Here is a 72,089-nt window from a genome sequence, read left to right as displayed (position 1 = left end):
ATGATGTTTGAAAATAGGAAAGTTTAATGATTTTAAAAGTGTGAGATACAATGATTTTGAATTAGGAGTTTAAAGATTTTTGAACAGAGGAGTAAAATGAATCTTTGTTTAGGAGGAGTTCAATAATGTTTGAAAATAGGGAAGTTTAATGATTTTAAAAGTGTAAGGTACAATAATTGTGAATTGGGAGTTCAATGACTTGTTTGGTTTTGAAGTTTCATGAAATGTGTTTTGAGAAGTTCAATGATTGTGTAATGATAAAGTTCGATGAAAAATAATAATATAAAATTTTATGAATTGTGTGTGTGAATTATGGCATGAATGTCCATTGTATGATCTTGAGAGACGAGAGTTAGCCTAGGAAGTGGAGTAGATGATAAATTTATATGGTAAGGTCTCATCTATGTGATGGATTACCTACATTAATTCTATCCATATTGTCCCACTGGTTCAACGAGGGACTCGAACCTAACTAGCTATCCACCAGTTCAATGAGGAAGCTAGTCTAGGGTGTATGACACCCCATAATGTGAGAAATAGGAAAAATCGTGATCCATAAGTGAGTTAGGTACACCTTGGCCTGGTAATCCCCTTACAAGTGTTTAGGCTAGAAAAGTCAAAGAATATAGGTTATCCCATTGAGTTATAGCCCACGGTTTCTTGTTAAAAGAATAAGGAGGATATAAGAGAGGTGTGATTATTCATATAGTGAGAAAAGGAACATGTTGTCTATATTGAGTCCATAAGGCGGATATGTTGAGTTGAGTAATAATTTTTTCCATTAGGCTTGTCAATGATTTGTGTAATCAACTCTATTTATATGAAAGATCCTAAAAGCATTGTTTTTCTAAGTGGATACCATTATGTGAGCTAAGTTGTGAATTCTTAATTTCAAATGTTTCTCATGGGTTAGAGTATTAATATGAATTGCCACTTACATTTAAACTAATTGCTATACGCTAGTATGGGCCAGTCGGACCTTAGTTACTGAGTAGTTGTACTCACCTCATTACCTTCAATATTATAAGGAATAGCTCAAGAAGTAGAGATAGAGGAAAACAACTCGAGGCTTAGGATCGCATTTCTTTTATAATAAGCCTCCTTATTTTGGGTAACTTGTGTGTATGACAATTTCAATTACCAATTAGGATTTCCCTTTCTGTTACTTACTTACATTAAGTGAAATTTAAATTGTAATGGTATTTTGGGCCCTTGAGAGAGAGTTTATCATTATGTGATATGATGATAGGGCCAAAATACTAATGCAAATGAGGGTAGTGAATATTATATAATGTTTTGGGAAATCTTGATAGAAATTGTGGTAAACTTCCCTTACCTATGTCTTTTTCAAATTAAGGGGTTAAGTAGTGAAAATTTGATTTAGAATTATTTCTTGTGTTTTGGTACATTACACAAGTTAATCTTGATGATTTATATGTGATCTTTTGGTGTCAGTGGCCATTGGTCCTTGGTTTTGGTTAGGACACTTAAAATTTATGAAATCTATTATAAGGTGTAAGTTTTGAGAAGGGTATCCAATTTTTTTTGAAAAAAAAAATTTAAGTTTGAGATTGAAGTCATTAGTTAGGTCCTAGAAAGCTTCTTGTAGACTCCTAGTTCACATCATTTGGATGTCAGACGGAGATTTGGGGCGCATTGGAAGTTGGCCCTAATGCTGTCAAATTGATAGCAAAATTCACTATTAAAATTCATGCATTTACGCCACGGCATATGTTCAATGAGCCGCGGCACATGTCAAAGAGGAGAACATGTTGCAACACATGTCCAACAAGCCACAGCACATGCCTTATAATTTTTCAAAATTTTTCTTGTTTCAGATTCTTGCACCAATGTACTCACCTATACGATGATCCCTTGCTTCCGCATATTTGCAAACTTTGATTTGCCTATTTGTAAGACTTGATTTGATTTTGGTTTTATATACTTGGGGTCCCCATTTTATTAACCAATGAGAATTCTATATTTGATGTTTACTATTATCTCATTTTCTTAATTACTTGGAATCTAGGTTTTAATTATGGGATTAAAAGGAGGAGGATATTACATAAATTTACAACGTGCCTTATTTCTTCACTTGACGTTCAATTAAGGTGATTTAGGTGTTTGCTAAAAGTGCTTTTAGATCTCTAATTATTGGCATTGGTCTCACTCACAAATTATTTCTCAATTAAAAGTTAGACACCCATTCCCTAACTCATTCCTTTTCACGAATAAACCGCAAATAAGGTGTTCATTTTCACTACCAAGTGCCAAGATCTCACATTCACCACTAGACCATACACAAGGGACTAAAAGACACCTATGCAATACACCATAATATATAAATAACCTATGCCATGCATCTTATTTTCAACTCTCAAACCCTTTTATCTCAAAAATAGGAGGGGGAGACAATTTCTCTTAAATCATCATATAATTCACCACAATCATACATTTAAGCATTTCCTTACTTGCATTAATATTTTAGCTCTTTTCAAATGCTTACATACTAAGCACATATAACTTAGAGCCTAAAATATAGATTTTGAACATCAGTGGCAATTAGTACAAGTCAAAAGAATATGTACTCTTAGTTGGCAATATCCACTTTAAATACACATGATAAATCAAAATAGAGGCCTAAAGTTAGGAACTAAAAAATCCTAGGCCTCTGGAACTTTGCTTCTGTCCTAACTTGAGCTAACCCATAAAAATATTGAGGAGAAAAGGGTGAGTATAACCACTCAATAATCAAGGTCAATTTAGCTATATATATACGAGTCCAAGTGGCATAAATATCAACTTCAATTATTTATAATTATTCAATACTCATCCATAGCCACAACATGAACAATCATCGAACAAAATAATATACAAAATATTACAACAACAACAACAACAATAATCATGTGACTTAATATCTCAATATGCAAGGCTACAATAATAACAACAATATAGCCATAACAATGATATGCATGATCAACTCCACCCTTATATCCTCCTAATACCTTCGACTGAAACTATAGACTATGAACTTTAAGGGTTTGTCCATGTGATGTGACTACCCAAGCCTTCTATTTTTGAGAAACTATTTGGCTAAGGCTACTACACTTACTTATGGTTCACAGTTTTTCCCAAATTACACACTACATGATATCATACCCTTAAGATAGTCTTTTCATAAAACAAGGGAAAACTAGTTAGGTTCGAATTTCTCATTAAATAAGGGGAATAATACCTCATAGAATAAGTGGGACAGTCTCTCATAGAATAAGCGGGATGATATACATATACATATATATATATATATATATAAAAGCAAGCCATTAAGCTCTGAATAGTGGCCATACCACGTGGTTTTAAAATCTCTACTCCTCTCTCTAAGCAAACTCCTGCCTCATATAATCATGCAAGGCAACTCATGCTTAACTCATAGTATATAAAAAATCAATTATCATGTTAAAGAATGCAATTTTCACATCATCAATGTGTCTCATACAAGCATAATAGCAAATCATACATTTCTATCAAAATATCATCATTATCACCATTTGTTTTTCTCTTACATGTTCAAATAACTATGTCTATCTTCACAATTGTCACTTTAAACATTCTTTTCATTCTCACACATATCACATAACTCCTTATCAAATTTGCCACACACTTGCATAAAAGACAAGCTCACAAGAATCACATGATTTTCAAACAAGTTTGTAAACACATATAACTAATTAGACAAGCAAGTGGACAAATTAAATTTCTCCTAATTACCTCAAACCTCTAAGAGGCCAAACGTTTACCACTCAATACAAGCAACTCCAAAGCTTTACTTAGTTGGAATGGTGTTAAAAATGGTTGATCTATAATTTAACAATATCAAAAACCATTAATATCCTTATTAACAAAATCTCAAATCTTCAACTCAACACTTTAACAACTAAAATCCCAATATCTAGCATTTAAGCATACCCATTAAATTTCTTAACTCCTATTATCTCCAAAAACTATTAATAAAAGAACCATCAACCACTTTATTTATGGCTAATTTTAGAATTAATACCCTCCAACCACTAAAAACACATAAATTGGCCAATATTAGGTTTAAATAACTTAAACAACTCCTGTTAACTATTTAAATCAATGAGTTTATACCTAAACCCTTGTAGGTCCAAAAATTACTTCCCCAAGCAAAACCTAACCTTTAAATCTATCAAAAGAGGAAAAAGAAGAAAAGAGAAGTCTTAAAAAACTTAAAAGGATAGATTGAAAGATCCAAATCACTCCTAAATCTTCACAAACCCAAAGCCCTAGTAGAGCTCTAGGCGTTCTCCTCCTCTTTCTCACTTAATCTCTCTCTCTCTCTCTTTCTTTCTATTTGTCAAATTGACTCTTATACTTTTTTTTGTAAAATTTTGGTCAAACGCTACACACTGTACACGTTATGACAAATAGTATAAAGAGCACCCTCACCCAATTTGAGCCACACACTAAAATAAACATGCAAACATCACCACTGATGGTATAGAGGGGGGTCCTTCACATTTTCTCCCACTTGTAAGCCTAGTTGGCTCAATTCCACCCTAAACTTGATTCTAAACTGTAACAAATGAGCCCAACAGTCCTCTCTAACCATCCACAAATCAATTATAATTCTAAAATTATTTAATTACTCTTATTAAATGAGCTTATACCCCTTCAAGATCACGTGTGTATTGATTTTGCCACTCCAAGGCAAAATTCTTAGCGTGTGTGAAATAAGTATTTTAGAATCATTCCACGCTTGAATCAGCTTCAAGAACTCCTAATTCTTCTGACTTCTAGTTTTGCTTGTGTTTGCCCTCATACGCACTAGAATTAGCCTCAGTGCACTTTCAAGCCTTTCAAAAACACTAGTACAAGTGTGTGTCACCCTTGATACACACTTGATTTAGATGTTTCTCTAGACTTCACCTTGTTTAGATATGGAACACTTAAGATCAATGTGAGATCTTGGAAACACATTGTAAGGCCACTTTGAAGTTTTAGTTTGTAATGTACAAAATGGTAAAGCATAAAATCAACATGAAGTTAAAGAGATAGGAATACACCATAACTCATTTAGATTTACTATTCTCAATTCTCTTCTTATGAAGGTGAATTGTTCTTTAACTAAGGTCTTAGTGAAGATGTTAGAAATTGTTTAATTGTAAGCACAAACTCTATAACAATATCCTTCTTTTGCACTTGATCTCTAAGAAAGTGATGCCTCATGTCAATGTGCTTAGTCCATGAGTGTTGTATTAAGTTCTTAGCAAGGTTGATGGTACTTTTGTTGTCACATCTAATTTAGAACTTCTTTAAGACGTACTCCCAAGTCCTCCAATTATTGCTTAGGCCACAATATTTGAGCACAATAGCTCATAGCAGCTAAGCATTGAATTTCACAATATAAGAGTGAGACGTTGTTTTTCTCCTTTTTAAACCATGAGATGAATAAACTTTAAAAGAATTGACAAGTTTTACTTGTGCTCTTTTTATCTATCCTATATATAACTAGCATGGTCAATATTAGATTAAGTTATCAATTCCTCTTCCTCTTCATTGTCCTTCCTCTTCCTCTTCTTCTTCGTTATGCTCTTCCTCTTCCTCTTCCTATTCCTCTTCCCGAGAACAGCTGAGAGACATTATAGACCTCCACCCTCAGCCACCATCTAGATTCTCGCTCTCACCTTTGACTACCCCTCAAGCTTCCTAGTTTACCATCTGCCCTGAAGCTCTCATCCTCTCTTAATCATGTCTTTGGCTCTGTTTCCTCTTGCCTCTCACTATTTCTATGTGATTTTGAGGTATATGTCTATCTCATTTCCTATCTCATTGTATAGAGGAATTTGTTGAGGTTAACAATGTTGATTTTAAACTTAGAATTTAGATTCAGCCATTAGGATTGTATTGGTTTGCATTTGTGATAACTTACTAGGCTATACTGAGATTTTGTTATGCTATTTTGCTAATTGATTTTGTTGATTTATGTCCCTATTAATGTGTTTTTGGGAAAGGCATAAGAGAAGAGTATTTGGTTAATGTGTGATTATTCATATTTAGTTCAATCTGTGGTAAGGCAACCTTGAATAAAAATGACTAATTTCAAGATAAACTAATTTTTCATTAACTATAAGATATATATCTTGACTTAGCAAACATGTTATTTAAAGTTTATATTTACATCAAAAGTAGTTAAGTCCAATGTGAGCAAGCCTCATTTCTCATATATATCAAGCAAAAAAAAAAACGGATTTGTTCCTTGTTGCTTTTGCCTAATGCTTTTCAATTTATACCTATACTTTTGAATTTTAAATACTATTTTTATATCATTAGTTCTATTAATCCTATAATTTTGAAAAAAAAAAGAATTAATCCACAAATGGAGCTAAAAATTGCATAAGTAGCTAATACATAGATGTTAAAGTGGTAGTTGATGGAAACTAGTTCGATCATGGGAAAAATCATGTATAATTGCAAGCAACCCTTGTTCTTAAATATTTCTTTTTTTTTGTTTGATTACTTTTTTCCCTATTGATCTTGGAACTAGACTTGTTTCTTTATAGATTACAGTTATCATGTTACACAGTTGTTTATTCTTTTAGTTGTAGTTAGCCCTTTGTTCTGAAATTGATTTGAGATTGATCTATATATATGTTGACTTGAAATTATTATTATTTTAATATTGAATTTGTGCAAAGAAGGCATTAAGCCTAAGAAGTGTTCAATTTCATGTCATTATACTACTGATATTTTTTCAAATTTTTGTTTTGCAATTACAAAGAACAAGTTTGAGCTTTCCTTAAATATTTTATTTGATTAAATTAGTATAAATAGATAGCATAAGGCTCAAGAACACTAACTTTAGGCTACTATGCTACTAAATTTTTTTCATTTATTTTTGCAATTATATAGAATAACTTTAAGCTTTGTTTAAAGTTTTTTGAAGTAGTTTAACATTTTGTTTGATTAAATTAGTACAAATAAAGAACATAAGGTTTGAGGAGTACCGATTTTAAGCTATTATGCTGCTGAATTTTTTTCTTTTTTTGTGAACTTATGTAGAACAACTTTAAGCTTTGTTTGAAGTTTTTTGAAGTAGTTTAACATTTTATTTAATTAAATTAGTATAAATAGAGAGCATAAGCTCAAGGAACACTAGTTTTAAGCCATTATGTTACTAAAATTGTCTAATTTTTTTTAAATAATTAACTCCTAACTCACTGAATGCTTTTCTATCTTTATTATCTTTCTTAAACAAGGGCATTAATTATGGATAAGAAGTGAATGTATATCAATAGTCTATCCAAAGAATATTAGGATGGAGTAGCATACTTCATTAAGTTTATAGTTAGTAATGCAAAAGACTACAAGCAAATTGTTTTCCTTTGTTTAAACTATAACGTGAAGTCAGTTTCTTTTAAAACATGTGAACTTGACTTGTAAGTATGGAATTGATTAGAGTTATAAGTATTAGGTAAAGCATAGAGAGATATCTAAAGATGTGAATAATAGTAGCAGGGGGGCATATGGAAAATTGTTTATGATTTCGACACAAGTGTTATGAGGTTGACTGCTATTTTGAAGAATTGGCCAATACGATGAAAAGGGATTTTGAGAATTTTCTAGAGAAGTTGAAAAAGTTGAAAAATGATGCGAAGAGACCTTTGTACAAGGGTTATATTGAGTTTACTCTATTGTATACTGTGTTAGAATTGTACAACTTGAAAGCTACATGTGGGTAGAGTGATACAAGCTTCTCAAGCTTGCTCTCTCTAATCATATTAATGCTATCAAAGAATAACAAGCTCCCAAGCTAGTTATATGATGTAAAAAAAGGTGTTACACATAGTTGACTTGCTCTATAAGAAGACACATGCTTGGCCTAATGATTTCATCTTATTCAGTAATTAGTATGATGAGCTAACCCACTATCCTAAGATTTAAGCACTTGCATAGCATACATCAAAAGGCAAAGAATTTAACATGGCATACATGTGGAAGGATTAAAGATGATAAGGTTTGACATCTAGTTGATTATCTTGAATGAACAAGGTTTGATAGGAAGCACCTTGAGTTCAAAAAAGAAGATGTGAACCCACGCCTTACATTATCTATTGATGGGAAGAACCCACATGGGATGCATAGTAGTATCCATAATACATGGCCTATGATGATGGTCATTTATAACATTCCTTCATGGCTTTATATGAAGTGAAAGTTTATCATATTATCCTTATTAATCTCGAGGCCTAACTAACCTTAAAATGACATATATGTTTACTTAGAACTATTGATTGAAAACTTAAAGCTATTATGGGAGACAAATATAGAGATATATGATGCCTACAAAGAAGAGATATTCAATTTGAGAGCCATATGCATTTTCAAAAAAATCAATAACTTTTTGACACATGGTAATTTGTCAAGCATAGCATTAAAGGATAATTTGAATTCCCTATTTGTAAAGAAGGCACATGTTTGGTGAGGACGAAGCATGGTATGAAGAACATATACCTTAGGCGTCGTAAATGGTTGGGTGACAAGCATGAATACCATCATTAGAAAAATTTGTTCAATGGAAAATTAGAAGAAGGGAGGCTACTAAAGAAATTAATTGGTGAGTAACTATTTGATAAGGTAAAAGACCTTGACATTGAATTTGATAAACCATTTGCAAAGTATGTTGGAACAAGCAGGTAGAAGAAAATGTTAATATTCTTTGAGTTTCCATATTAAAAGACCTTGAATGTAAGACACTTTCTTGATATGATGCATATTAAGAAAAATGTCTATGATAGTCTTGTTAGAAGGTTGCTTAATATTCTAAGAAAGATTAAAGATGGCATTAATACAAGGTTACGCACTGTCTAATAAAGAAAAGAAAAGTTTTTATGAGTTTCTTGTTGCAATCAAGGTTCCATATGGGTACTCTTCAAATGTTAGGAACCTTATCTCAATAAAGGATTTGAAGCTAAAGTGTTTAAAGACTCATGATTGTCATGTTTTCATAGAGAATTTTATTCCAGTAGTTATAGGTGGTATTTTACCCGATAATGTGTAAGCTATAGTCACAAAGCTATATTACTTCTTTTAAGTATCTCTGTAGTAAAATAATTAACCTTAACAAGTTGTTAAGATTGTGAAGTTGAATTGTGCAAACATTATGTAGGATGAAGATGCTTTTCCCTCCTACATTCTTTGATATAATGGTACACCTAACATTTCATTTGGTTAGAGGTACAATTATATAGTCCTACTTATTTGAGGTGAATGTACCTATTTGAGCATAACATAAAAGTATTAAAAGGAAATGTGAAAAGTTAGAGTTGACCAGAAAGTTACATTATTGAACAATATATTTGTAAAGAGGCTGTTCATTTCTATAGTTAATACTTCAAGAATCCCAAGGTTGCCAATGAAGAAGGTCCAGAAAGGATAACAAAAGAAAATTTATTACTGTCTTAAGCAACTAGTGCGAAAAAGTACACATTTTTGTGCTATGCAACTTTCCAAAGGTTGATAAGTATGTAAAGATTCATAAAGCAAAGCTTAAGAGGCAGAACCATCATTGATTAAAGAGTTAGATTGCCAAACTGCACAATAAACAATTTATACACTAGTTAAAAGAGCATATCAAAGGGAAGTATAATGTCAGCCCTAATTCAATTCCTGATAGATTGAGATGGCCATTACCAGGATTGAACAAGCATTTACTCTCTTATGTAAGCTATATCATTTATGAATACAAGTTCTACACAAAGGAACATGATGACTAAAGCACAATGCAAAATAATGGTGTGTCCACCATATCTATGGCATGCACATATCCAGTGTGAAAAATAAGAAACCCTTTTATTTAAAAATGCATTACTTCTAGTTAATTGAGAACATTTAGGATTTGGATTACATCTCCTTTTAAGTTTCAGTCTTTAGTTGCCAATAGGTTAGAAATAAGAATAAGTTAGATGTCGATGGCTTTGGGGTGATTAAGGTGAATCTAAAGAAGGAAGGGTATAAAGAGGATCCTTTTAATTATAAGCGAAACAAATTTTTTATGTCCATAATCCTGCTGATCAGGAATGCTCTATTGGTTTGTGAAGTAACAAGGAAGTGAAGAAATGGAAGCTATAGAAAGTTATGAAAATGATCAAAATAGAAGAAATGATGAAGTTGAGGTTAATCCATTTTGTGGGAAATTATTTGAAAATGATAATGGTTTAGATAGTATTGAAGATGATAGTTTCTATGTAAGATGTGATTATAGCAAGGGCATTTGGATTTCGAAGAGGGGAAATCAATTCAATTGAAGAAAAAAAAACTATTAAGTTAAGAAGGAATTAGTTAAAAAAGTAGTTAGAACAAGGAAAAGAAAAAGAACAAAATAAACATGTTAATGGGTTTTATTTTTACTTATGATTAGTTGAATATTTTTTTATTATTAGTTATTTTTTTGTTTTTTAATTTAATTTTGTTATGATGTTTCTCTTGTTTGATATATTATTGGATTATTTAATATTGATTATTAATGTCTTCATAAGTAAATGGCTACTAAGGGAGATCATCTATACACTAGCTCTAGATCCAATAGTCCTAGCAGGCAAACTGTGACTAACAAGGAGCAAGAACAATTAAAGAAGGAGTTGGTTGTGATGGAGTAGGTTACAAAAGCAAGAAATGGAGGTAAGAAGTTTACTGTTAAATGAAATAATAAAAATCAATTAATTGATAGTAATAACTTCATCACTTATATCGAGGTAGTGGTAAAGTCCCGTATGCCTATCAGTTTAAAATCATGAAAGAATGCAACTTCCCTTATGACAAATGGAGTGTGAAATACTATAATAGTAAGATATTATCACTTTGATTATTATTTTAAATTTTTTGTTATATATGTCCTCCTCCCAAATTAAATTGTTTGTTTTGCAGTCAGGATTTGAGATCAAGGAGAGGCATAAGAAGTTTGTCTTGCAAAAGCCTATGATAGCCCTTCAAGCTTTTAGAAGTTTTGTTTTTTGTAAATTCTTGCATAACCCTAATGTAAAGGGTATCAATAATACATTTCTCCCCTTATTAGGCTAATTGTAAATTTAGATAAATGAAAAACTTTTGTTGACTCACACCATAGTCCAAAGTTCAAGGTATTATTTTTATTATTCTATTGAAATATTATTACTTTTGTCAACATTTATTTCAACTTATTTGTAAGCGTTAACAATATAATGTTATTATTTATTTGTTTTTAGTTATTTACTTTACTTTTACTGATTCACAGGAGAGCTTGTCTCGGGAGGCATTAGCAAGCACTTTTGCTACTAATGAGGATATCTTGGAGAAGACATTGCAAAATACTGACCATCTTAGTCACATTTGGTGCATTAGCTTTGGCATTACAAAGAAAGAATACTTTAAAGAGGGGTACAAACATAATTGAGGTTCAAGAAATAAGGCAAGAGCTAGCAAAATAGAAATAGCAAATACAAGCTCAGGTGCAATAGATATAAAAACAATCTTGACTCATTGACATAATGCTAAATTAGCATAAGTTAGGCTTTTAGTAGGTGATGCTATCTCTAATGTGAATTCCAATTGCATTGTCCTATCTCAACTCCTACCTGAATTAATATTATTCATTTTTCTAGCCTTATTCATTTTAATGTTATTCATATTATATAATGATTTCATCTTTTTTTAGGGTAAGACTAATGTTGATTGTTTGGGAGAAGATGACAATGTGGTTACACTAAGATGTATATACAATGTTGTTGAACAAATCATGCTTCACAAATATGACTATCTTTGAAGGGACAATCAAGTTTGTTTGGAGATAGTTAAGAAGCCTAATTATGATCTGCCTCATCCTATTAAAGACATAAGGAGAGTAGTAGATGCAATTAGAAGCTTTATAGCATGGTCAGTTCATCTCATATATATTTCAATGTTATCTTTAAAGGTATAGCAGTTAAACTCATACTTGAAATTTTTCCTCTTACATTTATTTATAGTTTATCTCTAGCTACATATGTGTGAAAAACTAGCTTGTTGATAAGCCTATAGGAAAGAAAGCACTGGCGGCTATAAAAACACTAGTGAATAATAAGTGAAAGAAAAGAAATGATAAGAACTCTATTAAAAAATTCAAGGAGTGCATCATATTTTTCAAGGAAGCACAGAAGGCTCTCCCTCAAACCCATATGCGTAAAGCCTCTCAGTCAGTACCTCAGCATCAAGTAGTCACACCCGAAAAATACTGGAAGTTGCTTAAGACTTGTACAAAGACACAAGAAGGAGTAATATTCCCTTTCCTTATAGAGATGTATAGAGATCCAAAGTCTATCAACCAAGTCAATAATGAGGTGTTGATTGACTTATTCAACCATGCATAGGCTACCACTACCTTGTGTAACTTGTATATGAGGCATGTTTCTAAAACTTGACATTAAATGTTTAGCTATATTTATGTTTTAGTCATTTATTGATCCAATAATTTTAAAATTTAAGAAACTTATATACCATCATACTTGCTAAGAGAGATATACCGAAGAGGGTTATACTCACCAGCCCTGGTCTCTCCTCATAGCTACGAGACAATGAATCCTAAGAAAGGAATAGAAATAGCTCAAAAGCTATCTAAATACTTCAAGTAACACGGCACCAACAAGAATAAAATATTCATAATGCCTTATTGTGAAAGGTAAGTCACTTTACAATACTTCACTTTCTTCAAAATTAAATTGTGACAATACCTCAACCCTATTAGTGGTGGCAATCCTACTAACAAGCTGCATATAGTAGAGATGATTAATCACTAAGTTTACTAAGTTTTGTGCATATATGTAAGTAACTCATTATTTTTGTAAGAATATTTCTCATATCAACTTTTCTGTTGCATGTTAAAGTCATTATTATATACCATACTAAAGTCGATCAATAATCCTAATAATTAACAATGGGTAGTTATTGCCTTGATAAAGTGACATCATGGATAGTTATCAAGGTATATATATTTATCATTAATTGTGTTTACAACATAACTATAAGTCATGTCATATCATTCACTTATTAGATTTTTTTATTCAATGTGTGATTGTAGTGTTCGGAATAACATGAAAAAGCTAAGGGATTGTGGGTACGCTGTCATGAAATATATGAAAGACATAGTCTAACATGCTCTCATTGGGACTCTTCCAGACAATGTATATATGTTATCAACCTTCTCATTATTATATGATATTTTTATTAATTAATATGACTTTAATTTGTTGTTGTTTTTGCAAAATTAATACTACAAGGATACATACTATAATGTGTTTAGTGAGACTCAAATGGAAAAAAATCCTTGAGGAGTTGGCATATAGTATTTTTCAAGTATGGTTTAGCTATAACAACCAACAACAGTGAAAAAATAGATGATATAGGCATATGCTTAAAGTTGACGTAGATGTAGGTATATATACTTGGCCAATTTTTAGGATTTAGAGCTTTATTTTAGCCATTGATTGATTTAATTTAAGCTAGTTCAATTGTATATAGCTTGTGTAGGAATGAATAATATAAATTTCATATATAAGATTATTGTTGGCTGTGAATTCTATTTTTGGTATTAGATGTTGTATCTATAAATGTTCAATGCAAGGGGATTGCTAGAAATGCAGCCACCTTATTTTAAAAAATTAGATCATAATATTCAACAATTATGAGGAAAAATCATTGAATATCATGACCAAATCTGCACTGAACAAATATTCAACAATGTTGGACACAAAACCATTGAATATTATTCATATATTTAGCAATTCTGTCATAGAACCATTGAATATATCAATAATATTCAATGGTTGTGTTTCCACAACTGTTAAATATTCCCTCCCCAATACATATATTCAATGATTTTCTGTAAACAACTATTAAATAAGGTATGAATATTTAACAGTTAAAAACTATTGAATAAAGACTCAAAGAATATATTCAACGTTTGATTACTTAATGGTTTACAACCATTGAATATTAGCTAAAATAACCTTTGAATATTACCATTTTGTAGCAATGTTTACTTAGCAAGAAGATACTTAGTCTATCATATCAAGTTCTAGGAGCCCGCTAAGATCATACAAATCCTTTTTTAGTTTGAACACATGATTTGGTATAGATGAATCCTCAAAACCTAGTGTTTGTTCCATATATACCTCTTCAGTGATTGGTCTATTTAAAAAATTACTTTTAATATCCATTTGAAACAATTTAAAGTCCTTAATTCATAGAAATGCAAGTAATAAGCAAATAGCCTTAAGTCTTGCAACTGGAGTAAAGGTTTCATCATAATCAATGCCCTCTTCTTGATTATAACCTTTTACAACCAATCTAGCTTTGTTTCTGACTACTATACCAATTTCATCAATCTTATTTTAAAATATCCATTTAGTGTTGATAACTGGATGTTACTAGGTTTAAGGACTAAGCCATAAACTTGACTTCTCTTACACTAGTTTAGCTCTTTTTGCATTGCTATAACCCAATACTAATTAGTTAAGGCTTCTTCAATGTCAAATGGTTAAATTTTAGAAAGAAATACACTGAAATGGAATACTTCTTTAAATGAACCTCTAGTTCTAACCATAACATCAATTTTACTAATGACGTGATCAATGGAATGATATTTACTATACTTCCAACCTCTTGGAGTATTGGTATGTGCATTTTCATTATCAATCTCAGGTTTAATGTTGGTTTGATTTTCCTCCTTATTACCAAATGAAAGATCACCAAGAGGAAGATTTATAGTCTCTTCCTCTTTTGTTTCAATTAAAGAGGATTTCTCAAATCTAACATGAATAAACTCTTCAATGGTTAAAGTCATTTTATTAGATACTTTAAAAGCTTTGCTATTATTAGAATAACTTAAAATGATAGCTTCATCACTTTTAGAATCAAACTTATCTAAATTATCTTCACCATTATTACATATAAAACACTTATAGCCAAAAACATAAATGAGACAAGTTAGGCTTTCTTTCCTTGTCTAGCTCGTATGGAGTCTTGCCTAATGGTACAAAAACTGAATGAAAGAAGGTATTCTAGTTTATTTATTCATTCTGAGATGTATTGCAAGGGAAACAAGGGTCCTAATTATACTACTATGAAGGAGATAAGCTTTAACTTAAAATGCAGGATTTACAACTATTACAATTGTTTAATTAAGGAGTTATAAATATTATGGCTAAAATTATATGGATGAAGTTATGGATAGAAAGAGTTACGAGAATGTTAATGCTCAATATCTGTTTCACCAAAGATTGACCTCATGTAAGCTCTATTAGTGATGTAGAAAGATATGCTCATTACATCTACCTAAAATATTTTAGGAGTTCTTTCTTGTTCAGCATTGCTCTAATCATCCCCTCTAGATTTCTATTCTTTCTTTTCACCACTTTATTTTGTTTAGGAGTCCTTAGGGTTAAGAATTTATGACCAATTCCCTGTGCCTCACAAAACTCAACAAAATTAGAATTGTCTAGGGGTAAACCTAGAGAAGCAAGATTCAGCTTGTTATGCCCACGAGCTTAGCATTGACCTATGCGATCTATAAAGGAATATGTCTTATACTCCTTAGGCTTAAAATGGGTAATCCAATCAAGATGTAGAGTGATAGTATAGCTGCACTCAAGATTGCTAAAGCCCTAGTTTAAAATGATCAAACAAAGCATATAGTGATTGATCAACGCTTTATCAAGGAAAAGATTAAAGCTAAGGTAATAGACTTGGCCTACATCTTATTTGAAAAGCAAGTTGCTAATATGATGACCAAGACATTGGCTTGAGAACAAAGTTTGATGAGTTCATAAACAAGTTGGAAATGACTAACATCTATTTGCTAGCTTTAGGGGGGGTATTGGAAGTGGGTCTTCACTTTCTAGCTAGGCCCATTTACCTCATAACCTTAGTTTTGCTATTTTTATGTTTTTGCAGGGAGAAAAGTGTTGTCATTTTCCTAAGCTCAGTTGTAAATAGACTTGGGAGTAGTTAATATTCTTGAGTAGGACTTGTATATAATTCTCCCTATATTTAAATCATCATATATTCTGTAATTATTTTCATATTGTTGAATTGCTATTTACTCTCTTTTTTGTTTTATAGAGTCAATCATCACGAGAGAAAATTATGAGATGTCTGTCAACTCTTCTCTCCTATATATATTGACCATTTCTAATGAATAAAATACACCTCTTTGTATTGCAACTCTCGTGACTCAACCACGAAACATAAACCTTCCCCTTGTGGACAAATACATAGCACATGTATAGATTAATTTAATATCTAAATTAATTGGAAGGGTATATATAGGATCATTCTTGAAACAATCATACTATAAATTATAATAATGAAATCTACAGAAAAATGAACACTTTATTTCACAAATTAAAAAGTGGAGGTAAAATATATTATAATTAATGATCGAGCTATTATAATGCAACTTGCATATTTTTTTCTCATTCATTGTAATTACCAACCTCTCATTGTGGCCGCCATATGATGATTACTTGCTCTTCTCATGCTATAAGTGTACTAAAAAGGATTAAGGTGCATTTTTACTTTTAAATTATTCTTTGAATAGCACTAAGTATCTTAATTTTTTTGTGAAAGCAATTTCATCCCTTAAAGTAATTAAAACATAGCATATTTGCATTTGACGTTAAATACCCCAACGTTAACCATTAAAAATGCTAAGACTTAGGTTTAACCGAAAATGCCACATATCATGTCAAGTGAATCCAAGTTAAGGTGTATTTTTGTCCTGAACTACTCTTTGAGAAACACACAGTATCCTAAACTATTTGCATCATAACAATTTTGCTTCTAAAATAATTAAAATGTAACGAAAATGCACTTTAATTTGGATTTATTTGACATGATAGGTAGCTTATTTGGTCAAACTTAAGTCCTTATCAGCATTTTTAATGGTCAACATTGGGGCATTTAATGTCATGGGCAAATATGTTATGTTTTAATTACTTTAAGGGTAAAATTGCTACTACAAATAATTTAAAATATTGAGTGCTCCTTAAAGAATAGTTCAAGAATAAAAATGGACCTTAATCTTGCTAGTAATTAAGGACAGAAAGACTAAAAATAAATCATATTTGGCCACGGAAACTTGATTCAAATTAAATAATTTATGGTGTTACAAAAACTATAAAAGTACAAAAGCACAAACAATGAAAAATTATTTTATATTAAAAAAACATAGATAGCACATAACGCACATAAAGTAATTCTGTATTTAAAATTACACAGCACATGTGCAGGTTAATTTAATATCTCTGAATATGAATTGGAAGACTATGTGTATGATTATTCTTGAAACAGTCACACTATAAATTATAATAATGGGCTCTGTAGAAAATGAATATTTTATATCGCAAAATATTAAAAAGTTGAGGTAAAATATATTATAATTAACGATTGAGTTATTATGATGCAACTTGCATATTTTTCTTCTCACTCATTATAATTACCAACCTCTCATTGTGGCCGCCACATGATGACTTGCTCTCCTCATACTATAAGTGTACTAGAAATTAAGGAAAAATATATTGTAAATTAATATTTGGCCACGAAAACTTGATTCAAATTATATAATTTATGGTTTTACCAGAAATATAGAAGTACAAAAGCACAAACAATGGAAATCGAAGCATTTTGTGTCTGCCACTAAAACTGCAACTCTATATTTTTATGTCCACCACATTTTTCAAATGCTGCCAAGCATACCCCACTTCAACAATTTTTCACTTGGTAATAAACTAACTAGCATTTAGTCACTTACACCAAAAAAAAAAAAAATACTATCAAGAACGGTTGTAGGAAGTTTTTTATGCCAGTTCTAGAATCAGTGTAGAAACCATCTAAAAGGACATTTGGTATAAGAATTGTAAGCGATGAACATGAAATAAGATGTTATACCTTACAAATTGCAATGATGTGGATCTCAGTGATGGCACGATGAGAGCATAAAATATTAAAATATTAAAAAAGCCTTTTATTTAAAGATTAGAAGATGAATCATGAATATATGGATATATAAGTTTAGAAAATATCTAACCAAATAGTTTAAACTATTTCGGTATAGTAGACTATACTTAAATATACTTAATATAAAAAATCTAATATGGTATTATGAACCATTCGATTGGGGACAAAAAAAACAAGAGAGAGAAAAAAAAGAAAAAGAATGAAGAATGAAAAAAAATACAAGACATTAAAAAAAGAAAAGAGAGAAGGAGAAGAAAAAGAAAAAAAAATTGAATACACATGAGGCCTCGGAGACTTAAAAAAGTATAAATTCAGGCAAGAAGAAAAAGAAAATGAAAAAAATTGAGAAAAAAAGTAGTAAAGAAAATATTAGAATAAAAAAAAAGTTTCACGTCCAAAGATTAAAAAATGAATCATAGATATATAAGTTTAAGAAATATCTAATCAAATAATTTAAATTATTTTGATAGAGTATAATATCCTCAAGCATACATAATATAAAAAATTTAATATAAAAAAGACTTGGAACAACAAGGAGAAGATGACCAGCATAGAGAAGTGGACGATGTGAGGAAGAAGACAAGTGACCAGCGAGGGTGTAAAGCCCTTGATAAAAGTGCGATAAATCAAATCTACGTTAAAGGCACAAAAGAGGAGGAGGGTTTTGGCGGAGAAATTTTACACTTGTTATTATATTAACTGGTGTAGAACCCTTAATAAAATTATTTTCATTTTTTTTAATAATCAGTATAGGAAGTAAAAAAAAAAACCACAACTTATTTACAAAATTACTACTCTTCATAGTTTTTATATACCGATTAAAATTTTGGACTTTTTACTCTGATTTTTTTAACCGATGTAAAATCATGTATGTACCTTTTGGAAAAAGAGTGGTGGTAGAATTTAATTATGGAAGAGGTCAACGCAATGTTTGCATAAACTTGGAAGGCAAAAATGTGAAAAACTTGAACAATATTAAGAAAAAAAATTAAAAATTTAGAAAGTCATGAACTCAACCAGTCTCTCCCTCCTCTACGATGGTTATCAATTAAGTACCCGTTTAGATTTCAGTTGAATATAATAGATTATAAAAATAATTAATTAAATAATAAATTTTAATCATAATTAATTATGTTATAATCTAATCTGTTTAGATACTATTTTTTTAAAATTAATTTTAACAGAATTAAAAATATTTAAAGAATTTATTTAGAATCAATTTTAACTGTATAAATTATCATAAAAGACATTACGTTTTAAAATTAAATTATTGATAAATTTGTATATAATATTGTTAAAGTTATTACATTTTATTTAAGAAGTAAAATATATTATTTAAATTATATATCTAATTAATTAAAATATTTAAATTATATTAATATTAACATTTAAATTTACATAACTAAATACTCTCTCTGTTAAAAATGTAAAGTATTTTTAATTAAATGTTACCCTAATAAAGTAATTACTTACTTTTTAACTAATCCTATCTTTTCATATTTACTTCTATTAAATATCCTACAATAAATATAAAGTTATTATTAATAGGGACACTTTTAAAAAAAATAAGGATTACAACTCAAAAGACTAAAAATTTCTTATATTTTTTAATATCTAACTCCTCAAAAATGACTAACATTTTTGAACGGAGGGAGTAACTCAATATATTTTAGTTAAAGTAAATTTAATAAAAAAAATATTTAATTCTTAAATACTAAACATCAATTTTACAATAACCAATGAAGATGATAATATACAAATTAATTTCTAATTATATCATAGATATGAGCCATAGCTAACGAAAATGTTAAACACTACCTTAAAATTTTGGTAATATAAAAAATATAGCAATGTAACAAATGACACAAAATCTCTCTCTCTCTCACTCTCTGAACCTTTACAACAATCTTTGTAATGACTCTCAATTTAAAATTAAATTAAATTAATTTTCATCTAACAATTAATATTTTATTTAAATTAGTTTTATAGTAAATGCTAAGCAAAGGATGGTAGTTAATATAAACTTATACTAGCAATTTTTTTGAGGATCCAAAATTTAAATTTTACTAAAAAAGAATTTATTTTTATTTTTATTAAATTCTGCATCTTTCTTATAATTTTTTGGGCCGTATTGTATAATTTTTTCACATGCTTTTTTTATCAACTTTTTGATAAGCTTTTCTTCTCTTTTGAACGCAAAAGAATGCAAAAGCTATGCAAGGGAACTTATGAAAAAAATTAATTTTTCTCCTAACAATCGATTACATGTCTAACTGATGTTTGGGTATTTTTGCGGAAAATTAATTTGTTTAACTAAAAAGTCAATTATTTTACTTATCCAAACATGCACTAAATAATTTAAACTCAAGTAGTCAAATTCAATTGTCTCAATTAGGGATAAGTTCTCATAATGCACAAGTTTTTTTTTTCTAAATTTAAACTCGATCATTTTGAGAATTGTTGAATATCTTACTATTTTGAGAATTTAAACTCAATCAATTTTTTTAAAACTAAACAAACAGTCAGACTGGACGGACCGTCAACCGATCAGGCTAACAGCTCAATCAAGTCAAAAAAATCATTTAAAAAGTTGGGCCAGGTCAGACCACGTTGGATAGACTTATGGATTGAGAACTAAGATCAAGCTAGAAACCAGTTAGATCTTGTTCTTAAAAGCTAGACGGCTCAAAAAATGACCCTTTTTCTTTTTAATTTTTTAATCATTTTTTAAAAAAAATGACCCATTTTTTAATCATTTAATATTATATTGTATTATGTGGCTTGTTAAATAATAATAGACTTAAAATATTTTAGTTTTATTTTTAAATTAAATAACAATTTCATATTTATTTTTTATATTTAAATTATTATAAATATATAATTTTTGTAATTTAATTATCACGTTATTGATTCCTCGACTATTGATTCAATTCAATTAGCCCATACGAACATAAACTATTGGCGTTTTCGATTTAATATTTGATTCGATTCGGCAAGAATCATGAATTGGTCACTCGCTCCAAAGTCCAAACCCTACAATGGCAAATCTGTAATTAAAGCATATACCAAGTGCATATCCATATCACAACTATTCCATCTTCATATATTTATAGCCGACATGTTGCCACCCTCAAGTGACCAACTGAACACAAACACACAAGGCTTCACTCTCTTCCGAAAAATGCAAACCAAACCATTGACGTTCCCTCTTCCTCCTCCTCCTCCATTAATTCCCTCCACAAAATCATCTACGGCGAACCAACCTCTATTATCTCCGGCCACCACCGTGCCTCGAGCTATATCAATCACCACACCAGACCCTCGAGTGGCGGTGCCGGTGCCTGTGCCGGTGCCGCCAACCATAGAGCTTGATGATTCTATAGCTGCCTTTTGGGACTACCAATTCCTATTTGTTTCCCAACGCCAAGAAACGATCCAACCAGTAACCCTACGCGTCGTCGACGGGGCGATACCGGCTGACTTCCCGTCGGGCACGTATTATTTGACAGGGCCGGGGCTTTTCTCCGACGACCATGGCTCTACAGTGCATCCGCTAGACGGTCATGGATACCTGCGAGCGTTCAGCATCGATAATGTGAGTAAGAGAGTGAAATATATGGCCAAGTACGTGAAGACGGAGGCTCAAGTGGAGGAGCACGATCCCAAGACCGACACGTGGCGGTTTACACATAGGGGCCCATTTTCTGTGTTGAAAGGTGGAAGGAAGGTTGGGAACACGAAGGTCATGAAGAATGTGGCTAACACTAGCGTATTGAGGTGGGGAGACAAGCTTTTGTGTTTCTGGGAAGGTGGAGATCCCTATGAGATCGAATCTGGTACGTTGGATACCGTCGGGCAGTTCAACATGATCGACGGCTCTGATTCAAATCAGGGCAAGACCAACCTTGATGGTGATGCATGGGAATTCGCTGCCGGACTCTTGAAGCCTCTTTTGTATGGTACGTTATCTTGCTCTATTTATTCCATAAATTAATATATGTATATGTATTTATGTATGATTTCTTTTATTCCATTACTCGGCATATATCCTGAAAAATTTGGAATAGTACCACTTCCTATCCATTATAATCCAAACCCCTATTATGTAAAATTGTTATTAGTAATGATAGCCTCATGAGTATCTCAGCGGCATCTTAAACTTGAGATTCTAGGATGAGATGATTTATATTTCTTTCTTAATTGAGTCAAGCACCTTTTGATGTGTATGTATGTATGATATACAGTGTATGAGCAGCATAATTAATATTAAGCTTTCTTGCAAAACTTGAGCTCACAATATGTTGTCAATAAAAAATAACTAATAATATTTGTCTTCTATGGAGAAAGATAATAATTAAAAGTGTTTGATAAAATATACTACTTTTCTATCATTTAATGTTGTTGAAATAATGTATTAAAACAAATATTAAACCTATAGGAAAAGTTACATGGAAACTAATGAAAATATGTGAAAATAAATTAAAAAATTATTGCATAGTGTGAAAAGAACTACACTATAACTAACAATACATATGTAGCTTATAAATAGTATCACTGTTTATTCTATATTTTGTAATAATTAGAATATTGGATTAGATGTGTGTGTCAACAAAGCAAATCATGTAAGTCAAAATAAAACAGCACTGCTGATTTGCAAAAGATCATGGAAAAGTTACAAAAGTCAAGAAGAGAACGTCATTTTCTCATTCTCCTTTGTATCTTCTATATTATATAAAAATAACCATTTTTCTAAAGTAATAATAAAGTGTAGTTAAAAATTTTTACTTCTTCCTATATAAAAAATTAAAATAAATAAATCAAGATTAAGTAATTGCATTTCATTATTTTTTTTTTTAGTAACTAGCCATAGCATATGTCAACCTTAGCTCGCATAAAATTTAAAGTGAGCCATATTGCTCATAACTTACCCAAAAAAAAAAAAGGTAACATTTCTTTTATAAATTTGAATCAAATCAACTCATGTTAAATTATAATTATTATTACAATTTAAAATTTAATCCAATTGTTTCTTCAAAAGGAAATAAAATTTTATTGATATTGTTATTTAATTTTAACTGTTAGTTACATAATTTTTTATTGCATTATTCCATTTTTAACTACTATAATATTATATAGCTAATCATTTAAATTGAATAGAATATATCTATATATATATAGGCATAATTATTTCAAACAAATGACAGATTAAATTATGGAGGCAGAAACAAGAAAATTGCTGTTTGTGGGGAGGGATTTAAATCTCATCAAACATTAATTATTTCCCATCAATAGTGCTCAAAAATTGATTTTTTTAGATAAGCTTTCTCTTTATAATTAATAATATTGAGAGAGCATATGCGCAACTTAGTAATATTCTTCTCACTTTGATTATTATATGTCGATGTGTGTGTGTGTGTGTGTGAAATATATAATAGAGATGGGTGGCCAAGTTGCTTGTGATAATGATGTTGATAAGCAAATAATAAAAATTTACCAAAGGAAATAGTATAATTTTTTTTTTGGTAGAAAAGGAAATAGTATAATTTGATGAGTGCTTGTTGGTAGTTGGTTTTTTGGACATGTTAGTACATAACACATACATGCGTGGTTCCCATGTAATTATTAGCAAATATAAAAAAAATAATAAATAAACATAAAATCTAATACAGTGCATCTTTAATTTTAAATTCATAAATTTAATAACCAGCTTTTTATACTGGGAAAAATATAGTGGCCCAAATCATTGTTGTCTCCTAGTTTTTGTTTCCTTTGGAAAACAAAACTCTGTTGACACTTTTGGCAGTATTTGCTATTTACACTTTTCCTTGTGTTTGTGCATTTGAATTGCTGCATATAGAATCTTAACGTCTGCCTTACGCTTAAGGAATTATGGGTTGGCCAAGTGCTTCATATAATGACATATGATGTAATTTGTGTCTAGAGATCAAATAATTTCTTACTTTGAAAGTCAGAGAAAATGATACTTTTTCAATTTAAAAAAATATTTAATCTTTTTTGGAGAATTGAAGTTAAGTATCAGAACATTAAATTAATAACAGTAAAATCCTTGACACAATAATTTCTCAAATATAACCTGGAAATATCTGTCTAAATAGGAGAGGGGTGTCTCCTTTGCTCTTACTTCAATTTCCCTCATTTTTGCTTTATCACCATTAGATTAATGCTTTTTCAAACGGTTGATATTTAATTTTTCATAAAATTATTATTATTATTTTACATAAAATTTGTAAATAGAATATCATAGTTTTAAATTGTTTTGATCAAAATTTTAATAGTTCAAATATATATTTATATGTAAAATTAAAATAATGATTTTACCAAATATTAAACCAGAACCATTAAAGTTTTGATCTAGCAATGGTGAAGAGAAAATGAGGAAAATAGAAAATAAAGAAAAAGGAGACATCCTTCCCCGATCCAAACAGAGACTAATTTAGACGAGGTAAGCATACATTTTACATAAAATCTTTTTAAAACTTATATTGTTTTTATGTGTTAAAGATAATAAAACTAATTTTAGCCCCCCGGTTCTAATGTACTCTTGCATTTTGACCCCTCCCCCAAGATTCAGTTCTAGTCTTCTAGATGAATCCTTGGATCCAGATAATTACAAATTTAAAATTTTTAATTGTAAATAAGTATTTAATTATTAAATAATGCAACTCTTATATTGTAACAAAATTTTTTTATCTGTGTTTGAATAGATATTTGCAACTCATTTTTTCAAAATTTTTGGGAAGAATCTAATCATTATTAATTCAACTTTTTTAGACTTAATTAACATTCTTTCTTTTTTTTTTTCCTTTTCAAATCCTTAAGTCCTTAATTCCAATGAAACTTAAGATAAGTCAATGATGATAGACACTATATACTTTTTATATTTTAAATTGATATTGACAACTATGTATAAACATTGTAATATTGGTATCAAATTTAAATAATCTAAATATACTGTGACAGAGCATAGCACTATTATTAACTATATTATGCTGCTGATACAAATAAAACATCATAAAATCCAAGGTGATGTTGGTAATACCAACTTGGTATTAACGTTAATAGTTAATATCAAAGTATATTGTTGTACTACACACCATATATGATTTAAATTTTCTTCAATACTATTTTTTCTGGTGTATCATTAATTTAATAGAATTTAACTTTGTCAGTAATTATATTAATTAATATGAGCGTATATATTCCATATAACAGGAGTGTTTAAGATGCCCCGAAGGAGGCTTTTGTCTCATTATAAAGTGGATGCTAGCAGGAACAGGCTGCTTACGGTGTCGTGCAACGCAGAGGATATGCTACTCCCACGCAGCAATTTTACATTTTGCGGTAAGTATGAATTTTTTAAATAGCACCATCGATGGTTCTTTTCTGTCATATTTTCATGGTAGGGACTAAATGGCTAAATGTGTAAAGTTCAGGTACTAAATTACATAACAGTATGAAAGTTGAGGGAGTGACTTGAGATATTTTTGAAGTTCAGAGACAAATCTACAAACTAATGTATCGTTTAGATTTTCCATTCTTTTAAAAATATTTAATGTATCCAATATTATCAACTCCATTATAAAAAATTATTGAATAGACTTAGTGCACCACCTCATTCATGCTCTATCTAATAAAATTATAATATAAATTTAATGAAATAAAATATTATATGTCATTATTTTTATTTAGTTTATTTTTATAATAGAATGATTATTTAATTTTAATTTTTTCACTTTAGTATAAATAACTATAAAATTAACTTATATTTAATGTTATTTGAATGTCTAGATAAAACATATATGACAATTAAAATAAAATTAAATATGATTCCAGGCCCAAGCCAGCAAGTTGGTGTAGTGATGGTGATTTATTTTTTTATTTTTTATTTTTGGGCTATTGCAGAATATGATTCCAAGTTCAAGTTAATACAGAGACAAGAGTTCAAGATTCCTGACCACTTGATGATCCACGATTGGGCCTTCACGGACTCTCACTATATCATATTTGCTAATCGCATCAAACTCGATGTGCTTGGTAATAAGCTTCCCAGTTCCCCCATTTCTTATTTTATTTAATTTTATTACTAACATTGAAAATGCAATATAAATAAATAATTAAATGTTTTAAATTAAAGTTTATTGTCCTATTTATAACTGAAAATGGAAGCGCAGGGTCGATGGGAGCTGTGTGTGGATTATCGCCAATGATATCGGCATTAACAGTGAACCCAAGTCAGCCCACATCTCCTATTTATCTGCTGCCTCGCTTCCCAAACTCTTCTCCTACTCCCAGAGACAGGGACTGGACCGTCCCTATTCAAGCTCCTTCTCAGCTCTGGCTCCTCCACGTGGCCAATGCCTTCCAAGTCATTTCAGACGATGCTGAGGGCAATTTGGACATTCGGATCCAAGCCGCTGCTTGCTCTTACCAATGGTTCAATTTCCGCAGCCTCTTCGGTAAGTTGATTGATGCCCGTACTATCCTACCATTATTGTAAAGATTTTTTAATTCTTAATATAAGATATTAAATAAAATATCAATTATATTTTGTTAATATTATTTTTATTTAAATTTATTAACTAAAAGGAAGGAAGTAATGTAAATTTTAAAATATTCATTTAAATAAAAATGAAATAAAAAATTATTATATTTTTAAATAAAATTAATAACTTAGTCTCTCTTTGATTTCTGTGAGTAATTAAAAGTTCATTATAATGGGGACTGGTGATGGTACTTTATTATTGTATATTCCCTTCATTTATATATATATATATATATATATAAAATTATATCACATAATTTAAGAAAATGTATTAACTATAATAATTATGTATGAAATTAAAAAAGTAAACTAAAATGCTCTATATTAATTAACATAATCATATATTAATTATTTTTTATTAATGTAAATTATAAAGAGTAATTTAAAAAATATATAATAAATATTTATTGAAATGAGTGATTTTTCTTATGAGAAAATACAAATCAAAAGTGATAGTTTTTCTAACAATAAAAAATGGAGGAAGTATTTTTTATATAACTAATTAGCAGAAAATAAATAGAGGCATTTAAGTTATTTACATTGTCTAAATTTTTTATTAATTTATCATTATTGAATGTATTATTTTTAAAAACATTTTTTCTCTCATATGTAACCCCTTGCCTTACTCATAAAAAATGTGAAATTGAAAAAATAATCAATTGTTCATGGTTTTATGGAAAGTCACTTGCAAGAAGGATTATCAACTTTTTTTTTTTTAAGATGACTTATATAAAGGATTGAGAGAGTATTTTACAAAGAGAATATATTTTTATACAATTTTTAATTAACAAAGAAATGTTTTTTTTTTTTTTTTATACATATGCATCAGGATACAATTGGCAACGACAAAAGCTTGACCCTTCAATTATGAATGTGAAAGAAGGCGAAAATGAGTTGCCTCATCTTGTTCAGGTGCGTGACCTTCTTCATGCATGGACCGGGCCCATTTTCATAGTAGGCCCAGTGTTTTAGCACAAATGTAAATGATTATTAATTTCAGGTGTCAATAAAGCTGGATGGTGATGAGAAATGCGAGGAATGTAGCGTGAAGCGAATGAAAGAGTGGAAAAAGTCGTCAGATTTTCCAGTGACAAATCCATTATTTTCCGGGAAAAAGAACAGATATGTATACGCAGCAACAACATTGGGATGTCGCAAAGCATTGCCACATTTCCCATTTGACACAGTGGTGAAGTTGGATTTATTAAGTGAATCTGCCCAAACTTGGTCTGTTGGAACTCGCAGATTTGTTGGTGAACCTATTTTTGTTCCCAAAACTTGTGATGATGATGATGATAGAGAAGACAATGGATACCTGCTCGTAGTAGAGGTCAGCAATTTTATAATTTGATAAATTAATTTCGTTCATTTTTTCCTTAACATGAATTAATTTCCCTCACATACTCCCTCCATCTTAAAATATAAGACATTTTTAAACAAATCTCATATTTCAATAAAGTAATTAATTACTTTCAAACTAACTATATCTTTCTATATTTATCCATATTAAATACTCTATAATAAATACTCCCTCCGTCCCAAATTATAAGACACTTCTGAAAGTGATTTATTGTCCCAAAATACAAGATTCTTTGATAAAATTAATGTTTCATTAAATAGGTTTATTCCAATATTATCCTTTATTTCTCTCTATTTAATACTAATTATATGTAGATTTAAAATTATTAAATGAAGGATATTTTTGAAAGTTTATATTTTTATTTTGAAAAAATAAGGTTGTTAAGTATATTTAATAAGATTGATATGTGAGATTTTGCTTAAAAGTATCTTATAATTTGGGACGGAGGGAGTATAAAGCCACTATTAATAGAGATACTTTAAAAAAAATAATGATTACATTTCAAAAGACTAAAAATACCTTACATTTTTTAACATCCAACTCTTTAAAAAATACCTTATATTTTTAAACAGAAGGAGTAACTTTTATGTTTAATTTTTCTATTATTAAACGCCCATTTTTTCCTTTTCTTTTTAAAGTTTCCCTATAGTGATAAATTGAAAATTTCTTTTCAACCATAGCGTGAACCATTGGCTTTGTATAAATGATGAAGAATAGTAAGTCATATACTTTTTATGATTAGTGGAATTGAACTGCTTGCTATGAAGTATTCTTTCTAATTTTTATTCTAAAGTCATTATCTTTGGTCTTTATTATCTGGTCCTCTATAAGCTGGCTAAAACTTTATTTCTAAATACATTTTGTTTTGATATTTCCTAATTAAATAAACAATGTTCTAACTAATTAACTCATTGTATTGGGGATAATTTTGATAATTCAAAAGTAATGATTAATTTTTTTTCTGAATTTATTGATATATTTTAAGTTGTTAACAATATTGAATTGAATAGTTAAGATCAGGACATTTTCTAAGCCAAATTTACATAACATGCATAACATATATATGTTTATAAATATTTTATACACATACATCGGATATCATCAATATCATTGTGTATTATTTATTCATCATGAACAATGCAACTCATCTCAAATTCTATATGAAGTATGGCATGTGATCTAGTTTCGGGAAAACAAATATTGGTTTATGATTTTTTTAAAAAATGTTAATTGTGATTTTGTGTTTTGTTTTGGATCATTTGTGCAGTATGCTGTGGCAATGCAGAGATGTTATCTGGTTATTTTAAACCCAAAGAAGATAGGAGCAGGCAATGCCCTTGTGGCCAGACTAGAAATCCCAAGGCATTTGAATTTCCCTCTAGGTTTTCATGGATTTTGGGCCCCTGAGAATAAGTTTTAATTTGATGTATTCATATTATGATTATCATATTATTCTTTTATACTCCCTCCATTTAAAAATATAAGGCATTTTTTAAAAAGTTGAATGTTTAAAAATATAAGGTATTTTTAGTCTTTCGAGATTTAATCATTATTTTTTTTTCAAAAGTACCTCTATTGATAATAACTTTATATTTATTGTAGGATATTTAATAAGGGTAAATATTGAAAGATAAGATTAGTTTAAAAGTAGGTAATAATTTTATTAGGAGGTAAAATTTGATTAAAAATACCTTATATTTTTAAATAGAGGGACTATCTTTGTAACATTAATATTGTTATTTGTAATCGATCAATATACAAATGTTAGTATGTAATATACAATATGATGCACTATTCAGCTTATTTCTCAGTCTCGATATAATGCACATCATCATATCTAGTTACATGTCCAACTATGAGTATCCATATAGTTGGCAAATTTGAAGTAAAAAGCATGAAAATAATTTCTTTCTTTCTTTTTTTGTTATGAGGCCTCTGGCCCAAACCAAAAGGAATTTAAAAAAACGTATCTTCTTGGGTATTTGCTAAGACAAATCTCCAAATTGCTTGTTTTCATCTACTTATATAATAAAGCATGTCTGATTATAGTAAATCTGCAATTGAATATATACAATAACAACATATTTATTTTGCCAAGAATCATTTGGTTCAATGGAATGAACATTCCTTCTTGATATAAGCGGTTGTCAATTCTATCCTCTATAGGCCCAAACATGACTAAAGATTTAAGTTTGGCAGGTGTGTATATGAAAGTTAATAAGGTGTTTGTGTTGTTATATGTCAGGTAGATGAGTGTTGCATGTATGTGGGATCCCCTTTGGGGAAGCGTTAAATAGGTTAGATGAAAAATAAAAATTAGATAGTTATTTTGCTGATTTACAATGGGAGAGACAGGAAGTTGGCTCCCTAATTTTTTTTTAATTTTCTTCCAAAAAAAATATAAGAGTTATATATTTTCAGTCCTACTAAAATATATTTGTATGTATTTCATACTAAACATAATATTTATTTTCCTTTTAATATCTAAAACGTATGTGTTCTTTATATATAATATATCCTAGTAGGAAAGTTTCCCTATTTGAATTGAGAGTATATAAATATAAAATAGGGAGAATGACATTTTAGTCTCAAAGAATTGATTAATGTGAATAAACTCTCAAGAAATATTAAAATGATACTAAATTCCAATCATCCTTTGACTTCCAAAACACATCATATTGGGAAGTTGAACACCCAAACACAATTTAACCATTTTTCAACACTTTTATACAAAATGGATGTCCAAACCCTCAACAAGTGCCAAAAGTTTTTCCTAACACCTGGACCATGTCCAATGGACTTAGGACTACTAGTACAACACGTCACAAGCATCGAAACATCATTATAATTAAAATTTCGCTCCTCAACTCCAATTTACCAAAAGTAAAAAGGGAGGTAAAATAGCATTGTATTAAACTCAAATCATTTGAAACATGCTCAAACTTCAATTCTACACTTGCACTAATATTTTAGCCCTATAAACATATATATGACAAAAATACACAAAGGCTAAGGGCTCAAAATATAATTTTAACATTTCTAAACCAAATAGTGCAAGTATGGGTAGTATGCATTCTAGCATTGAAAATTTATATGCTATTACACAAATACATCAAAACTAGAGGCATACAAGAAGGAATGTACTAATTCCCCACCTCTTTAGTCTTCTCCCTATCAACACCAAAGTTAAAGCCTGAAAATTATTAAATAAGAGGGGTGAGTCTAGCCACTTAGTAACCAAAGTTAAACCTACCCTATGCAGTTATATATTAATTATAAAGCAAAAACATGCACAAGAAAATCAAATTTATAAAACATATCCCATATATCACATTTTATCATTTATCACTTTATAGCTTCATTACTCACATAGCTAAGTGCATTATCGCCATATTCTCATATATGTGACGAGACCCCTACTCTTGTGACTTGTCACCACTTAGCATGTGTGACACATCATGTATTTACTTAGGCAATGATCAACTAACCTTATATCTTCCTTATTTTCTTAGACCGAAACCGTGAGTTATAACACTGATTAGGGCTCTGTTCGTGTGAGTAGACTACCCAAGCTCACCAATCCTGAGGTGTGACCCAGTTAAAGATCACAGGACTCACTCTTGGACCACGGCCTTCTGCATTCTCAAATCCCTGGGGTGTCTTATACCCTAGGCTATTTTTCTTATTGAACCGGTGGAGATATCTAGGTTCTAGTCCCTCAACAAACTATGAGAAAGTCCCTTGACAAACAGTGGGATAAGACTATAGCCCCCGCGTACTAGAGGGCAGCCTAATTACCATATGAATTTTCTTTACTCCCAAATCCCTAGGTGAATTCCCACCACTGATCATCCCAAAAACCATACTCACCTGTTCTCACTCTTTTGCTTTCATTTACTCACTATACTACAATCACATTAGGCTTATGACCTTGCGCTACCTAAGTGTGTATCTCTATCCTTTTCTAAAATTCATTTCATGACTAACGCAAAAATATCTCTACTCATCATTGCATTCATTTTTAAAACATAAGCATTTTTATAATCAAATCCTTTTGACTTTGCATTTTGCATTTCAAGCCAAAATAGCATTGTGCTCAATCAAATGTTCATACACTCAATGAAAACTAATGTATAGTGTTACATAAAAATCAATCTCCTGCATGTAATATTCACCATTAGCATTTAAACAATCAATTAACATACAACTACCCAAAGTAGAGTTTTCTCTTAGTTACTTCAAACCTTTGAGAGTTCAAAGGTTTACCCCTCAATTAACTAGCTTCCAAGCTTGAATTTTTACTCCAATAGGTGATCAAGAGCCAAAGCTACAATCGACCAATTTGAATTCCATCAACATAACAAAATCAACCATTTGAAACTCTCAATCTTTACTTCTAAATTGCCCAACCTTCACTTTACGAGAGGTGGAGCCTAACCATTGAGTTTAATAATTACCTTTAGCCTTCAATAGCATTAATGAGCCATTAAATCCCCATTAATGGCATCATAAACTTTTAACTACCCATAATAAATGAGATTTTTGGGTATTTATGGTTCCCAATAACCCAAAACACTAAACTCATCATACTTAGGTTTAAATACTCTAATCTACCCCCATTAATTCCATTTGAGCTAATAAATTTAGACCTATAACCCATATGGACTGAAATCTCATTTTCACTATCAAACCTTAACCATAAACTCCTAAATGTGGAAGAAAAGGGGAGATTAATGAGTATGATACTTACCTTAGGTGTTTATAACCTTCAAAATACTCACAAAGTAGTCCCCAAGCAAACCCTAACAGAGCTTTGGCGCACCTCTTCTTTCTCTCCTCTCTTTTCTTTCTTTTTCTGTCTCAATTTGCATCTGATAAAGTGCAAAAAATGGCCATACACCATGGCGGATACACAACGTGCCATGGCACATAGTATAGAGAGGTCCTCCCTCGCTCAAAGATGGTTGTGTGTCACGGCGGATGATCTACGCGTCGCGGCGTGTGGCATAGCAACTTCAACTCTTCTTTTTCTTCTCTTTTTCGATGCCCGAGTGGCTCGCCTTGATACGGAACCCACAATAGGGCTAAAATACCATCAAATATAGTTGTTAGATCTCTCTGGCCACATACCACTTTAATTTACTAAATTACCCTAATTAAATTTAATTAATCAGGGAATTAAAACTCAGGATGTTACATGGCTTAGAAAAGATATTGCCATCATTAGAGTGGGTGAACTTAGGTTGAAGATGATCTCAGGCTGCTTTCTAAATAAAGGTCTTGATCTTCTTATATGTTGGCCATTTCTAGATTTTCAATCAAATCTTAGAGTTGGGATTGTTATAATGATTATTGATAGCCTTATAAGCAGATTTGATGGTAAAGCTGCCATCATTAGAAGATCTTTAATAAATAGTATCATTGTCAGCATTGACATTAGTAGGCTAAACAATGATGTGTTTAGTGACGTCTTGATGGGGATATAAGAAATTTTTAATCCAAGTAATCATAAATGTAGGCTTTGAAATATATAATTATAAATTCAAAATATACTATAATTTAAAATTTATAATTTGTGAAATATTTTTCCTAAAAAATTTAGTTTTAGGGTGTAAAATAGGTATTGATAATAGTTTTATCCTGAAATTTCAAAAAAAATCCTTTTTAAAATTTTGTTTAGGAATTGAAGGGTTTAAATTTATGGTGGCAAATAAAAAAAAAATGTATGCACAGATAGGAGGAGAGGGAGAATGTTTTGGAATCTAGTTACTATTTTATGTATTACATGTGATTGTGAGAGGAAGTTAGGAAAGGACGCATGACATTGGCTACAAGGAAGGACAATGTTGCCTTTCCCTTTTTCATGAAAGGATCATCGGGACTTGGGTAAGCATTTTTCAATTTCTTGAAACTTTTTCACATTAAATCAGTCTTTTGGACTAAAATGTCATTCTCTCTATAATATATACATACTATGCTTTTGCGGTTTGCCTTTGACAATTTAGTGCCGTTGCCCATTATCCTTTAAGTTTCAAGCAATACCTCTTCTAAATTTTTTTGCTATTTTGTTTGTGTATGCAGTCTATATTTTTTTTTCTCCTTTTTACTGAATTGAAGACCTTGGCTTGGCTGCAATCTCATGACCTTAGGCCCTCCAATTGAGTGAATATAAGGACAAGGTCAAGGTGAGCCATTCCAATTTTACATGCTTTGCTATTTCAATATTTATGATTTGATTGTACAATTTGTGTTATGATTTGCAATACCTTATATTTATTTAATATATTATGTAATTTGTGTTATGATCTTCTAGTTTTTTATTCCTTTTAATATTTTACATAATATAATTTACAATCTATATTTTTTTTAAGATTAAAAGATCTCTAAGAAAAAACACTATTAGTTCATTTTTCAAGAGGAAAGAGATAAATGATGAAAAAACACTATTTACAACTATGGAGCAACTTGTCCAACCACCTCCTTTCAAATCTATGAGGATCAAATAAAAAAAAAAAGGTTAACATTGACACTTTGATTCATGATCTTGGAAAATGCTCACAAATTTGGGATTATCCAGTTAATCAACAAAATGAAATTTGTAGAGCATATATAAAGTTTGGACCATACCAATTTATAATAGATGTATATTCACTTTCTAGTCAAGAAGATTATCTTCATCAATTTTAAGCTCATTGGTTTAAAGATTTTCCTTGGTTAGAGTATTCACCAGAAAAAGATGCTGCATTTTTTCTTTCCTTGCTATCTATTGTCTAGAAAATTAAGTACATTCAATTCAATAGGATTTAAAAATTAAAAGAGAATGAATAATGGAATGAATATGCATTTTTATCCTATATGGGGAAAAGTCCTAATTCTTCATTGTTAGATCCTTTGATGACTTCAAGAATCAATCTTGTCACATTGACAAAGTATTGGCTAAACAAACTACACAAGAAATTTTAAGCAATCACTTGCATCTTAAAGCCTCTGTGCATGCTATCAGATAGTTAACATTTTAAGCCTGTGGTTTTTATTGAATCCTGGTTTTGATAGTAGCAAATTAGAGAAGATTTTGTTTAACATATTAAAATGTGATTAAAGAAAGAACAAGTAAGGTATAAATGAGCTTATTTGCATTAATATTTTTTTTAAATTTTTAGTAGTCTCACTATCGATATTAATATGATATTTACGGCATTGATATGAAATCTTTCATGTCTTAAGTGTTTGATTCTTAGATTCTATAACATCCTGAAATTTTAAGACTCGAATTTATAAAAAAAGATCTATAATAAAATATTTATAATTAAATTAAATTAAGAAATAGTATGATAGAGGTCCCGAGTTTGAATTTTACTAAGCAAAAGTTTGGTTTTATTTTATTTTTAACTATGAAAAAAATTACCAAAGTTGACCCAAGCTTTTGTGCTATAATAAAAAATATCAGGCTTTTTCTTGTAATTTTCTCCCAAATTATTTAAATCAGTTTTTAAAAGGAAAAAATGAACGCAGAAATGAAAAATATAACAAAGAACAAAGAAAAGAAACGAATGGACGAGAGAGTGAGAGGAAGAAAAAAAGAGAAAGAGAGGGAGTGAGGTTCAGATCTAGGAGGCTTTACGACTGTTGCGAGCTCGGCTACACAACAGGTAAACTCTCTACTTTAATCCTCTTCACTTTCTCTTTGTTTTCTTCAATTTTGGAAGAGGAAATTTCTGAAGTTTGATTTAAAAGGCTTTATTCTTGTAAGCTTTATTTTTCTTTGGTCCTTGGGAGATTGTTTTAAATTTTTACATGATGCCCTAATATTTTGAGCGGGAAATTGGATGAAAATAGAGTTTGAGGGCAAAAGTCAAACCCTAAGAGGTCGGATTTTGCTCCTCAATGGTTTAAGTCTATTGATGTAGTTATAGTTTTGCTAATTGAGTCCAATAAGATTTTAAATTAAGGTTTTATTTTCATTATAAAGGCTAATAGTGAAAGGTGATGACATTAAGTGAAGGTTTTTAATTGATTAAAAATTATATGAATTGAAAATTAGCTTAGTGATGGCTAATAAATGGTTTTGGTGGTTAATTGATATTATATGAATGGTTGGTTTAATATATGGACCATTAGGATAGATTATGGCTCATTGACCTAAGTTGTGTGGTATGAGTTATAGTCTTCATTAATGCTATTTGCCATGAAAAGTGATATGGATCACTCATATATTGTAGAAAATTGTTAGTGGAACTTATTAAGAAGTTAATGAACAAGCCAAGTCCTATTTTGTATAAGAGGAACCCTTTTGGTACCAAAAGGTTGAGGTAACAAGGAAATTTATATTTCTTATTACTTTGTTTAGCTATTTTTGAATAAATATTACTAGCTATCATGCATTACATATTTTAAAAGATTAAATGTGCTTTATAAGGGGTTATGGGGTATTACTTTGATTATGGTGCATATATGTTTTTTAATTGTTTAACAACAATGTTTTTATGAAACGAGATTGTTTACATGTATTGTAATTATAAAGAATAGAAGTTGCACTTAAGGAAGTGTAACTAAGTTAGGTACCTTAGATAGGCTAAGGAACCATTTAAGGGAGATTTATAAATGTTATACTATCTTAGAGTGTTGAAGTGGTCAATACTCAGAAAAGGTAGATAAGAGTAAAAGACATGATCTCAGTGCGAGTTCACCAATGAGAAGGTGTGAACATGTAATATTCTATGGCACATGGCCAGTACTCAGTGTTGCCTTACGTATTGTGGGCTTAGTGCACTAAAATGGTTAGTGTATTAAGTGTTTGACACCTCTCAGTGGGGAAGGAAATTCGACATATAAAGTGTAAAGTTCGGTGCCTAGGCCAAGGTAGCCCTCACATGGAGAGTAAGTTAGGCTGGCTCTAGGAGGGAGTTAGCTTCAACTACTCAGGATTTGTATCGAAAGGACATAGGTGGTTCGGTAGATTAGATCATGCCTTAGATTATGTTTTGTGTCTGTGGAGGTACAAGTAGATATAAGGTTTATCTACAAGTTAAAGAGTGCCAGGGGGCATTCTGTTGGTCATGAAAGGCTATACCGGCCTATGTCATGAATTCATGCAATTTAAATGGCTAAATTATATACTATGTTGAATTTATTATTCGTTTATTCAATTATGGCTTACTTTGTAATAATCAATGTAGATTTCTCTATTACTAAAACTGTGGTTGTCTCATCCCTTTCTTTACAATATTTACAGTTTCAGGCAAAGGATCCAGTAGTGGACGAGGAAAGGAGCAAAGCTAGGGGTTTGCTTGTGATTTGTAAAGAACTACAACCCCTTTCTTTTAAGCAAATCTATTGTAATATATTTAGGATTAGGGTACTAGTAGGATGTGATTATGTATATATGTGTGTGAATATGTGTGGATTGTATGGCTTGTGTATGAATTTTTGTCTGCTTGTAAACTTGCGGCTAGGAAACGTGGTTATGGTATGTGATTTTGATAGATTTATTTAGTAGACTAAGTTTCTACTACAAGTGGATATTTATTTTGTTATATATGTGATTCTACAAGCAAATGCAAAGTGGTTGTATTGCAAATGGTGTTATGAGCAAACATACACCTTAGATAGAGAGAGTGGGTGCGTGGACCCCATGAAGATATTTGAGGCAAGTGAAAATATTTAGTGTATGTATTCATATATGTATATGATATTTAGAATGGTTTTTGGCTACTCTTGTGTGATTTGTGAATTTTGAAGACTTAGGGTCCATTTTGGGAAATGGCACTCGGGTGGTCAAATTTTGGTATAAAGGGTTTTTCTATCATTTAAATGTTCTATCAGGTGTTTTTAGTCCTATTTGACGTGTTCAAAGTATTCCCACAGGTTTGTAACTATTAGGATGAAATTTGGACAATTTTGAAAATGGTTTTTACTAAAAAAAAACTACACTTTTACATCTAGGTGTTCAAATCTTAATCCAACCGTTGGATTTCTCTAAACTTTGGGTCACAAATAAAAATTTGTATAAGGTTCGTGTAGGCTTTGGAATCACATCGATCAGATATCGGACGGAAAAATGGCACACTCCAGAATTTGGTCTGGAGGTGCTGTCAATTGCTATCATGACAACAACAGGATTGATGTTTGGACATGCATGAATTTTAATCCAACCATTGAATTTTTTTTAAAATTTGGCACACTTGTAGTACCCTTTGAATTTGATGTGTGGGCTCTAGAATTGCTCTGATCAGAGATCAAATGATGAAATAGTGTACTCTGAAAGTTAGTCTAGAGGTGCTGTCATGACAACAAAATCGACCAAACTTGTAACATATTCAATTTTAATCCGACCGTTAGATATTTTTAAAATTTGGTGCACTATTAGTAATCATTAAAAATGACGTGTGAAATTTAAAATTACTTTAATCAGAGGTCGAATGGTGGAACGAAACCTCCCAAAAATTGGCCCAGGAGAGCTGTCATGACAACAATTTAATGCTGTCATGACATATCTTTTTATCCTACTTTTGTCTAGCTTGCTTCCTTGCACTATAGGTAGAACCTATAAATTTTTTTAAAGGCTTTAAATGTTTATTTTGTGATGGTGTATTTTTTTTATTGATTTAAATGATTTCTTTCCTAAGTTGGTTTTAGGATCAACTCTTTAACCACACTTAGCTTATTTGAATTTTGTGATTTTTAGATAACACTCGGGGCAAATGTTATAAATTCTCTATAGGTAGTGTTCTTGGCAATACTCATATTCCTTTGAAGGCTCATTTCATTCTTTTCTTGTCTGTTTAGGTAGTAAAGTCTCACTACTAGTATTATGTTTAACAGTGATCATATATTACTGTGGGTATTAGACCCTTGCTATAGGTATTAAAGCTTAGGAAGTATCTTGTTTTCTTACTTGACACTATCCATATTAGTATCTCACTACTAGTATTAGTGTCTTACTACCTATAGTAATTTTCACTTCCCCTAGTGTCTCATCTGTGTCAAGTTCTGAGCCACTATTGATATTCCCTTCTCACTATGGGTACTATGCCATTACTTTTGGTACTATTCAATTATTTCTAGTATTGTTTACCTTATGAGTTAATATCTTTTACAAAGAAAACTTTCAATAGTATTTCAACACCACCGGTACTATTATAGCCTTATACAAATTCCAATAACACTACTCGTATTGCCTTTGTTCATTTGTTTAGTGTCACTATTGGTATTATGGGATCACTATCAATATTAATAGTTCTTTACAAGGCTCTATTTTTGTGATTCCATCCGTTAAGCTTTGTTTCAAAGATCTAATCCCTTCTTTTCATTCCATTCAATTGTGTTAACATTTTCAATCATCAAGAAGTTTTCTAAACATAATTTTGGATAGAATTAAACATTTATCAATCCTAAATTTATTCTCACTACCCTATTGCATTTTGCTTTATTGTTATTCTTTTACTTACCTTTCCTCATAATATTAAATGCATATAACTGTTTATTTTCTTACTTTCCATGAGCACAAAACTCCATCAAAAAGCACTATGCAGACACCATACTTTTTAAAGAAGCTCAAGAGGAAGAACATGAACACTCTAATGGCCATGTAGATATGTCTAATGGATTTATTATCAAGCTCAACTATATATAGACACATTTATAAAAATGGATGCAGAAGAGTTATTGCACGAACCAAAGCATTCAACACTTTACCAACCTTCTGTGATTCCATTAATTATTGTTGTACTTCACTAATTGTAAATTAACTCTTTAAGAGAGTATTTGTTGAAGTATTTCACTTTGTAAACTTATTCTATTTATCCCAATTTTACATACATTAGAACAGAGGACTTAAGCTTAAGGAGGTTAAGTGGGTTCAATCCGAGCTTAAAGGTTTAAAATAGAGTAATCCTAATTTTCTAGACTTTTCACTACTAACTCCACCAAGATTAATCCGAGCCCTTGGTTGCCTTAGTACAATTCCAAATTATAAGTTTGAAACACTCCCTATGTAAAGGTAACTTTCTTGAAATGATAAAGTTTTTGGCTTCTTATAATAAGGAAGTTGATGAAGTTGTCTTAAAACATGCCCTACAAAATGCAAAATACACTTCACCTAATATTTAAAATGAAATTTTACATGTATTGCTAAAAAAGTACAAGGTAAAATTTAAAAAGAGATTATTGATGCAAAATTTTGTTTGATTGTTGATAAATCTTAGGATGTATCTTGAAGAGAACAAATGACTCTTGTTATTATATTTGTTGATAAAATGGATTTGTTAAGGAGCATTTTCTTGACATAGCACATGCTAAAGATACTATTGCAATTACTCTTAAGCAGCACATTTGTTCAATCTTATCTCATCATAATCTCAACATTTAAAAATTTTTGAGGATGAAGATATGATATAGCTAGTAATATGCTTGGATAGTGGAATGGTTTGCAAGCTTTAATTCTTTCAAGAATATCCCTATGCATATTACGTACACTGTTTAGGCCATAAATTAAAACTAGCTCTTGTTGTTGCATCTAAAGAAGAAGTTGATGTCCATTCATTCTTTCAAAACTTGAATATGATTGTTCATGTTATGCATTCTTCTTGTAAGCTCAATATGAATTACAAGATACTTTTACATCTCAAATTGCTAATTTGGTTGAAAATGACGAGATCCAAACTAGAAGAGTTGGTAACCAAGTTAATGCATTATAAAGGCCTGGAGACACTAGATGGAGTTCTTATTTCAATTTTATATATAGTCCTTTATGCATGTATTGTGCAACTGCTTTAGTTATTGAAGATATAACTGTTAAAGGATATACTTATTCTCCAAAATCTTCTTTTGGTCTCAATTTAGAATAGTCATTTTTTGCCTTTTCTTCCTACATTCACTCTTTCCAAAGTACTTTGGCATATTGCTTTTCGTCTTCCCCCATTAGTTTCACATGTAAGGGATTAGGGTATGCCATGTTCTTTGGTTTTTTGCCTCTAAGTTTTCCTTCTTAGTAGGGCTTTTCCCCTCATCTGCTTCTTCTATATAGCTATCTTCATCCTTTGACTTCTTCCATTCTTTCCTAATAAATCCTCTTTTAACCTTTGAAAAGCCTCCCCCATCCTTATCGATAGAGGTTCTAATGTTACTTAGCATCACTATGTGCTCATCATTTCTCTCTCCCATCTTTCTCACTCTCATTCATTGCTATCATACTCTCATTCTCTACTTTCTTTAAACTAAATCTTAAACATAACATATTCCTTACATTATAAACGGTTTAAATTTTTTTATGATATATTGAAATTTTTTATTATCTAACATCAATATCTAAAAAATATTTGTTATGTGTGAAATGAGAGTAGCAGTTCAAGCGCACCAAATGTGACAAAGGAACTAGCCGTCAATTAGAGCATTATGGATCCCAAGAATCTTTACATCAATTCTCTTAGATCAACGAGAATAAACAAGTAAAATGGGGCTCAGATCATTGAGAAATAAAGTTTTTTGATAGATCTAGGGCAAGTACAAGGTTCACAAAAATAGGAAATGCAAGAGTCTTTAAAAATAAACTAAACATAAACTAGGAAAATCTAAGTTCCAAGATCACCATGAAGCAAGGGTTTCACTCATTAAGAGTCACTACAAAAAATAAAAAGATGATTAGTGATAGAATTTTTAATTTCTAATCAGTGAAAATTTCATCACTAAACGAGTTAGCAACAAAATACTTTTATCTGTGAAATCACTGACATTAAATCGTTAGCAACAAAACTATTTTGTTACTAACCCAAAATTCCATCACTAATTTCCAAGATAGCCTATTTCAACTTAGTGATGTAGTAACAATGGAATTTCTATTGCAAATTAGTTGCAAAATGTCCATTGCAAATAAGCGACAGAATTTTTGTCCCAAAATCAAATATGCAAATTCTGTTGCAAATTAATGACAGAATTGTTATCTTAAATTAGTGACAAATCAGTGATAAAATTTCTATTTGACAATCAGTAAAGGAATTTTTGTCACAATTTTGTCACTAAATTTTATATTTTTTTTTAAAAAATTATTTTTCTTTTTAAAAATTATTTTATTTATATATATAATTTGTATATACACTTGCATATTTGTTGATTATATTAAAATTACTGTAAAACAAGCAATTCAAATTTACTAAATAATTGTTCCATAAAACAAACATTTCAAATGTCACAAGTCTAAAAAGAAATATGACAAAGTAGTTTTAATATAATTAAGTCATAACATGAGCCACAAATAATAAATGTCCTTTTTTAATCAATCTTTCCTCATTTTTTGAATGTGAATTGTTAGAGTTTTTTTTTATCATTTCTATTCTAGTGCTTCCAACCTAGACAAAATATTCATGTTCAATTCTGTAAGATCCTTATTCTCTTATCTAAGCTTTGTGACTATCTCTTGTTGCTCTTGTCTAGCCTTTGTGACTATCCTCCTAAGCAATTCCTCTTTAAAAGTAAGATGGAGCCCTAAGATGTTGATGGAAGAAGAGGACTTATAAGAAAGAGAGGTAGAATCAATATCTAGAGCCTCAGATCCCAACCTGTAGGTGTCATTCTTGTTTTTACCACCTATAGCCTCTAAGCATAAGTTAATTTCTTCTTCATCGCCTAAATCATTTGAGACTACATTTAGAGAATTTATATTAGAACTTCTGGATGCTAGAAGCCTCATGTAGTAATCTCATTAAAGAAAGTAATGAGTATAGAAATTCACAACATAAACAAATAATATGACTAGTCTATTGAATTAGGCATTTAAGTATTGAATTGAATTCAATCCTTAACTCTATAACTTGACGATTACATGCATCAAATGTTTGGTACAAGACTAACTTCAACCAATTATGAAACAAAACATTATCTTCCACATTTGGTCAAACAATTCATAAGCATATTACAGAAGCACATAGAATTAAATAGACTAAAGTCTAGTCATTACCACTATAAAAAAATTAACTTTTAATGGCAACAAAAATTGCCACTAAAAGTTAAAGTTGTCACTGATTCTATTTGTAGCGACAATAAAGTTGCTTTGAAAATATTAAATTACTAGTGACAAATGTCGCTATAGAAAAGAAAATTTGTCACCACAGAAAGTTGAGAATCGGCAATGATGCTAGTTCATCATGTTACCCTCCTACTCGTACGTGATACCACATCACATGCCACATGACACCTATGTCACCCTCTACATGGCGCCATGTCACGCTCCACATGATACCATGTTACCTCCATGTGTTACCTACGTCACCCTCCACTTATTGCCCCTACCTCATGCCAATGTTGTTGTGTCACTAATTTATATTTTTATTTCACAAATTGTCTCCTCAAAGAATTGAACTCATGGCCTTTTTCTTTTGTATTCCACCATTTTGCCTCTGAGTTGGAATGAACCTATAGTTTATTATTGCATAATTAAATATATAATATTAAATTAAACAAACACACACATATCTTAAATATTAAATATTCTAAAATATCATCACTATCATTAAATATTTCAATTTAATTCTTTTAATTTATTGAAATTGCAAATTATATTATTTATGTTATATAAATTAAACTATAAATATAATTGATACAATATCATTTATATTATTTATTTTAATTTTTTTACTTATTGAGGTTATATATTACTTATTTTAATATTCATATTTATAATTATAATATAAAAATATCTAGGAATAAATAAGAAAATATAGATGACTATACATTAGATTATAATTATTTATTTTTTATCTAGCTAGTTTAATTTAAAATTTAATTTTTAATTTTAATTAATAATAACTCTTAAATAATGTAATTGGCTTGTTTTTACATTACATTTTACTTTTTTAATTAGTTTTCATTTTTAAATTATAATTTTATGAGAAGATTACACACTATATTATCTTTTTTTTAATATTTATGTTGCAAGATAGCATCAAACAAAAAAAAATCATATATCATCACATACATAGATATATTTCAAATATTGTAAAAGTTAAATGTATAATTTTAGAATATCTTATTTCTTTTCTTTTCATCTTCCCCTTTCCAATCATTAGCCATCAAACTAAGAACATCTAAATTGACATCAAACTTTAAAGTTATCAGTATTAAATATAGAATTTGAATTGAAAATTAGATTAAATGAAATATCATTTTATGACTAAATAAATTTAACTATCACATGTCTAACTATTATAAACAAGTAGTGTTATTGTTTAGAATATCAATTTAATCATAAAACATTTGAAAATAGAGACTCGTTACCACATTAAATACATTCCAAATTAAAATATCAAACATTAGGTTTTTAGATGAATTTATCACTTCACATAGGGGTATACATTGATCAATTCAGTTAGATTCAGTGTTAATTGCCCAAAACCAATTAACCAAATTGGCTTAAATAGTTGGACCAAATCAAATCAAATATTATTTGATAACAAAAATTGAAATAAAATAATACAGCTTGGCTTAATTCTTTAGTGCAACTCATTAGCATTAAATAATGCATTAACCTTATCTTAAAATAATGAAAGTTACAAATTAACCATAAAATATATTAAATGAAAACTCATTATGTTATTTCATATATTCATTATAAAATTATGATAATACAACAAAAATAATGTCTTAAAATGTTAAATATTAGATTAAATAAAAAATAAAAAATTATGATGATAACATGAAGGTCAAACTTTCAACAGTGGCATTCAAAGTCATTGCTGAAAGTCTTACTTTCTGCAGTGACTCTAAAAAGTCGTTGCTAATTATGACCTTTTAGTGGTGACTTATATGTTACTGTTGAAACTTAGACCTTGGGCAGCAACATACACTTGTCGCCATTGAAAGTTTAACAATCAGCAATGACTATATATTGTCATTGTAAAAAGTCATCTCTTTAACGTCAACTTTGAATGTCACTATAGAAAGTGAGATTTTTAGCGGTGACTTTATTGTTGTAGTAGATTGTCAAACTTTTAGCGGTGACAAGTGTACGTTGCCGTCGAAGGTCTAAGTTTCAGCAACAATATATAAATCATCGTTGAAAGTTCACAATTAGCGATGTCAAAGTCACCGCTGAAAGTCATCGTTGAAAATCTTTCTTCACTACTACAAAAAGAAAAAAAGAATAAATAACCATTATTTTGAGCTCATAAATGACAGTTAATAACTATCATTTAAGAGGATGACATTTAAAGTCTCCCAACAAAATGACGATTATAAAACTGTTATTTAAAATATAATTTTTTGGTGTCCAAGCTGTGAGGGGAAAGAATAAATTACGGGTAAATCATTTATCTGTCATTTATAGTGACAATAAATGATAGCTAAAATATTTACCCATCATTTAAAGTATGGTAAATTTTGGCTAGCGTTTGCAAGAATTTACTATACTTTAAATTACAGGTAAATCATTTACCGGTCATTTATTGCCACATATTCCTTTAATTGCCGAAAAAAATCAGCAGCATAACAGCATAGAGAAAGTATTTCTTGAGCTCAAACCTGCTTTTCAAATCTAGCATCTCACTCAACAAACTAATTTCAATCATATACCATCACAATAGAAACAAAATCCCCACCAAATAGCATTTTAAATCAACTCTAATTATTATAAAATTATATCTAAAATTCATTAAAAATTACAAAAAAAAAGAAAAACACCATAAACATCATTTTGAATCAATGTTTTTTGTCATTGATCATTCTAAGGTTACACATATCCTACATTAGCAATCCCAAGCCAAGAAAACATCATTCTTTAGAAAATGTCAAAATCTCAACAAAATAACAATTATTTTTAAAAAACTACGTGTCAGTTTTGGTCATCTAAATCAACTCTAATTGTAATAAAATTTGGCACAATGGTACATTTCAATATGTAGTTTTGAACAAAAAACTATTCTAATCAAACAAGACACATAATTTAAATTAAAAATTATTCAAATAAATTAGTCAAAAATTTGTAGAAAGATACAGTCATCATAAAGATCCCATTTGATCCCTCATTTTCATCCTAACAATAATCCTAAGGCTACCTATATCATCTCTTAGCATTCTCAAGTCCACAACACATCAAACATTAATAATTTTCATACCCCACAATTCCAAAATGAGCAACAGATGAGCAGAAACTTACAAGAAAAATCAACTAATAAAATTATCCACAACATTAAATAAATCATTCCCATAATCTAAAAATCTATGGATAATGGAAGAAAATAAAGAAAAAATAAAGAAATCGCACCTTCAAGCAAAGAGGATTGAAATCCAAAGAAGAAGAACCCAAGGCGGCGAGTGACAACAAACAACGGCATAAGAGGCGACGGCTTCATGTTGAAACAATCTACGGTGGTTGACGACAATAATGAAGGAAGATTGTGGGACATTTTTTGATTTCGTGTGCAAGTAGAGAAGAGAAAAGCAGAGAAGATGATCAGCATGAATTAAAAATGAAAGCAAAATAGCATATTAAAAGAAAATAAATGACGAGTGTTTGAAACACCCATAATATATTTACAAAGCTTTAAATGACAGGTATTTAAAACACCTATCATCTAAAGTTTAAAATTTTTTTCTTTTTTTAGTTGAAAACTAAAATGTTAGGAAACTTTAAATGACAAGTGTTTTAAAAACCTATCATTTATTGTTTAAATTTTTTTTGATATTTTAAAATGTGAATTTTAAACTTCATATGACGGGTTTTTAAAATACTCATTATTTATTTGAAAATCATAAATGATGGTATTTTAAAACCTGTTATTTATTATCTAACCATCACCCACCTTTGTTATATATGATGTATTTTTTTTTAACCGTCTTTTTTTAACATCTTATACATAAATTTTTGTAGTAGTGCTTTTTGTAGTGTACTCTTTTTTAAAAAATAAGTTATAATTAGTAAAATAAAAAGACATGTAGAAATAAGAAAGATAAGCCCATCTTAAGAGATGGACGCAATATTCATCCAGTTACAAACTTCTAGAACGTAATTGGAAAAAGAAAAATAAAAATAATAAAAGTTTGGACTGAGCATCCATACATCTGCACCATCAACTAAAGCTACATAATAGTTTATATTACTTTATGGAGATAGCTTTGCCAGTTAAAATATTTACATAATCATTGATGTAGCATATAAATAAGAGACAATGTCCTATAATACGATAATATATTTTTGAGGATTAGAAAAGAGAAATATATGGATTAGTAAGGAGCAAATGCATGAAAATTTTGTGGGGAGTAGTGCACAAAGAGAGTGGCAGCAATGATGGGTTTGGGTTGTCATTATTTTGCATACATGCAATATAATGTAGAAAGATGAGAAAAGCAAGGAAAAGGGGTCAAAGCAGCACACTTTGATTTAATTAAGAAACTGCTATGTGATCTTATATACAGAAGTAATGTGTAAGGACTTGGCTTTATGTATGTGTGTACGATTGTGTATAGAATAGCTTTTATATAATTCAAAGGGTAGATAGGTCAGAGCAATGCTGTATTAAGCTCTAGACATGCTGTAATTTCAGCCTCAAAATTGCTATATGCATGTCCTATGCAAATCAAAGATGCCATATAATAATCAGTACCATATGATAAATAATTGCACATATTTATTTTTTTACTTAAACAATAGACACAGATCTAATATTTCAGCATGTCATTAGTACGAAACCAAGCTTAAAAACTTCAGAAAAAATCCACATTTTCATCCAGTATCAGACCAAGCTCAACAACTTCATAATTTTTTTTTTTTTAAAAAAGCCTAAAGAAGAAAAGGAAGAAGTCAAATATGGTTCCAGTAGTAGTAGAAATACATACTTAATTTTTTTTTTTCAAAATTAGCTTCTTCTTCTTCCTCTGCTTCTCCTTCATGTTTGTACCCCTTCCAGCTTTGCGTCTTCAACCCAAAATCAGCAAGCAAGATGAAAGCAAGTTAGACCAATAAAAGCAAGCAATTGGTGGCGGATTTAGATGTTCACCACTGCAGGGACGAAGAAGAGAGAGTGACCAAGACTAGGAGACAAAGGTAGACAAAGGAGATGTGAGAGAGTGAAAATAGAATCATATAGGGTTCTGATAAATCAAAAATGGGGGAGGGAAAATAGATTGGGTTTTTCAAGCCAATTAATTGCTTATAATTATATTAAAAGGATACCATAACTCTGATAAAATTTCTTTAACTTGATGGCTTAAAGTGTTGACTTGCAAGGTGTAAGTCACGTGTTCTACACTTGGACTAATCTTAATTTTTCTTTTATGAATTTTCATTTAGTTTTTTAATTTTTATATTATAATTAAAAATTAATTTCTTTTAGAAATATCTACAATTAAAAACTGCATACACCTCCTCAAGAAAAGTAGATATAGGCAACCAATGATACAAGTGATTTATAATGTTATAAATTTAAACTTTATAATTATATATAATCATATGAAAACTTTTCTTTTTAAAGAAAATCAAATGAATATATTAGCTAAAAAGCATAAAAGTAGTCACACAATTCAAAAGAAAATAAAAATGGACAATCAAAGAGAAAAAGATCAACAAACTATTGCAACTATTGTTTCTCAATCAAATAAAATTAAAGTAACCAAGTAGTTAAAGAACATCTTGAGCAAAGCAATTGATCTTTTTTTTTTTTCCCTCCTTATAGAGGCTTGAAGTTTTTCCTATGAGCAAAATGATGATGTGACCCAGACTGTGAGGGTGATTAGGACTACCCATGAAATTATAGATCCAGCACAAAATTGCTCTCAAGCATGCTAGCTCAGAGGTAGGAGGATCCTTATGACAAGCTTTTTGAATCAGTAATCATATGAAAACTTAATATAACAAATTTGATTTCTATTAAACTTTCACTATAATGAAATACTAAAATATTATTAATATTAATTACAATATAAAATTATAAACACAATATATCACCAAGACACACACACATACATATATATAACTAATTTCATCATTAATTGCTACGAGCAATACAAGCACAGCTTTGTAATTGCAATTTTTTCTTATAATTAACTATTTTCTAAATTTTTTAAAATTGTAAAATAATATATATTAAAATCATTAAAATAATAAATTAATGATGGAACAACTTTCCAATGGAATTTGTTACGGAATACTCTATGGAAGTTAATTAGCGACAAAATTTAGTGGCATATTTACTATAAAAATTAGCAATAGAAATATTCTATCAGTAAATATATCACAAAATAGAAATGTGTTATCTTTGGGGTTTGCAATGAAAATTTCTGTCACTAATCTCCATCATGAAAATGTTTGCGATAGAACAGTGACAAAATGTTTGCAATATAAAACATTTATCGCCAATGTTTGTAACAGAATTAGAGATGGGTTTGCCATGGAAAGTAATTTCATCGCTAATTTCTATCACTAATACATTTTTTTTAATGAGTATATGTTTGTCTAAAGTCTTTTGAAGATTGGTTGTTTGTTTTTTTACCGTTCTCCCCGCTTTAGGAGGACTCGTGCCATTTTGAATTTGTAACTACTCCCGCCCTTACTCAGAGAAGTTATTCCCCCTTTGGTGATCGACGTAATGCTTTACTTTAGTTGGGGACGTGGGCTTACGCAAATTCCTAGAGAATAAAAACGCTACACACCGTTTCACGTAAGCATTGCTGTTCCGCGTGATCAACCATGCTTCAAGGCTATGAACTTGTTCGTGCATCTCCATGCGCGGGCCCAAATATGTTCCAAGCCCAATTAGTTTTTAGGTCTAAATAATATATATATATATATATATATTTCATACAACTTATAGTATCAATGCTAACTAATAATTTTATTTACCCATAAACTAGATTTTAACCCGTGAGAGTTTAACGTTTTATTCAATTTGAGAACAATGAAAAAAAGTAAGAAGAAAATTTTAATAACATTAGAAAATAAAAATAAATAACAATATATTACACCACAAATTTTTAAGGTTATTCTTTAATTAAATAATGATCAAATTTATTTTTTGTTAACATCAAAGGTTAAATTATACTGTTTTTAAAAATTGAAGGAAAATATTATACAAAAGATGAATTTATCTAAGAATTTTTCTTCTAATTTATATTTTTTTATAATTTGTTGTCGATATCAAAGATTTAGTAGAATATTTTATTCTAAAATTTATTATATATGTATATATTAAATTTTAAAATTCAAATTTAAGTAGAATATTTTATTTTAAAATTTATAACCTATGCAATGTATGGAATAAAATATAAATTATTTTTAATTAAATTTTATCTCCTAATAAAGTAGTTATTTGTTTTTAAATTAACATCATTTTTTTATATTTACTATTTAATTATATTTTTAACTCTAAAATAGTTACACCTTTAAAAATTAAAAATATCTTATACTTTTTAACATCCAAACCCTGAAAAATAATCCTTAAAAAATACCTTATATTTTTGAACGAATAGAGTAAGTTTGTTAAAATAATATTTCAAACACGTGTGCATAAAAAAATTAATGAAAAAAGAGATAAATTAGTTAATATAATTTTTGTTTATGTTTATTTAAATTTTATTACATATCTAACACCTATTATTTTTATTAATAATCTTATATCCACATCTAAGTTTTATTATAAATCCTACATGAATTATAGGTCTCACAATCATTTTTTTATCATTGGTAATTCCTTTCCATATCAAACACATATTATTTTTATTAAAAATTTTATATTCGCCACCAATTTTTACTGTAAATTCTATACATGATCTTTCAGGATATAAAAATCTTTCATATTTTAATACATTATCTAAATTTTTAACTTGTATAAATGTTAGTCCTAGAGCCACATTTTTTAATGGTAGATCACATATCTACTTTTTTATCAAGTCCTGCAACTATACTATTTATTTTTTTAACAAAGTCATCCATTAACTAATTTTAAAAAGTTATTTTTAAAAATAATTACCAATTTAATTTTATTAATTAAATTATAGGTCCCTCACCAAATTTTTTTATCATTAGAAATTTCTTTACATATCTAACACCTATTATTTTTACCATAATCTTTTAAAATATAAAAATATTATTATATCTTATACCTTGTCTAAAGTTTTAGAATTTATAATTATATGCCCCCACTCACATTTTTTTAACTACAGGTCCACACACAACTTCTTTAAACCACACTGCTTCAATTTTTAAGAAAATTTAATTTATTAAAATCTCATATTTTCTCCATTCCCATTAGATGCTCAGTTCATACTAATTTTAAAATATATAAACATATAAAAAAAATCTATGATCGAACCCAACTCTTGCACCTCTACCTTTTAAATTTATTTAGGTTTTTTTAACTATGCCAAATTTTTAAAAATTATTTTATTTTATTTTTCTCTTTATTGATTCCATAAAATATGTTTTTGAATTTTTTTTGCCAATTTATATATTTAAATTTTTAAAAAAGTTACAAAATTAAATTTTTGATAATTTAAATGGTTTTTAGATAATATTTATATTTAAATTTGAGCATTTTAGTTCAACACATATGACTTAATTCTCAACTAATGGTTAAGTAGATGAAAATAAAATCTTAAAAATAGAAGAGAGGCTTGTATTTTATAACTATCTATATTAAAAAAATGTTCATATTCGTTTCAAAAAATAGAAGACATATATCATTAATTAAGATAAAACAAAAGGAATGCCAAAATTTTTTACTCATTTTTAATTATAAGTTTCACATTAAAAATTTGATTTTTTGTAGGCCCCACATATAAAAAATTTATAGTCGAGCTTGACTCTTGACATCTCTAACTTTAGGATTTATTTATGCTAGCTTAACTACTCCAAATTATTTTATTTTTCTCTTTATTGAGTTTATAAACTGCATCTTTGAATATTTTTTAACCCATTTATATATTTAATTTTTAAAAAATTTACAAAATAAATACAATTAGATACTAACAAATTATTTTTTTGGCAATTTAAATGATTTTTAGGTAACATTTCTATTTAAATAGGGGTATTTTAGTTCAACATATATGACTTAATAGTTAACTAATGATTAGATAGATTAAAAATCAAATCTAAAAAATAAAAGGGAGATTTATATTTTATAATTATCCATATTAAAAAATATTTATATAAATTTCAAAAAACATAAGAAAAGTATCATTAATTAAGATAAAAATAGATAAAATATTTTACTCATTTTTAATTATATATCCCACATGTATCTCTTTTATTACATGACCAATTTTATTATTTATTTATTTATTATAAAATATTAAAAAATTAACAAATAATTGTTTTTTAAAAAAAGTTGCATGGGTACTATATATCTATAGTACCTATCCATAACAAATTTGAAAGAGGCCACGGATGGGTGCCGATATACAATACCCATCCGTAACAATAACAAATTAAAAGAAAACAAAAGAAAAAATAATAACAAAGTAACAAAAAAAATTGGGTGGGTACTATAGATCTACAGTACCCCCACTCGATGATATTTACATAATATTATAGATATAGTACTTGTTTGAATTTCAATTGGATATAATAGATTATAAAAGAAATTAGTTAAATGGTAGATTTTAATCACAATTGATTATATTATAACGTAATCTGTTTGAATACTGTTTTTTTAAAATTAATTTTAATAGAATTAAAAATGTTTAGATAATTTAATTAAAATTAATTTTTAGCTATATAAATTACTATATAATTTAATTTTTAAATACTAAATATTAATTTTTTAAAGATACAGAGTTTAAATTTTATTAAGAAAAAAAAGAAAAAAGAAGAGAGTTTAATTTTATTTTTATTAAATTATGTGTTTTTTTATAATTTTTTCTTGGGCTTGTCTTTGTAATTTTTCTCAACATTTTTGACAACTTTTGGTAGAAGCTGATGGATGGAGCTTATGAGAAAACGTGTGTATGGCCTTCAGAATCAATTTTTGTCTTTTTTTTTAACTGTTTGGGTAATTTATTAAAAAAATTAATTTTGGAGGGAGGTGGAATCAATTTTTTTCCTTACCCAAACACACACATAGATTATAGATAGATGCTTTGTCTTCCCTCTCTAGATGGATGTTGACATGTAATTATTTTAAAAAAATTTAGCAACACTGTTTCCTGCAGACAAGAAATATGAAAAAGAAAAGCATACTGATAAGCTGTGTTTAAATCATCAGCACAACATTAAATTGTTTATCAATATAATAAAATGGGAACAACCCAATCGTTTATCCAAAAAGCAAAAGAAAAAACAACCCAAACGCCTTAGCAACAAAGATTCTACAACAGGTGACCTAAAAACTGTTGTCTTTAAAACTTCTTTTTTCACAATATTTAAAAATTATTCTTTATTTTAATAGGTAATGGAAAATAAATGTTACATTTAAATGTTCCTTTTTAGCAACACTTAAGAACTATTACCTACTCCCTCCGTTCAAAAATGTAAAATATTTTTTAAGGAATTGAATATTAAAAAATATAAGGTATTTTTAATCTTTCAAGTTATAATTATTGCCTTTTTTTTATTTCAAAAATGTCCCTATTGATAGTGACTTTATATTTATTATAAGATGTTTAATAGGAGTAAATATAGAAAGATAGGCTTAATTTGAAAGTAATTAACTATTTTATTGAGAAGTAAGATTCAGTTAAAAATGCCTTCTATTTTTAAATGGAGGGAGTATTATTTACCTATGATAAAAATTATTTACTTTCAATCTTTTTATTCATTTTTAACATATTCTCATTATTTTATTTATTTTTTAATTTGTTTAATATTTTATTTATTAAATTAATTGCAAAGTTACTTTGGAAATTATCTCTATATAATATTTTGCAACATATAACATGATAATAATGTTAGGAGAGTGGTTAGAGCTATGATTCACATTTAAGAGGTATAAGGTTCAAATTCTAACACTATTACAAAAATGAGAATTAGTACCATACATTTCGTAGCAATAAAAAAAATGAAATGCTACTAATATTAACTTTAAAGATGTTTGGCCACCACTTTAAATTACTTTCTTTATTTTCAATTTAAATAAATGATATTATGTGGTGTTTATTAAATGAAATGCCACAGCTTTGAATTTAGTAACATTATTGATGGCAATTTAGTAATAAAACACCACCTATCTATTTCGTTTTAACTTACCTGTATTGTTTTATTAGATCGTATAATAATTTAAACATAATTATTTAATTCATTATTAAAAAATATATACTCATAATTAATTAATTAAGATCAGAGAGGTAATATTTTTAGAACATGAAAACGCCACCTTTCTTATTTTTAATATATACATCTAATAAACTAAGAGAGATGGCGTTTCCGGTCACTAGAAATACCACCTCTCTTCTAATTGTTAAATAATTTATATTTATAAATAATTTTTAGTCATATAAAAAGAATTTAATAGATAATATAAAATTATTTAGTGATGTATTTTTTTATAAATGTTGGAAGACAGGTGACGTTTCTATGGATATTTGCACTAATGATGATGTCAAGTTACCAATACCTTTTAATGAGGATATTGTATTGGTCAAAGATGCTAAGGACACTTTTATTGCATGGCTTTTATATGTCATTGAGTTATTTAATAAGGTAATTATATTTCACACTTTCTTAAAATATTCTAGATGCAATTGTAATTATGACTTAATTTTTTTTATTTTTACAGACTTAGTCAAAATCAAAAAACAAAAAAATCATTGAAGCGCATGGTAATATTTATAAGGAATCTAATATCATGCATAAATAAAAAAGTGTATCTAATGAAACTTCAAAAATGCAAAGAGCTAATAATTGTCATGAAGCTTTTTGGTCTCTTTTACCAAAGGTTACTGCTAATGGCCAAATATTTGAAATAAAATTTGAAAAAAAAATCTATTATAAAGACATTTGGGAATATCTTGATAAAATACTATTGTGAAAATACTTGATTGAGAATGGACAAGTGCTTCTGCTATTAACACTTGGATAAAGTACTTTTTTCATAACATCTTTTCACACTGATTATTTTATTTCTTAATGTAATTGATTTTAATACATTTATTTTTGTTATTTATCAAGGTATTTGTACATTTTTTAAAGACATGGAGAAAGAGAATAGATTTACATTTATTAGTCTTCATAATATTAATCATGGGTTGACGTTAAGTGCATCTGAACAAGTAGATCTTTTAAAAAAAATATTCATAAAAAGGTTGAAGTTGAAAAAAAATGTACCTTACAATACGGGGTAAGTATTTTATTAATTACTTTTTTAATTGATTGTTGTGTTAGACACCTCAATTTTATTAAGACATAATCAAATTTTAAATTTTTTAGAAAACATTAGATTTGAATTGTCCTCAATCCTGTGGCTATTCCTTTATCTTTAATTTATTATCTTGATCCTTTATTTGGAGGTATGCCGACAGATCGTCTTAATATGTTGAGTTTATTTAATAAGTAAGTATTTATATTTATAAAAATCATTTTACATATATATATATATATATATATTTTTATATATATTTGCATCAAGTATCATTGATTAAATTTTTTCCGTTTTGGCAGGGTATTAAACAGCTTTTGTGGTCACAAAGAGCTCCTTTTTTGAGAAATAAAGATTTCTCAAAGAGTTATCAATGGACAAAGATTATGGTATATTTAATTTATCCATGAAATATTTTATTGAATTATGAAAAATAAATTTATTTGCTTCATAAATTTATATTACTTTTTGGTAATTTTTTTAGTGCCCTGTCCAACCAAATAATAATGATTGTAGGTACTGCACTATGAAATACATGAAGAATATGATCACCCATGGTCAAATTTTTATCCCATTTGAGGTATGAAAAGTTATCTAATTTTATTTGGGTTAGAACAATTTTTAATTATATATGTATATGACTTCTTATTTTAATATATTTTGTAGTACTTTGAGGACATAAATTGTTTGGAATATAGTGATGAGCAAATTTATAATCTAATTGAGGGATGGTCATTATTTATTTTGAATTGAGGACACTAAAACTTTGGTATTCGTTGAATGCTTTTGTAAGATTTGAGGCTTTTAGAATATGTCTTGGCCTAGCTAGCTAGTTAGGGAGCTTTATTAATATAGTTGTAAACTACTTTGTCATACTGCAAATATATGTTTTGTAATTTTTCATTATATAACTGAATTGTTTGCAAATTACTGGATTGGTTTATATTGCTGGATCTATTGTTTTAGTAAAAAATTTTAGTATATAATATTTTAAAAAATTTATTTAAAAAAAACACATCAGGCCACCTATCTAAAATCCATAGAGGTGGCATTTCTTCATGAAAGAAACACCACCTCTTTGAAATAATATAGGTAGTGTTTCTATGTTTCAGAAACACCACCTATGTTATTTAAATTTAAAAAAATTATGAAATAATAGAGATGACATTTACAAATTAAAGAAATGCCACCTTTGTATGATTTTTTATTTTTTTAAAAATTATTTCACAAAGGTGGCGTTTGTTCTTATTGAAAATGCCACCTTTGTGAAGAACACAGGTGGCGTGTCAATATGTAATAAATGCCACCTTTCTTAAGGTTTTTTAAAAAGTAAGTTGAGAGAAGTGACATTTGTAGAAGGAAACGCCCTTACTTTGTCATAAGTCTTGTGGTGTTTTAATAATTAATGAAACACCACTTAAAACTTATTATAAGATTGGATCTTATAACGTTTTATAAATGGCATGAAACTAAAATTTTAAATGCCACCAAAGACTATTTCTATAGTAGTGTAAGTAGGAAAAGAAATATTAAATTTTGTCTATTTTATATTTATGCAACAATTCTTAATTGTTGTCTATTCATATAAAAATGTAACATTTCAAAACTATTATAACAGGTTGACATGACAATTATTGTCTATTGTCATATTATAGGTAAGAATTTTTATGAAGTATGGCAATAAGGTAAACAAATTGTTGCCATTGGCTATGCTACTTTAGGCAATAGTTTAAAAATGTTACATAAAGGTAAAGGCAATAGTTTTCATATTACTTACTACATTTTTTTTAATGTTTGTAAAAGGAAAAAAATGCTGTAATGATTGGTTTATAGTTTTTATGGTAGCTTCTTATTTGCACTTGTTTTTATTAGTTATTAAATCTCTTTTCAAAACTTATTGCTTTTATAAAATAATAAAGTTACTGCTTTCTTTTGGGTTTCACTTCTGAATTACTCTAGCATTTTATAATTACATCAATCTCGTATACTTGCGGGAGTCATTACTCATATTCAAGCTCATGCTTTAATGACAAAAGGAGTCAAATGACAAACACCACAAAAAAAAATTGACTTTCAACTGGAAAAGTCGCTGCCATGTTGTTGGAGCTTTCACAATAATGTTATGCCTCTAACTTGTTGATCCTAGATATCATAAAATCATACCGAATCAATAATTATGCGGGTTAATTCCAAAAATAGAGTCCATACAATGAAAAATTATTTTTGGAAACTCACACAAACATTTGAAAACTATATATGCGTGCATATATTACAACAAAAATTAAATCCCAATTACCTCAATCCTTCGAGTTAAAAAGCAAAAGGGCCAACTAAAATCGGTTTAACAACGTCAAAAGCAACACTTGGATATTCCAAAGCCCAGTTTTAAGCCAAATAAAATTCAAAATAGCATGCAATCCATAGCATAATTAAGGTTCAACCCAAAGAAAGACAAAATAACACATAAATACAACATTCTCAATCAGCCAAATTTAGATATTTTCTAGGTTCCATAAATACTACAGTTATCCAATCATAGTCAAAAGACCTATACTTATATCAATTCCAACTAATTTCACAATTTATCGCCAAATAAATAAGAATCGTGAGTTCAAAGAGATAAACTTTATCAATTCTAATCCAATAAAATTTTAAATATAAAATCCTTGTTACCAAAAATTTCTAGCCAAATCAACTTGTTTACGTAACACCCTATATGCTCCAACAAAAAATCCCTTAACAATTCGGATATAAATTCCAGAAAAATAAAAAATCCACAAGACTTTCAATGCAACCAAAATTTCTTGTTCCAAGATGCCTAATTAAGTTAGCCATAGCTAGAATTTAGAGTTTCAAACAAGAATATGCTCTCAACATCGAAATTCCCTTGTATATAGCTTAGGGTTTGAACAAATGGGACAAATTCTAATTTTCCATTGTTTAAATCCCATTAGAAGCACTAGAAACCTTCATTTAACTCCCTAAAGCATAAATCAACAAGCATAAAACTCTATCATATCATAGTTCCAACTTTGAATTTGGAATTTGAGAGGATAGGAAAACAAACTAATGAATATTCAAGAAAATGGAAGTAGATTGAAGAGGAATTTAATCTTGCTTTCATGATTGGGAGTGATTAGATACTTCAAACCAAGGCCAAAGTGTCAAAAATTTGAGTCCTAGTAGAGCCTCAATGCTTCCCCTTTGAAACCCCACACATATGAAATGCTATGATGTCTTCTTTAAAAATTTGATATTTATGACGGAATTTTCTCATGGATTATCTCCATGAGAAATAACCTTTTTCCCCAAATTTTGAAAATTCTGAAATTATTCCACCAATTTCAAAAAATTATAAATTAGGCTCTTTAGAAAGCTTATGATGCAAAAAGAACCACTTAGAAATAATATCAATTGCCCCTCAAAAATTAACAGTTTCCTTGATTGCTCATAAAAGTCCAAAATATGATAAAGAAAATTATTTCCAATAGATAAGTTTAGACAAAGAAGTTAATATCATAAAAGAGGCACAAAAAGCCCTATAAATATTATTCCTTTTATGGAGAGAATAGAAAACCTTAATCTCTCTAGAATGTGATAGCTAAACAAAAGAATTAATAAAATAGAAAATAGTATACATATAAAATAATAAAACTATTTGGGCTTAGGGCTCTGTAACTTTAAATGACTCTTCATAGTGGGCTTTATATTATTGGGCCTAATGGATTGAGATGTTTTGACATCCTCCGTCAAACAAGAGTCAAAGCATTCAACCAGCCCAAGTTTGCTTCGTAGGCCTAAAAACTTTGTGTGTGATAGGGCTTTAGTAAAGAGATCCATAACCTGATCAGAAGAAGGAATATACTGGACTATCATTTGATCGGACAGCAGTTGTTCATGCAAACATCAAGATCCTTTAGCGGAAATAGGATATTTAGTTGCTTGATAAAGTGAGCTAGCATCTGAGAATTATTTCCTATAATTATGATGTCATCGACATAGACTAATACAAACATCATGTTAGTTCCTATCTTCAAGAAAAACAACGAGTTATCACATTGGAAGTGCTTAAAATTCTAGCCAATCAATGTGGATTTAAGTATGTGAAACCAAGCTTTAGGAGCTTGTTTCAAGCCATAAATTGCCTTTTTCAAGAGACAAATATGATTAGGAAATATTTTGTCCACAAAGCCTTGTGCTTGTCTCATAAATATTCTTTCTTGCAAATGCCCATTTAAGAAGGAATTATTAATGTCAATTTGTCTAATATGCCATTTAAAACAAATAGCAAGAGTAAGTATAAAATGTAATGTGGCTAGCTTAAGAACAAGACTAAATGTCTCCTCATAATCAATGTCTTGGTTTTGTTGAAACCCCTTGGCTGCCAACCTAGCTAGCCTTAGCCTTAAGAAAAGAATCATTATGATCAACCTTAGATTTGTACACCCACTTACAATCAATAGGAGTCTCTCTGCCAGTATAAGGAACCAAAACCCAATTTTGATTTTTAATCAAGGCATTAAATTCATCCATCATAGCTTTTCTACGCATACTAGAATTCAAGGCCTCTTAAACACTTTGAGGCTCTCTCACAATAGGTTCACATTTAATGAGTCTAATAAATGGAAGCTAGGTTTAGAAATACATGCTTTACTCCTTATGACTATTGGGTGTTTGTTTGTTAATTACTTGGCTTGTGAATTTGAACTGAGAGTGTCTTTTGAAGAGCTAATTGGTTCTGGAGTAGAAATAAAATCATTAATTGGATTCTGTGGATTATCTGACTCGATTATTGCTTCTTCTTCTTCTTCAGTTGTAGCTTTTTCATGAAAATCAGCATTTGACTGACAAGGCATTAACGATAGTTCAGGTGAAGAAGATGGCATTGTTTTTGGACTTAAATTACCAAAAATAACACTTGGATAAGAGTTATAATTAGCAGCAATAGCAGAGGGACATTGGTTAGAAAATGAGGATAAAAATGGCCTGAAAAATACTACTAGATGAATTTCCTCTTTGGGTAATTTCTTCTTATTGATAAAACCTGGTGCAAAAGGAAAATCTCTTTCATTAAACTCAACATGTCTAGATATATAAATGCACTAGTAGAACTTAGGCATTTATATCCTTTGTGTGCATTGCTGTAACCAAGAAAAACACCCTTGGTTGTTCTGAATTGAAGTTTATGTTGATTATAAGCCCTAAGACAAGAATAACAAGCTAAATCAAATACCTTGAGTCCTTTAATATTAGGATCTTTTTAAAATAGCCTTAAAAATGAAGAAACACCATACAACATAAGAGTAGGTAATCTGTTAATCAACTTTATAGCTATATGAACACTACTAGGGATTCAGGCCCTCGCTAAATTTGTTGTAAAAAATAGGCTCACTAAATTTAACGACGGATGGCTATCCCCTCGCTAAATAGCGAGGGATTTAGCGAGGACATATATTCCTCGTTAAATGTAGTGAGGGATTTTAGTGAGGGATATATCCCTCTCTAATTTAGCGAGGAATATATCCCTCACTAAATCTCCTCGCTATTTAGGGGATATAATTTTTCATTTAGCGAGGTAATAGTGAGGGATTAATTCCTCGCTAAAACTTAGCGACGAAATGAGTCCTCGCTAATCTGTCACTAATTACGGTTATAATTCATCATTTTTGTGAGATAAAAGTGATAGATTAATCCCTCGCTCTTTTGTTTTTGCCTTCGCCATTCCCTCGCTAAATTTTATTTTAGCGAGGAATTTTGTCCCTTGCTAAATCCCTCGTTAAAACTGTAAAATTTTTTGACATAATCCTCCAGTAATCCCTCACTAATTTAATTTTTCTAAAGTTTTAATATTTTGGTTCCTGTTTAACCACACAGCTAATCATCCATCTAAATTTTTAATCATAAACAATAATCACATTAATATAACAAAAATTTAATACTATATCAATTATAGTCATAAAGTTCAAAAGCTAGTTCATACATAGAGAGTTATGAAAATATAAAAAAAGTACACAGCAAGTTCAAAACACTTCATACATAAGTTATTTTGCACAATCATGATTAGAATCTTATTACCTAGAGGAATTAGAGCTATTAGCATTTTGCCGTGGAGTTGAGACCCTTTCACCTAGAGTTTGAATAGCCCCAAATATGTCTTGCTGTATTGAAAGTCTCATATCTGAAAATCTTCGATCCAATGCTTAGTTCATCTTTTCTTTAAGAACACGTTGTACGCTTTCCTCTACAGCACGGTTAACAGCTTCTTCAAATGTAGGCATTTGAACAACATTATCTACAGTTGTAGATTGGGGAGCAGTAGAAGATGGAGCATTGTTAATGTGGAATACAGAGTTGCCAGCAAAGCCACATACTACAGCAGCATGTGATCCTAATCCATAAACTCTACCACTTTTTTTTGTCCCCCTGATAGCCTTCAACCATGCTTGAGCCACTTCTTTTAAAGGGAGAAAGGCTTGAGTTTGAAGAAAGTCGTCGTCTACAACTTGTTGGGTTGGCTGTTCCCCTGCACATTCATTTTCAAGTTCTATAGCAACATCACTATTTCCTTGTTGTCTATCTTCCTCCTCAATAATCTCTTCAGAAATTCCAGCAGCTTGCTGAATATTTTTTTTGAATGTCACCTAAAAAGTTCAAATGAATTAATAAATAATCAAAACATGAAGATATCATTTTAGTTTTTGATAATCTAAACTTACATAGGTGTTTTTTGATTTCTCATCAACCCATTGATTGTCTTTCTTTTTCTTATGTGTAGCCACATATAATTGGGACAACATCACTCTCTTTCCGGTGCTTTTTTCCTACAAATATAATAATCATTGTTATATAATTAGCATCAAATCATTAATAATGCAAAGAAACAAATTTTATAGCTATATAAATTAGAACTTACCAATTTTGCAGCATGTAAATGTGTGGGAATAGATCCTCCTGTATGAAGAGATGGATTTGCCAATCTATTGTTTGAATTGATTATTGAAATCTTTTTGGATTTTGGGGTATTCCAATACCGCATAAGTTCATTCCAGTGAGCTCCACTTATCCAATTGGGAACATAATTTTCATTTTCCCTATGCTTTTTCCTTTCTTTACCAAGAATATCACTAAGTCATCTAGAGCTAATGGCTTCAAAGGCATATCTTATTATCTTTGTTTCATTTTCCTCCCAATGATATAATCTTTAAATTAAAGGTAGCACATAAGCTCAGAAGTTATAGAAAATAGTCTAATAGTAGAGTAAGGAACAAAGAGCAAGCAATAAAAGAATACACCAATACATGTACACAATATAGACAATGAAGAGAGAAAAGCAGCTGAATATCAAACTCAAGAGTTAAGCACTTATGTTTGAATGTTAGTTTCACTTATTTACAAAACAAAATAACCAAGAAAGTAAGAAATCTTTATATTCATCAAAATATCACATGCTAGAAATCTTTGAGACAAAAACGAAGAGATTATATATGTTTGATGAAGTCATGATTTCAGCTGCAACTTAAGAGTTGAAGTTATGTTTCCTCTGTCTGGCAGGTTGGTTACATTTGAAGCTTGTAGAAAAAGCTAATGAAGGGAATCTGATTTCTTCACATCCAGAATTAGATCGAAGGGAAGAAGTAAAGAGTGGTATTAGTGCAGCGATTAAGAGACTTGAAGAGAATTTAAAGAAATGAAAGCTTTACTCTCTTTTTCAGGCAAAAAAAGGGCAAGTTAAACTATTAATTATGTAGTGAAGAATGAAGAGAGTGTTTTAAATAGCTTTCATGTGCTCTTTTAGTAGGAAAAAGAAACAATTCAATCATGGTTTCTCCAAATTTTTGAATTTATATACACATACATAATGGATGCCTAGGTTTCGGGGACTCTTTTCATAGGTTCTGTAATCATGAGGTTTATTTAGTCCTTCAACTACATTTTGTCTGTAGTATTAGAGATTTGTGAATCAATATAATGATCAAGAAAAGTTGAGTCAATCCGCCAGCCATTGCTAAGCCTTAAATTAACTATATCTTTGAGGCAGCAACGGGTGCAAGTTTTGTTTATTATAAGATCTAAATTGAGTCATTCTGTTCGTGTATAATGAAATAGTATAAAATGTGGCAAGCTTGTAAGACCTATGATTTATGAACTAAATCTATGTAATATGTATATAACAGATTTCCACTGAAAATCTTGCCTATGTAACATGTACATAACAAATTTTCACTGAAAAGCTTGACACGCTTGGTAGTGGCTACGCAATTAAAACATAGTTGCTTAAGGATCTACCTACCCAAATTTCTATGTAATAATCAAAGAAAGTCACTGAATAATTAAAATGTTTGGCCTCTTAAAGCATTGTATCGAATTTCTTTATCTGCTCCAATCCTCTAGATTATCCGGTTAGTCCCCTTTTAACGCATGTGGTGTTCACAAGTCCAGAAACAAATATTATGGTCTCAAGGATTAGGTTTATCCATGTGCTATTTGATAGTTTTTTAAAGCTAAATGAGACAAGCCTTTAAGTTTGGTTCTAAATTTGACGATGAAGGGCACACACAAGAACAAAGCTCATATATATGTGTGTGTATCAATCAGAACAAAGCTCACGCGTGATTTATATATGTGTGTGTATTCATTTATTAGACTCCCACGTAGATAAGAAAATTTAGGGAGCATCCAACCACTTATCTAATCTAAATAATTCAAGGATTTTAAGATCATTTTTTTTCTCTTCATATCAATGTTCCTTTCAATTTTGACAACCAAATTCAGTCACCATTGATCAACTAATAGTGAATAACCATAAGCAAATGTCAGTAAACTTTCAAAGTCATAAAAATAAAGAATTAACATACATTTAGTTTGTCAAGCCATTGGTCTCTAACATGAGATGGGATGGAAGTCCAAGTGGGCCATGCTCCTGAGAATCATTTTTTAAATATTCTGGTGATATTGTGAACTGCATCATGTGGGGATAACCTGCAAAATAAAATACTTTTAAGTTATATTTTTTAAAATAAATCTAAAGGGATTGAAATTTTTATAAACATACGAATCCCCTTTCCCAATAACACATAAGTGCAGTCGAACACTTCCAGTATGTGTGTTCACAACTTCTGAATACTCTTGGCTACATGGTGTTCTAGAATTATCTTCACTCCTTTCAGCATGTCTGCATCCTCTGCCTCCTATTCCTCTTCGACCTCTTCCTCTAGGCATTGCTATAGAAAAGAGTTCATAAGCTATTAGTAACATGTAAGCAAATTAAAAAGTTAATTATACTATGTGAAAAAAATAAATAAAATAATGCAATAAATAAATATTGGCAAATAGATTTAATACTAATAAGCTTACTAAATTATGTCAGAAAATATACTTTATTAGTTTGATTCTCCATCTTCCCCCTCATATTAGATATTTTCATCATTTTCCTCTTCACTATCTTCCTCTTGAGTCTCAAATTCAGATTCTTCTATGTCTCCGCAACTTAAATGCCGTTGATCATCAATTATTTCACAATTAAGATCTTGAACATCCACAAGTTCCTCTTCATGTTCAATTTCTACACTTAAATGATCAAGCCTATCATTTACATCAGGTTCAATCAGCTCAGACACTTCATCCTCTTGATAAACCAAATTTAGCAAGTCAATCATACTTCTAGCTTTTACTTTATATACAACCCACCAATCAGCTCTCTCCTTTTTCCTACTAGCATATTCAGCAAAATATACTTGTTGAGATTGTTTAGCTAATATGAAAGGTTCATACTTCATAAACCTCCTTTTGTGATTAATATCAACTGGACCAAATTGCTTATGCACCTTCTATCCCTTATTGATAATAGGGTTAAACCAATCACACTTAAACAATACAAATGTTGTTCTTTTTAAACTTGGGTTATGATATTCTAATTCAATTATATCATTTAACAACCCATAGTAGTCATTCTCTAAAACACCATAACACTTTCCTTTAATGCAACACCACTGTTCATGGTTATTTTATTTGAGCCATATGCCATTGTATGAAATCTGTAGCCATTGACATTATATTGATGCCATGTATGCACTTCTCAAAAAGGACTAGAAGCCAAGTACTTCACTATACTATCAAGTTCACCATTTTTTTAGTCAACTACCTATAAAGTAAGGGACATAAATAAAAGTTAGTGATATAAGAAGTAAAAAAATAATGTTTTAAATGATATATTTTGAAACTGATATATTTATTTAACCACTTTACAAACTCATTGTTTGTCTTTCTCTCAATCTCTTCCTCAATTATGTTGAGATTTTCTACCCCCAATTCATCTTCAAAAATCCTACATTTTTCACATAGGCGTGTCAATTTCATATATCAAGATATTTAATTAAATATAATATTTGATTCATGTGATATTGTTACTTCAAAAATGGCTCAATCTCAACACAATTTAAAAGCACATATATTATAGCTGCATTGAATTCCTCATCACTTAAATGCCTTTTATGCATCTTTCTACTAGCCTGACTCAAATGAGTAAATATTGAGAGGCATCCATTTGGTGTAGTAACCTCACCACCATCATCATTTCTACCTACTTTGCTTAGCTTGGTTTTAATATGAGGAAGAAAATAATATGAATAGAAGTTTGAAATTTCTTGCATCAAGTAAGCTTCACAAATTGAACCTTCCACACGAGCTTTATTTTTTACCATCTTTTTTAAGTCATGTAAAACCCTACATAAATGCATTATACAAGTCATTTATAATAGATTGACACATAATATCACCATATTTTTCATAGAAATAATTTGAACATCTTACCTCTCAAATGGATACATTCATCAATATTGTACTGGACCACCAACCATTGCTTCATCTGGAAGATGAATTGGTAAGTGTTTCATAGAAGTAAAGAATCCTAGGGGGAATATTTTCTCCAATTTGCAAAGTGTGACAACAATATTCTCCATTAGTTTTTTCATTTACTCTACTTGCAACACAATTGAACATAAATCTTTAAAAAACATGCTAACTTCAGTTATGACATTCCAAATTACCTCTGGAATTAAGTCCCTTAATGCAATTGGTAGCAACTTCTCCATGAAAACATAACAATCATGACTTTTCATTTTTGACATTTGAAGAGCTTGGATGTCTACACATTTAGATAAATTAGATGCATATCCATCAGAAAGCCTTAAATTTGTAACCCATTCACATACCATCTTCTTATTTTCTTTTCCTAAGGTGTAAGGTGCTATAGGCTTGCTAATCTTACCATCAACATTTATTTTCAACTCATAATTTGGACGATTACAATACAAAGAAAGATCTTTCCTTACATTTACATTATCTTTTGTCTTACCATTGACATCCATGACAGTGTTAAATATGTTGTCAAACATATTTTTTTCAATATGCATCATATCAAGATTATGTCTTATAAGATTTGTGTGCCAATATGGCAACTCCCAAAATATATTCCGTTTGGTCCAATTGTGTTCATCCTCAAAACCTGAAAGCTTATTTGTCCTAATTTTTTCCATAACAGAAAGAAAGTGACGCACTTTTCCTAAAACTTCTTCACCTAATAATCTTCTTGGAGGAGATGACTTCTCAACTTTACCTTTTTTGAATGACTTCTATCCTTTCGAAAAGGATGTTCACTTGGTAAAAATTGACGATGACAATAAAAAAAGATGGCTTCCTCCCTTCTTTCAAGTAAAATGCTTTGCTTTAATCCATACATATGGGGCAAGATAAAACACCATGTGTACTCCATCTAGATAACGTGCCATAAGCAGAAAAGTCATTTATAGTCAACATAACAGCAGCTCGTAATTGGAAGTTTTGTTACCTGAAAGAATCATATGTTTCTACTCCAACCTCCCACAATGTTTTCAACTCTTCTATAAGAGGTTGCATGTATAAGTCTATATTTTGACCAGGGCTCTTTGGACCGAGAATGATGAGAGTTAAGAACATGTAAGGGGTACTCATGCACATTCTTAGTGGAAGGTTATATGGTGTGACAATTACTGGCCAACAAGAATAAGTATGTGACATTTGTCCATAAGGACTAAAACCATCAAATGCAATAGCTAATCGAACATTTTGAGATTCTATAGTAAAGGAAGGATGGTATTGATTAAAATGCTTCCACGCTTCCCCATCACATGGATGGCTCATCACCCCTTGTTCTTGATGAGTTGTTGCATGCCATGTCATGTGTTCAGATGTTTTTGATGACATATACAACCTTTGTAGTCTTGGGGTGAGAGGCATGTATCGTAAAACCTTATAAGGTATATTATGCTTCTGTTTATCACCTTTCTTCCTAGGTTTATAATGAGGATAACCACATTTGGGACAAGTGATCTTGTCATTATGTCCCTTGTAATAAAGAATACAACCATTGACACACACATGTATCTTCTCATACCCTAGCCCAAGCTTACTAACCATCTGTTTTGTCTTATACAAGTCATTAGGCAACTTTGCATCTCCAGGTAAAAGTTCTTTGATTAGTTGCAATATGCGATTAAAACAACTTTCGCTCAAGTTAAATTTAGATTTGATATTCAACAATATTGTCACCGCGAACAATGTAGAATGCATTTTACACCCATGAAAAAGTGGCTCCTCTATACCTTTTAACATTTCATAAAACTTCTTAGCCTCACAATTAGGAAGCTCTTCCTTTTCTCGGAGCATTTCATCTTCAATAAAGATCCCATCCCCATTAAATACATTTGGACTAAAATTAAGACCAGCAGCTTCTAAAACCATCCTATGATAAGGATTTATAATCGGCATACTTTCCTCGCTCAATTGAGAAGTACAATTGATATTACATTCTACCCTATCCATAGCTATATAAGATTCTCCATGGGAGACCTATTGATAGTACTCAGGCACAAAACCATGCTTATAAAGGTGAGTTTTGACAATATCTATTTCAAGAAAGTGTCGATTATAACACCTTGAGCAAGGACATCTTATCTTGCCTTCAGAAACAAAGTCATCTTGACATATTGCAAATTCTAAGAAACCATTTACGCCACTTACAAATTCTTCTGTTACCCCTTTTATACTTTGATCCTTTCTATTATAAATCCAAATTCTATCGCCCTTCATGCTTTCTACATTATAAAACAAATAAAAAGAGTGCTTAGAGAATGTGCTCTAACCATTTCACCTAGATCCAATCAACCCAATTAATTTTTGTGTATGAACAAATATAAACATACAAAAGAAATATAATGACAAGATTATATAGGATGTGGCTCATCTTACATATGAAAAGTTATTGCTAACATTACAATATATTTGTAATTCATATGAAAAGACAAGTATCAAATTATAGAAGATTGCTTAAATGACTCACTTTGCTTAATGCTAAGTGTCTAAATTCTACAATTGGAAAAAGGCAAGACATAACAAGACATATTAATGATATGACAATGAACTTTTAAACCTTGAGTAACATAACAAGAGTAAGTTGCAATTGGATGAATAAACAATTAGATTCCATATTCAACTGACTATGCTAGCCAAAACAAAGCTAAGATGAATACATTACCTTAAAGTAGGCACTTCTCTACAATATTGATGCTTCACAGACAACGCAAAGAACTGGGAGGAAGAAATATACAAATAAGACAATAGCGACTAATCAATTTAGATATAAATTAGCCAAAGTAACTACAACAAGTTATACCTGAAAGATTACAAGCTTATTGCTCAATTCCTGCCCACTTTAGGCTTCCAAAATCAATGCATTGTAGTTGAATGCATTCCAAAGCCAACAGATGTAACTTATGTCTATAAAGTTTAAGAAAAAAGAATTCATCCTTTAAGAAATTTTAAAAACAATTTAAGGATTATACCAACTACTTTGTGTAAAGTATAAAGAGAACACACACAAATATTTCTTGCAGCAGACCAATTATTGAAAACTAGGCATACTTGTTATTCACATACTATATAATGTAGATTTTCTTTTTTCCTTTTCTTGCCGCCACTAAATGGTTCTACTAAAACAGAATTAAAGAAAATAATAATAACAACTTTTTTGTGTTATTAAAATAATAAAAATAGAATACTTTCTTAACACTATCACACTAGCTATTAAAATAAATATAATTCTATAGCAAGTTTTAGGTTTAAAAAAAAATTCTATAAAGTCATAGTATATATGTATATATTTTTGGAAGAATTATGTTTCGATCTTCACAAGACAATTAAATATCATAAACACTAGTTTTTTTTTGAGTCTCCAAAAGAATTTTTAGCCTAAAGGGAAAAAAAAAGAAAATGAAAGGAAATGAAAATATCAACAGATCTATATAAAAGTTAAGAGTCCACAGAAAAAGTCATATTCAAAATGCAAGACCCATTGACCTTCTAGCAACTATAACAATGTCAGCAAAACACAATATTTTCCTCTCAACTCATTCTATAAAACACACTTAATAGAGAATCTGACATGATATTATACATGTTGAAAAAACTGACCCCAGGTAATTTGTAATTCATACATAACAAACCTCAGGTCGCTAGAGATGCTGCATTTCCAGACATTATGGGCAAATACTGGGTTGTTATTTTAACCAAAACATGATAAGCAAGTGAATTTTCTATGTAACTGTGCTGTTATCACACTTATCATAATTGTTTAAAAATCAAAACTTGGGGTTGGGGAAGACTTTATATCAAACTTACTATGGTGTTGTATTTAATTTTTGGCCTTAGTAAGTGAGACAAAGATTGGACAAGGAGGATTGGTAATGATCGGCATCTAATATGCATAGAGGGTGTAAATCCTTCCTTTCTCCATGGTAAATCTTAGGCATGTCTATATGTGTATTTATTTGGCCTTTGAATATTTTTCTCTATTGTAAACAGCTTTTAGCCGTCTTGCTTTTAAATTCAAAAGGCAACAATCAGTGTTATGCAGAAAGTTGCTCGGTCATTTGAGCACATTTGGGGAGTTTTAACTCCTTTAGCAATGATAAGGGGCTGTTTGGTAGGTAGAATAAAGTGAAATAAAAACATATTTCAATTTTTTCATATAAAAAATATAATAAAGTAATTATCATCAAGTAATCATTAAAAATGTATCATATCACGTACTGTACATAAATTTTTTATGGAACAAAATGAAAAAAAAAGTAATTTTGAGTTATGAAGTTTAGGATTACAACGGGTTACAAATAAAAAATTTAATTATTTTTAAAATCTTATTTACTTGTCAAATTTTAATAAATTATTATTTGACATGTCTTTAAATAGGCAACATAATATTGACAAAATGTTTTAATTTTGTTAATTTCACTGCATAGAATTCCCGACAACTCTTTTAAAATTAAGATAACAAGTTCATAGAAAAGCTATGAAAATAAATTGAGTTGAAAGGATACTTTTACTTTTAAATTATAAATTTAGAAGAGACTAAATTTTAAATTCAACTTATTTTTAATATATTATTCCTCTTCAGTGCAATGTTTCCTATCATTTAGGAAATTTAATTTTGATTATTAATTTATCAAAAATTACCAAATAGAAAAGGATATAAAATTGTAAACAAGGACACAAAAAAATTACAAAACTAATAAGGACTAAATTCATAATTAAAACAAATATAAAGGACCATGTCAAGAAAAATTAAACTTAAGTAATCAAATCGATAATTAAAACAAATTTCAAGAATTTTATGTTTCCTTATCTCTTTTTTATATGACTGATTAAAATTTCTGAAAACAAATTCTTATATCCAACATCATCCAACATTAATTTCTCAAAATATAGCATAACTAAACCTGGAAAAACATAATTTAATTCATATAACAATACAGTTACATAGAAAATTCACACGCTTATCATGTTTTGGTTAAAATACACTTATAACAATAGTTATGCAAGGTCAGTTCTTTAACACATAGAATGCCATTTCAGTAAGTCATTATGGTTTTCTATCAGAGAGTGGGGACAGGTAAATGCTGATCAATTTTCAAGAGTTAAGGGGTGAAATTGGAACCAATAAATCTTGACGACCAAAAATGATGGCTGGTTCAGAGTTAAGGAATGGAAAGTAGATCTGGACCACCATACACATCAAATTTGCCTTTAGCTTTTTGATGAAGTGAGGGGAGGTGAAAAACATTGATGAATTTTGGTGAGTTAAAGAACAAAATTGACACAAAAGGAACCAAAAAAATGAGCAAAACAGAGCATACATGCCAGCCAAAAGAAAAATATGAAGGATAGTATATAACAAGTAGGTACCAGAAGACCAAAGAATCATAAAACCATGCAAACAGAACATCACATCATACTTGGGAGTTTGTAATGTGATTCTTTAATGAAAATCTTGACCTGAGCAACTAAATTATTAGGAAATAGTAGATGCTCTTCTAAAGTTCTAAATGTATAAAAGAAAATAGACACACTTCTCAGGCATGTCAAGGTGTTAAAGTCATGTTAGACATATAAGTTGCCATGATAGAGTGATGAAATGTCTCAACTAACTTACATGCATGTCAGGAAAAAAGGCCATTGATTTGTTACTGGTTAAAATAAAAAGGAAAGGTAAAATGAGAACCAAAGAAAAGAAAGATACTGGAAATCCTATCTCAATGAAAAGAGAAGATTTCCTCCATGATGCTTTGGCTCTACATGAATACTTTACTCATTTGAATAACCCTCTTATTAAGCAAATGTTTCAAGGAATAATAGTGCACAATCCTTATAAGCTATGTAAAAAAATATTTTTTAAAAGTAACCATACACAAAGCCTCACCAAGTTTCCAATACATAGCTATAAGCTAATAGCTTCCTCAAAACTTATGATTATCAACAT

General features: G+C 29.6%; 1 protein-coding gene across 1 annotated transcript; it reads left to right on the top strand.

Annotated features, from left to right (window-relative positions):
* The first annotated feature begins 21,203 nt into the window (after positions 1 to 21,203).
* Positions 21,204 to 29,470, top strand: LOC129291779 (carotenoid cleavage dioxygenase 7, chloroplastic). The gene is made up of 7 exons (XM_054929305.1): positions 21,204 to 22,007; positions 25,282 to 25,410; positions 25,972 to 26,103; positions 26,241 to 26,525; positions 27,441 to 27,523; positions 27,612 to 27,941; positions 29,239 to 29,470. Exons 1-7 carry the CDS (start codon positions 21,230 to 21,232, stop codon positions 29,389 to 29,391), a joined length of 1,890 nt encoding a protein of 629 aa, XP_054785280.1. The 5' UTR covers positions 21,204 to 21,229; the 3' UTR covers positions 29,392 to 29,470.
* Positions 29,471 to 72,089: the final 42,619 nt, after the last annotated feature.

The sequence above is a fragment of the Prosopis cineraria genome, unplaced genomic scaffold (assembly GCF_029017545.1).
Source record: "Prosopis cineraria cultivar Desert tree isolate PC_DT_omini unplaced genomic scaffold, ASM2901754v1 PC13, whole genome shotgun sequence".
Classification (NCBI taxonomy): Eukaryota; Viridiplantae; Streptophyta; class Magnoliopsida; order Fabales; family Fabaceae; genus Prosopis; species Prosopis cineraria.
Note: the sequence above shows the minus strand (reverse complement) of the source record. Positions and strands in the feature narration are given on the sequence as shown.

Coding starts and splice junctions, on each gene's coding strand:
- LOC129291779 (XM_054929305.1), top strand. CDS start 21,230: ATGCAAACCAAACCATTGACGTTCCCTCTTCCTCCTCCTCCTCCATTA. Junction 26,526..27,440: donor CAATTTCCGCAGCCTCTTCG/GTAAGTTGATTG, acceptor CATATGCATCAG/GATACAATTGGCAACGACAA. Junction 27,524..27,611: donor AGTTGCCTCATCTTGTTCAG/GTGCGTGACCTT, acceptor TATTAATTTCAG/GTGTCAATAAAGCTGGATGG.